The sequence below is a fragment of the Lycorma delicatula genome, chromosome 5 (assembly GCF_047948215.1).
Source record: "Lycorma delicatula isolate Av1 chromosome 5, ASM4794821v1, whole genome shotgun sequence".
Classification (NCBI taxonomy): domain Eukaryota; kingdom Metazoa; phylum Arthropoda; class Insecta; order Hemiptera; family Fulgoridae; genus Lycorma; species Lycorma delicatula.
In genome coordinates, this window is record NC_134459.1 from 30,548,598 (window position 1) to 30,620,686 (window position 72,089).

Here is a 72,089-nt window from a genome sequence, read left to right on the forward strand (position 1 = left end):
CGTTTCCTCTTTTTTATGGAATTTTTTTTTACTCTGTTATGACCAAATGAATAATTCATTCATTAGATTTCTACTACAATCATTTTAACCGCGATACAAACGCGAATTTCTAATTTAATAAAATAAAAAATATGTTTATTTTGCCTGCCACGTAAAGTTATTACGTTCCTACTTTTCTAGTAATATTGTTTTTTATACTTTACCGAGAAGTTATATATATTTTACCGTAAACATAAATTTTTTGATGAAAACCTGGAAATTTTAACAAGCCTGGAATTTCAAGCATAAATAGTCAACAGAAGTTCTAATAAATAACTCATAATTATATAATAGAAATTTTACTATGATTAAAAATTCACACTTAAAGATTTGAAGATTAACTAACATAAAGACGAGAAACCAAAATAAGTTATAAAAATTTGTTCTGTACTTCTTTTCTTTCGTTTCTATTAAAATATTTGTTAATTTCCTTGATCACTGTTTTGGTTTTGTATTTTTTTTTTTTTTTTTTTTTGTTTAATATATACATTATTTTATTAATAACTCATAATAATTATAAATTAATTGTCAAAATCAAAGTGCGTTCTAAATAGAATAAACAATATACTGTTCAAAAAACTAATATTACAATAATAAACCTAATTTTATTAATATCAATCCAGGTAGAATTTCAATGGAATTGTTAAATAAATTTATCTTTTACATTTTAATAAAACAGTAAATCAACCTCCACCAATCGCCGTAGAGATAAATATTACAGACTTCGTTTAATAAAAAATGTACATATAATTCAATTTGATTACACGTCCAAACTAATTCAATTTATGTTTATTGATTTAGTCACTGTTTGTTATTCAAATTTATTCTTGTGCAATGATTGTTTGGTTATTGATTAGATACTTAATAGCATTAAATTTCAACAAACTATCTAATACATTTATGATGCTATATTGTATGTAACAATAAATTTATCCTCCGGATATTATAAAATGGTAAGAAAAATTCTGAAAATACGAAGATTGAAATAACTGGAGACCTAATCAAATTACTGCACCGGGCGATTTATTAAAACACTCGGAGAATCAAATCGCACCTAAAGACGTCTCACCCAAAATTTTTCCTCAACTCTGAGTCAAGATATAGGCTCCTATATTTTAACACCGTAAGAAAAGTTCTGAAATACTGGCTGGGAAGAGAACGTGGGCCCAGCCCCCTAAATATTATTATTGAGAGATTCTTTAAAATAGTTACTGCATAATCCGAGGACATATGTTAAATATATTTTCGTGAATATATTTTTTGATAAATTTTTTTCAATTTTTCTATTTGCGTATTAGGTATCATTACTTCACGATTGAAGACGAAGTGGTGAGACACAAAAATAAACTGAAATTAAATAGCCGTTCTCAAATAATAGTCTTTTATTTTTAATTCTTATGGAGATGTAGCTGCATATAGTTTTAAGTAATCTAGTAAACATCTAACTCAAGATATCAGACACTATTTTTTAGATTAAAAATAAAATTTTAAAATAAATCCTTTCATTGCATTTCAGTATATTTTGAATAAGAATATATTTTTTAATACGAACTCTACGTTAAATAATAATAAAGCCTCGCAGAGAGAAAATAAATAGAGTATTAAAAAAATAAATTTTCAAAATCGAGAATTAGTGCAACGAAAAAAAAATTAAATATTCAGCATTTTATTTATCAAAGACTGGAACATAAATTTCAATGTTTACTTATTTTCAACACACTTTGAATGAATTCAAATAATATTTTTTTTAGTATTATTAAAGAAATAAAAACATATAAATTGAAAAATGATTCTGAAAGACGACAAATAATAAAGTTTTAAAAGACAAACTCTAGGATGAATTCGACAAAATAAAGAGAGGAGTGAAGTGTGAATGGAAAACCTTGTTTAACCCAGTATCGCTTATTGTTCCCTTCATTGTTCGAAGCAGAAAGTCATCAGCAGAACAACTGCAACTTCCTAAAACATTAACGAACTTACAGAAGCTAAAAAGATTGGGAAGCAAGTAAAAGAAGAAAGGATGATGATGAAGAAAACTACGAAAAGGGAAACGGAAGCTATAACGAATAGATGCCATCTGCAAAGTTCAGTTCAACAGAATAAAACAGCTCCGGACTTTGGAAACGGTAGGAAGAAAGTTATTTCACCGATACAATTAAACAGATTGAATTTAACAATGACAAATTAAATTAGTATCCGGTTAAGAAGAGTGGTTGCCACCATAAAAACAATAATGTATAACATACAGCTAATGTTCTACACGAAACTGTAACCTGATTTAAGACAAAACATAACCTTTCGTATACAAAAAGTGAGAGTTTAAAAATAATTTAAATTAAAAATTTTATTTTAAATAATAACTATCTATTAATTATATAGAATAAAAATCATACTACAAAAATTTTCTCTTTCAAATATAGTTATTTAAAATTTACAAATACGAATATATAAATAATAGAAGAATAATAAAGTCAGTTAAATTATTAAGACATTATTATCATTAAGACACACATGAATAACGTTACCATCTTTGCCTTTCAATCATAAGATTCTGGGTTCGAATCCAGGTCACGATTTACTTTTTCAGTATTCAAAAAATATTCATTTTTTATCTACTTGGGAACGTTAAGTCAATATTTGTGAATTAATCAAAAGAATAAACATCAGGACAAAATCAAATCAAAGTTATTTAAATATTTTCAAGAACTGTTTTTCTTTTTAAAAAACCAAGCATTATTATATTATTATTCCCATTGCTATTTTGGCAAGGGAGCGCCAGGTGATTTACAGGAGGCGACGGGCAGGCGAAGACCGGGAGACCATTGCCAACGAGGAACGCACTCGCACGTTCCACACATGGCAAGAGACCTGGGACCACGAGACCAGAGGACGACGGACCGCAAGGCTTATCCCTTTGGTCAGACCGTCGATGGAGCGACGGCATGGAGAGGGGAGTACTACATGACCCAATTTTTAACGGGTCCACGGGTACCTCCGCGCTTACCTCCATGTCATAGGGAAAGCGCCGTCACCCGACTGCCTCTATAGCCCCGGTGTACGGGACGACGCTGAGCATACCTTTTTCAAATGTGCTCGGTGAGTGGCAGATCGAGAAACACAAGAGGTGGATCTCGGAGCACTGAGTCCCCACAACGTGGTTGCGTGACCTGAGCAGCTGGGAAAGTGTAGCCCGATTCGTCGGGCAACATTCTCAGGACCAAAAAGGTTGACTTGGATAGTCCTAAAAATTAGGTAGCACCTAATCAGGCTAGTATAGGAGGACTCGACCGGAAGTAATGTGTTAAACGGTTCCGGGTCGAGTCCTGGTAGAAATGGGGGTGGTTTTAGTCGGTAGTCTGCTGATAGTGATTGGATAATACTATCAGCGGGAGCCCGACACTCAGTGAGTAAATACATTTTCACCTCCATCCGCAAAAAAAAAAATATATTATAAACTATTATTTTTTTTTAAAATGCCGATAACACTCTTCTCTCTTTATCATTTACGGTTTCCCATCTTTTTTTTTTAATTAAATTGTTTATCTTAATTTATGATTCTAGGATCTGCTAAACCGAAAATGGCTACAAGTTTTATTTATCCGAGCTAAGTTATTTTTGAATCGTGTCAATTTTGCTAAAAGAAGTATAAATCTTTTTCCGTGTTAAAAAAAAAAAAAAAAAAAAAAAAAAATAGCTACTAAAATCAATAAAAAATTATCTCAAATTATAATTACTTTTTTTTTTTTTTTAAACAAAATTGAGTTTTCTTTGCTTTATGTAAGCATTAATTTAAAAAAAAAAGATATAATATCCCGTGATTCAATTTGAATCACAACTTTATTCTAAATTATATTATCATCATTTTGTTATTTAAATTTATTAGTTTGTAGAAAATTTCCGTAACTATTTATATTATTAATCTTACACCTATATTACATACATAATATTGTTACAGAAACGCATAATTTATATACTTTTTACATATTTTTTCAATAAATTTATATTATAAAATTCAGTAATTTTGATTATCGAATTTAATGATCTTTGTTTTATACTTTAGCTAAGTTTAATAAAAAAGATTTTAACGCATCAAAATTTTTGAAAAGATTCCATGTGCTTGATGGACCGTTATGATGATCCGGTTTTTTGAAATAACACTTTTTATAATTATTTTTGTTTTATTTTCGGTTATTCAAATTTAAGGATGCTTAAGTTTATTATTTATCTCTGATTATTTTAAAGTTAATATTTCATTTATTTTGTTCTATTACCAGAATTGATTAATGGTGTGAAGACATTTAATTATATTCAAAGGCATTATCAAATGTGTTATTTTATAGTTAACAGAAATTATTCATAGTATTTATCATATTAACTCTTTTTGTACTCGTTGAGGATTATCATTCAATGATCCTATTTTAAATGATAATCTGTCATATGACTTATATATAGCTTCAATATAGAAGCTGATTGTAAATAAAGGAATTCAGCAAAAAAAGGGAAAAAACTTTTGTAACCCAGCTACGCATAGTTTAAGATTAGTAAGTTAAACACTTTTTTCTTTTCTTTTTTTTATTATTATAACGATACAATATGTTTACAATCTGTTCAGCAAGGTAATAGAACAATAAATAAATAAGATCTATTTGAACTAACATTAAGTAGCCACACACCCAGGGCTTGTGACTTAATAATGAAGTAGAAGCGCAATTCGTACGGCTAGACAGTCACCAAATTAAAACGATAAGGGAAACCAAGAATATTGTTCCTCAGCAATCTTGAAAAATCACTGATCTTGTTATCTAATAAATTGACCGCCAAATAATTCGGGTGCCGATCCAAACGATTTTAATACAGTAGTCTGACGAGAGAGATTTCCTACCGAATAGTTCGCAACTTACAATCATTAACATAACGCTATTACTTATGTACCAGGGTATGTTTGAGCATTTTTGCAGTATTTTTGTCTGCTAGCGTTCAAGCACGTCAATAATCGAATATTTCTTTTGTAATTCAAACAAGTTTGGCAGGACTGTTTAGTTATATACTAATTCTGTATTAAGTAGAACGCGTATATTCATTGCAAAGTAAGATTTTTATTATATTATATATTTTGTTATACGTTTTGTGAAGCAGCATTATTACATGAATTTAATTAAACAGGAATTTAATAGAGAGGTACAATTAATATTGTGTTAGATGAACTGATTTTATAAATTTGTTGGAGTATAATTAATCCAGTCAAGTGGATAAATATAATTTTCTAAGCATTTATTCTTAGATATCTAACATATCAAGTAGATAAGTCAGTGTTCGTAGAAAGGCATTAATAGAGGATTTGGCCTTGTCTTGAATATGAGATTCATATTCAAACGCGTAGGCTTTACTTCTACGCGAGAACGGATAATATGCTCAATCAATAACATGTTAAAGAAAAAAATATTTAAATAACATTTTTTTTTTAGTAGATTATATGTTTATAAATCTGTTACAAATCAGTAATATTGCTTAATAATCATTCAAACATACCAATACTGCAATATTATATCGCAATAACTTTATTAAGATATATACTAGAAAGCATTTGCTTTCTGATATTAATTTCTGGTATTCAAAACTTTCATTTTAAATTGTTTAATTATAAGCAAAATTATTTTACCTTTGTGAAATATAAATTCTGATGAAACATAGAATTCAGAAAATTACCTGAAACAAAAAGAAAACAAAATTTAATATAGAGAACATTGTAATTTTCATACTTCATTATATTTTAAACTAATCATCAACATTTTCGTAAATATATATATATATATATATATATATAAATATATAGCAGGAAACATATAACTATTAGAAAATATACATAAAAAAAATTACTTAATGTTATTTTAAAGAATTTTATGGACACAATGTTCCTGTCAGATAAAGGCTTACAGCATCAACTTTATTGATTACACTTTTTTCTCCTAATATATAAATCATTAAGATACGAAACTATGGAACAGTATATCCAATAACATTATAATTAATACATCTATTCAGTACGGCTTTAGCTTTTCATAACAACTGATAGTTTCATTAACGAATCAAAGCGTCGTTCTGAGTAAAACGTTGTCTAAATGATAAGTAATAACATGTAAATAATAAATAAATCAACATAACGAAATATTGAAAGTGAAAAGACAAGAATCAAAACATAGTCCGAAGGCCATTCTTGCAATAAGAAGCATTCAGTTTAAGGCTTATTAAGGGAAGTGAAATGGTTTTTTGATTCTTCTTTGTTGAGCCGAATATTATCATAATAATGCATATGAAAATGCTAAGTTCTCCAAAATGTAGGATATATTTTTTACATCTAAAACTTGTATCTTCTTTTATTCTATCAAATAGACTGGCTAACATAAAACTTCTTGACTTTTAGAAGAAAAAACACAACTCTGATTAATTACCCTGTACCTAAATGGTTTTGACTGCATCAGATTTATAATCGCGTTGGATATAATTTCACAAATTTTATTGCACTCTTTTTTTTAAATTATGTAATGTATATATTATTCTATAAAATAATAGAAACATTCTTAAGCATGCCAAACAGATTAGGCATTAGATTTTGATAGAGAATTATCCACTATTAAGTACAATGAAATAAATATTGTATAAATGACTAAATAATACTTTTTTCCTCACCGTTTGGTGCGTGACTCCTGATTCCCTTCTGCCATGCGTTAATTACTAAATTTCAGAACGATTATTATATTCTACATTCGTAATTGTTTGATTTACGTATTTTAACTTTTATTTTCTACAGTATATATCTTGTATATATTTCTTCTAAAACTAAATCAACTAACCATAAGTACCTTAATCCGGCAGTGGTGTGTGGAGTTTGACACACCTAATTGCATTTTTCTTTTATTATTAATTTTATGTACATTATGTGCTTTTAGAGTCAATGTACCTTCGCATAACTTTTATGCGAAGTGTGTGTTTGTTAGTTTGTGTTAGTTTGTGTCCAGTTGTTGTTAGACGTCTGTGTTGGGCGATTGAAGTCATCTGGGGTGTGCTACAACCCAAAACACAAGTCAGGTTATAAAATTAATGAAGGTAAGTAAAGTGATATTTTCGCACTGTGTGAGATTTTTAAATAAAATAAACAGGGAAGAATTATTTTACCTTTTACTATTCATTTTATATACTGTTCTGTATTAGTTTCGTAATGAATTATTACGCATATCAAACTATCCTATTGTTTTACTTTTTCAAAGGTAATGCTTTATATAATTTTGTTTTTTTTTAAATTTTACAAATGAATCTTGTTTGATGTTGAACAAGAGAGATTAATGTTACTTGTTGACGAGGTATTTTAATGAAGAGCCCGTAGATTCAGATTGTAAGGATGAACCTGATTTATTACTATAAAGCGACCATGATACTTCTTTTGAACAGGAAGCAGAGGATTCTGTCAATGAAACAAATAATATTGTTCACAAGACATTTCTAAAGGATTTATCATACTAATTAATAAAAATTCAGATAAACGAGCGACGAAATGTAAATCTTACACGGCAATTGGCAATTACTGTCAAGCGTTTTGCATCAACTACCTCGTCAACAAGTCAGCTCTCGCCAAAAACTGCAAGAAACAAAGTAGATGTGTGAATGCGCAAGGAAAATGGATCGGAAAAGCAAGATGACATGCTGCAAATGTGATGTGCAACTCTGGATAAAGCATGTAGTAATAATGTGGGATGAATGTGCCAGAAAAACAATGTTAGGTCAAAGAGCAAGTTTTGGTGAATTAAAGTAAAATTAAAATGATAGTGTTTTCAATCTATATAAAAAAATATTTCTTAAGAAATTATTTATATCTTTAAGTTTAATCAACGTATTTCATAAATAACAAATTCATATTATTTTTATTTTAATAACTCATTGTTTCAGAATTATATATTGAATTATATAAATAAAAGAAATGTATCAAATTGTTTGATTTTAAATTTTAACATTTCAACAGATTTTAAAAATAAATAAATGATCAAAATTGTAACAAAATTCTGTGTAACGTTTATTTATCCTAAAAATATTTTAAGTACATCGAAAAGCAGAAATAAAACATTATTGGTGTGTGGGTGTGAGCCACCCACACACCACTGATGTAACAATAGGAGGACACACTACTGCCGGGTTAAGGGCAATCAAGGCTAATGGCAGTTTGGTTGCTAAGCTAACACCAAAATTCTATTATAGTTTGAATTTTCCAGTGATTTATTTTATTTTTGATCAGTCTTAAAACTTTTTTTATTTAACATAATTTTACTTATTCTCTTATTCTCTTTATTTAACTTATTCTCTAACATAGAGAATAAGTTTTCAATATTCTTTTGTAATACCAGTATAATACTTCAAAAGGGTCTAGTTTTTACTTCTTTAACTTCCCACTGGTCATGCTTTACTGCCATGTACTGGTAGTACTACATTTAATAGAAATATTAGGAAAACTTCTTTTCTGTTTCATAAATCTATGTTTTATATATTTTTTCTTCATAAAGACTCTCTTTTTTTATGCCCAATTTCATGTTAATACATTAAAAATACTATAAAATTGTACAGATTAATTATAAGGTTCCTCAATTTATAATACATTCTACTATTCTATTTTACATTACAATTAATTACACCATTTTTTCTTTATATCACATTTACTTAAATCCTCAATAAAACGGAGGAAGGCGATTTTCAACACCGATTTAGCATTAATATATCCACCCCTGTATAATTGTATCCAGCTGATTGCGGCTTTCTTCACAATCAGCTGTTTGGACCATTAATATTAGGCAGCATCTATATTATCTTTTATTTTTACGTACTCTTATTTTCAAATTATATATGTAACTATATTTTTATTATTAAACAGCACATTTTAAATAAAATTTTGTTAATTTTGAAAGAATATATCCTTTGTTTCTGAGAGTAAGATAATATATATACAGAGTCATTCACGGGAACCGGATGTTTTTGAAGTGGGTTGTACTTGGGCTTTCGTGGTGGGAGGGGCACGTGACTGGTGTTTGAAGTTTCCTTTGTTCATAGCATTTACATTTTAGTCGTTGAGATGGAGCCGTGGAGGCTAGACCAACGCCTGTACGCGAATGACAGTTTTGTGCGAAATGACGAATCCGTAACTGCTGTTCAGCGAGATTTCCGCCGTCAGTTTAATAACCATCGTAATGCAAGTGTCCCTTCTCGTAACACAACATTGCGATGGGTAAACAACCTTCGAACAAGCGGTTCAATATTGAAGAAAAAACCACCGGGTCCCCGACGAACTGCTAGCACTCCGGAGAACATCGAACGAGTAAGGGAAGCCATTGTCAGAAGCCCACGCCGCTCTATTCAGAGGCATTCAGCAGCGCTTCAAACGAGCACAAGTACGGTAAGACGAATTCTGCATAGAGACCTGCATTTCCATCCTTACAAGATAGCCGTCGTGCAGCAGTTAAAAGAGCAAGATTTCACGCAGCGATTACAATTTTGTCGACAAATGCTTACCGTTTTTGAAGAAAATGAAAATTTATTATTGTTAATGAGTGACGAAGTCCATTTTCATCTGAATGGATTCGTCAACAAACAGAATTGCCGGTATCGGGCAGAAAGAAACCCACATCAGCTTCACGAGAGACCACTTAATAGCCCAAAGGTGACTGTCTGGTGTGCAATAGGAAAGATCGGTGTTATTACACCATATGTTTTTGAAGAAAATGACGCTGCCGTAACTGTAACAGCTGATCGTTACATTGCGATGTTGAATACGTTTTTCATCCCTGAGTTACGAAACCGGGGAATCGATTTTCAAAATGTGTTATTCCAGCAGGATTGAGCTATAGCGCACACAGCGAGGGCAACGATGGCTGTACTCCGTAACTTGTTTCCGGGACGGATCGTTTCCAGATTCGGTGGCATTCCTTGGCCCCCTCGGTCCCCCGACTTGAGTAGTTGTGATTTTTTTCTGTGGGGGTTTCTGAAATCGTGTGTTTACGGCAATAAACCGCGTACATTGGAGGACCTAAAGATCGCAATTCGTCATCACGTCACCCAGATTGATGTAGACATGCTGCAAAGAATTGAGGCCAGTTACCGTGAAAGGCTACAACAATGTATTGCCCAAAATGGACATCACTTGCCGGACATAATTTTTCGTTCATGAGTAAGTAACAAATGCTTTGATTTAACAAGTGTTTCAGTACCAATAAAACTTTTTTAAAATAAATATTCAAAGTTTTATGATTAATTTAAAAACATCCGGTTCCTGTGAATGACCCTGTATATAAACACACATTATATATTGAAATTTATCTCCTGCTGATACGTGAAAACATTATATTTGAATATCTAACATATTCTAAAATAAATAAATAAAACAAAAAAAATACATTTAAAATTATAGTAAGCGCCAATGACTTTAAGTACCTGCTTGGTTATACATGATAAAAATGTATAACAACTTAATATTTAGAACGCGAGTCGAGTTCTATTAGTTCAGCAGCTAAAAAAAAAAAAAAATAAATAAATAATAAAAAAATAAGAGATTGTTTTCGATTGATTTCAGAAAAAAATATTTTAGGTTAGCTATTTAAATAATTAAAGTTTTTTTAACAAACATTTTTACTTCAGTAAGACTTATATTATTTGTAAATATTTTAAAATTTCTTTATAAAAACCGGTACTTATAATTCAAGTAATAAAAAAATTAACTCAGACCTCAGTGAGTTTAATCTACTATATATTTAATTTTATAATTAGTAATAAAATAGGTGTACTTCTATTTAATTAGTATTTTAATAGTTCATTTGTATGTTGACAGAAGCATTATTTGGTAGATAAATAGGCACAATTAGTTCCAAAACCACTGAACAAACTAATTTCTTTTTAATGACTTTACAACGAAAAATTTCGGCATTCGGTTGCGGTGAAACTGAAGGATGAGAATGAAATTTAATTACGTTTTGAGGTATGAGGAGAACGAAAATACCATTCACTTAAAATTGGGTTTCCGTATATATATATATATTACTTTCCCGTCTAGATCTATGAAAGAGCTATAGCTTTGGAAGGGAAATTATTGTAATCGGTCCAAATTGGGCATATGCGGTTTTCACCGGATCTTTACGTTTTGACAACTAAGGAACCTCCAAATAAAGCCTAAAAACGGGCTGGAAATTTTCCGGATGTTTGAATGAATGTGTGTGTTCAGTGTCGCACCCTAAATCACGTTATATCCTCAGAAATATTCGACTAATTTTGATCAAATTTGGTCAGATTACGTCTATGTATGGGACATTGATACCATAAAATTTTTAACTTAAATGATCAAGGGGATGAGACTGTTGATCAAGATCACCCTCAGTATCTCGACATTTCTCGAGATTAAAGTCTTATTTTTATCTGGGACATTGGTTAACAATTAAAACATAATAATATCTGCCCAATTTAAAAAAAAAATACATCCCCACCCCAAAAAATACTCTAAATAAACTAGTGGTTAAGTGGATATACTGGATAATTAGTACCCCCTCTCACCACAAGGAGCGTAAGTGTAGCACTGAGGTACAGCTGCTGCAGTCGTCTTTGGTTTTCCTGTTTATCCTCCGAAACCAGCATAAGATATTACTTGAGAGGATGAATAAGGATGTAAATGAAGTGTAGTCATGTACAGTCTCAGGTCGACCGTTCCTGAGAGGTATGGTTAATTGAAACACAACCATCAAAGAACACCGATATCCATGATCTAATATTCAAATCCGTATAAAAGTAACTGCCTTTACTAGGATTACTATGTTGTAACTATATCGTCTAGTATGTTGTAACGTCACAGGTGAGCAGAAGCATTAAATAAATGAATAATATTTGAAGTGTAAAAAAGTATTTAAAGTATTTAAACGCGATTGAAATATGGTATACGCGCCTTTATTAGAATCATTGAATTAAATAAACAAAAAAATATTGTATTTCAAAAAATAATAAATATTTTATATTAAGTTGTGTGTAAGCCGTGTATCAGAAAAAAGCCGCGTGACAGGAAAGTTCTCCAACTGTGGTCAATTTTTATATATAGGCCTATATACAAAATTTTTTAACTCGAAAATCTCTAAAACAAGATTAATTATATTGAAATTTAGATATGCTGTAGTATTGTATCTGAAGTTACGCATAGGTAAATTAGAAGAAGATTGGTTGAGTCGTTCTTGAATTACGCTCAATTAAAGATCGAAAAAATTTGAGCTGGGCAAATTAGAACCGTGGTTCGTCATGAAGCTGCAAGTTGGATCATTGACGTTTTTTATCTAAGGTATCTATTTTTAACAATATTTTTCAAAGTATTCAGGTAGCATTACCAACATTTAGGGTCATATGACTGGGTATTGTTTGAGAGGGCCAAAAGGAAATAAATTAAATAATGAATAATGGTCATGTGCAGAACTGCGCAAGAGTTTATTTAATATACTAGCTGGCTTAGAATTAAATTGTTCACCGTGTATACAGAGTTCCAATAAATTAAAATGAGTAATTTTAATGAAATTACCAGACTTGGCTGTTATTTTCAGTGCTATAAATGCAATTATACTATGTATTGAAATAACCTGATCTACGCATTCAATAATAATTCGAAATTTTAGTAATTTTAGCACCGTTTCAAAAAAAAACTATAATAATGAAAAATATAAATTACTATATGGATTTAGGAAAGTAACTTTATATGAAATGATCCAGCTGAACGTGTAAATCGTTGAATTATAAATAAACACAAGCGTGTATGATGGTATAACTACTCCTAATATATATTATTAAATTATTCTTTACATTAAAGCAACAAAACTTACTTTTATAAAACACAAGAGGTATAATTTAATGCCCACCCTACTTTCAGTTGATTTACTAAATTATGAAACGAACATACGTATTAGAGCACATGTAACTTATTTCGAACATACCATAGGAGGGTTAACTTAAAAGGAAAGGAATTATTGGATTCGGCAGCAAAACGATCCCCAGGATTAACAAACGACCACTAAAAACGGAATTCAACTAACTGTTTTCCAATACTATTATCCCTAACCCTTTCCTTCTATTTGAAGACCCTTTGAAGGTTCAAGCTTACAGCATAACAGTTTACCGCTAAGGCCGACCACTCGTCACCGACCCCTTTGCTATAATAAAATGTTAAGTTTCCAATAACACAACAAAATGTAACAATATCGTGATATTTTAACAAAACCAATTGTAACTTCGAAGTAACCTCTTTTTATATAAATTCCAATAGTAAAAAAGAATATATATTTACAAAGATAATCGTATATAATAACCGGATTTGGTTTCAACGTGTTACGGTGATGATAAAAGTTGGCCGGTGCAAGAGACAAACGAAAAACGACTACAAAAAAAAATTCTTTAATTGGTTCATGAAAATATAACTGTGATAGTCATTTTTCATAATTTTTATATCTCAAATATTGTTATAAATTTCTATCTGATGACGATAGAAATCGAAAACAAGGTTTGTGCTAATAAATAAAATACAGATTATTTCCAATAAATTATTATAACCTTATTAGATTTCCCAACAACGAAAGAAGAAAAATAATAAAATAAAAATTCTTAATAAAATAATTATTCTTAAATAAAATAATTATTCTAGTGTATAATATTCTTTTTCACATTAAGAAATTTAAATTAAAAAAAAAAAAAAAATAAATTTTAAATTTAAACAAAATGCATTAAATTTGATCAAAGGAAGTTAATACAAAAAATTTTATTACGAATATTTCTCAGTAAAGATGATAGTAGACTGTTTAAATAAACATAAGCTTCAAAATTAACTTACACATATGCACCGCTATTTCGAGATATTTCCTGGAAAGATACTCAATAATTCTTTTCGTTTGTAATGATTTTTTTTTTTATGTGATCTGTGGGCATCGACTGCTGTGGTCATTTAGCCCAAATGGAAATTTGTCGCGTACGAAATATATCATCCCTGACCAGAGAATTCGAACCCAGGACTTTCGCATGAAAGGCTGAGATGCTACCACTCGTTCCACGGAGGCCGGCATTATTATTATTATTATTACTATTATTATTATTTACAAAAAAAGTTTTACCCGACCTCGGTGATTGAAGAGTTAGCTCTCATCATTTCATGTGGAGGTCCCGGGTTCGAATCCCAATTAAGCATGGTATCTTTTCATATTTTACCAATTTTCTCCGGGCTAATGATCAGTAGCTGTTGATTCCCGCTCTTTCATACAAAAAAAAAAGAAAAACGTTTGCCATATTACTTTCCCATATATATAGCAGCTATAGCGAAACTATAGCTACATAGAAGGGAAAGTGTGGTGATCGATCAAAATTGGGCATATCCCGTTTTCACCGAATCTTGACGAATTGAGCCCTAAGAACCTCAGAACACTGAAAAATAGAATTTGCCAAAATTGGGCATGTATGTATGTTGGCGTGTAATGTAAATCATCTTATATTTCCAGAAATACCTGATCGATTTTCACCAAATTTGGCAATAACATTTCTATATTAGTAGCATTGTTACCATTAAATGATTAACTCAAAAGATCAAGGGGTGGGAGATACAAGGGGGAAAACGAAATAATCCTCAGATTTTGCATAATTAAGGTTATTTATTTATTTATTTATTTTATATATATAATTTTGTGAATATTAATAAAGTAAACAATTTTTGTAGAGAAATGTTAGTCTAAATTTTACCCCCATCTCTAGAAATGGTTTTAATGTTGAAGAGTTATAAAAGGCAGTACAAGGAGTGATTTTCGTTGAATTTTTTTTTTAAAATGAATATTGTGAACAATTATAAAAAAAACATCGTTTGTGTAAAATCGTTTTTGTTAAATTGCACCCCCACTTCAAAAAAATAGTAATAATTTTGAAACGTTGCAGAAGGCAGTACAGTGGGTCTTTGTTGTTTCAGTTTTTTCTACTAACATCTCGTTGGATCTACAAATTGGTTCCCCATCGAAGTGAGGTCTTAACCCAGCCTCACTCAACTTTTTTTGACAAATGATATTTAAAATTAAATTTTTGGCAAATAAAAATTTATTTGCTAGATTTTTAATAATTAATTAATAATTTTATTTTTCAGAAAAGAACTAGTAAAATGAATTTATACTTCCTTTTAGAGGTAAAGGAAGTAATGTGATTGCGAAAAATGTCAGTTTTCAGATTTCAACGGAAATGTCCATTTTGACCATCTCTGAATCCATTTTGACTAGTTTCAGCCTGATGTCTGTACGTAAGTATGTATCTCGCATAACTCAAAAAGATTAGCCTTTGTACGAGTAGGTTGAAAGTTTGGATTAGGACGTTGTAACATCTAGATGTGACCTCCCATTTTGACTGCAATCAACTGGACCAAATGTGTCTACAAATCCCAAAACCCCAAAAAATTTGGATTTTGGTCCTTTTCTTAACTGTAGTAATAAGCCCTCATTAAGAGCTATTCAACAATATACCATAAGTGGTATTTAATTTCAATTGGCTCAAGAGTTATAGCCAAATAAAATTTTAATTAATGAAATATTTGGCTCATATAAGGGGAAGGCAAATCAGTTCATATCCAACTTCATCTCCTTTTTTTAACTTTTTTTTTATTTAAAAATATTGATTTATTAATAATTAATAACCTCTGATTGTAAAAAACGTTTACCAATAAATAATAATTCAATAATAACAATAAAAAAAAAATATGAAAAAATATCAGAAGTTATTAATGAAATAACATTTTACACACTTTTCATTTCAAAAAAATATGTATATGTAATTTAATAGTATAAGGAAGTTATGTGGTGTGCACATCAGGTTTTTTGTAATATTTTGTAAACTATATAAGAAGTAGTATTATACATTTTATTTTCCGTTTATGTTTTCATTATTAATATTTGCAATTTTGTTATAATATTGTTTGAAAAGTTAATACAAGAACCTTAACGGTTTTAATGAATTTCCATGAATCATAGGTCATTACAGAAAGCTGTTGAACATTTCTCAGAGATAATAATATTCTCATGCTTGACTTAGGAAAATAGGTAAAATGAGAGAGAATTACTTTCTCAGTGCCTTCTTTATTAAGCCAATCATACTACCACATATTAGCATGTAACTTACTAAAATGTTAATATTGATCCATAAAATTAATACCTTTACTCTATTCGTTATAAGGACTGATTGTATATTAAAGATTATTATTCAAAAAGATACTCTGAATATTGCTTTTTTCTCTCAGCAGCTTTTACACCCATAACAAGAACAGGTAGTGAGAGTAAGAGATATATTCAAAATTTACCCGTTTCTTTTATGAAGCGATGCATCTATCACGATGGCATTTCTGTAAGGAAAGTAATGGAATAAGAAAGACAATGAATTGTTTATAGTAAATAAAAATCTTAAATAGCGTTTAAATAAAAATATGTTCATTAATAAGTTCTGAGACTTTTTTTATGATGAGGGGGAATTATTATAAACTAACTTGCAAAAGAAAAATAAATAAAATTTTCTAAATTTATCTCTTTTCAGCATTACAGGAATGATAAAACGTAATAATTCTATAATAATGAATATTTTATAAAGCCTATGGGACCAGCGTTAGTTATTGTTTTAAAGGATGATATGAAATTACAATTTCGTTGCATATGAAAATGTCATGCCTGACTGGGATTCGAACCCGAGAATACTAATGAGTTTGCGGTAACGGAATCGTTTGTTTGTTGATTTAGGGAGAAAATTAAGATAAACGCCAACTTCTTTTGCTAAATATCCAAAAAGTATTTTTATTAATTATTAAATATCTCATTTTAAAATTACATAGAAATTATTTTTTCTAAAAACTTTTTGGAGAAAATTATATGAGTCCGTCTTCAGTTAGTGATTTCACTGTTGTTAATGGATCATGTTCACTAATCTGGAAAAGGAGTTACATAACTCTTAAAAAGATATTTTCGGTTCACATATAAATTTTAAGAAAGTAATCCATAAATTCAATAAATTAAAAATATCAAACAATTTCATAATGTTTAACGAAATCTATTTCTTTAGAGAAGCTGTTCCTGGGTCACATTTTATCATCACATTTTTTCCATAATATAAATATATATATATATATATATTAATTTTATTAAGCATGGCCCGTTAGTAACAATATATAAACATTCATATAATTATATTTTCCACTTACCAATATCCATTAACAGAAACTATGTTCAAGCGCTTTCGGAGATTACTACTCTATCCTCAGGGACAATGAAATATACTAATAAATGTTTACGTCATTTTTAAAATAAATATAACAACTGATCGTCAAGGGTTAAAATAAAGTCAAATTATACGTCATGCCAGTAAAAAGGTCACAATTGTTATCATCGTATAATTTGATTTTATTTTAACTCCTTGACGATCAATTGATATATTTATTTAAAAAATTTAAAATTATATAAATATATATATATATATATATATATATATATATATATATTTATAGAAACAAAATGACTGCTTTAAAATAAAAAGATCAATTTCAGATAACATTCTTTATTAATTAAGAAAATATCTGGTAAATATGATTAAAAGTAGATGAAAATAAAATTAGAATAATAAAAACAGTAGATAATTAATCATGGTTATAACTAATTAACTTATTTTATTCAATTTGAACAGCTGTTTGATAGCTGCTAATACGTCATCTGATTTTAATAATTTTTACCATCTATTTTGTAATGAAAAAAAGTGGTTTATCTGAAATTGATGTTTTTATTTGAAAGTCGCCAATTTGTATTTATAAATCTTAGAACGTTGAATTTTTCACAGATCAGAAAAACAGATCAGATTAAAGAAAGTTCAGTAAAATTTCAGTAGAATTGGTGGAGGAGTGGGCGACTGATACTAAATCAAAAGAGTATACCTGTTCGTGGGACACATGTATATACTATTAATCAAAATAATAAAAACCATAAATAATGACGTCAGTAATGTTAAAAAAAATCCCAAAATAAATGTACCTCATAATTAAAATTTGAAATCTAAAAAAATAACATTATTTTAAAATTTATTAGAAATGTAACAATATTATGCAGGATATATGATAAATGGATGCAACGAGACAAGCGAAGATGTATCTAGTTTAATATTGACAAATGCATAATATATAATAGAGAAGGTAATGATCCATTAGAAGCTTTGCATTAAGGCAGAGACCACCTTCTCCGCCACACAGAAAGCGTAGCGTCGTCTTAACATCTCATCTTACTAGAACGAAAGCCACAGGATGAGCTGCACAACTCATATCCTTCGTAGTTAAAAGATTAACACTCGAATCTTAATTCGATGGATCAGTCGACCTTTGTTGTTAATTATGTAGAATGTATTAAAATTCTCCATTAAATTAATTCCGATAAACAAAAATAAGTAAATAAATTAAAGACGTTTAAATTTTAATTGAAAAATATTTAATTAATGTTTAACTAAAAAGAAGAAGTTAAATAAACTTTTAATAAAGAAGTAATCTCCGGGAGATATGTTATTCGGATATATGGCTTCATTTACTCTGACATTTATAGTTAATTAGATGACAAAGCACGGGTAAATAGATTAAAATTGCAGAAAAATAATAATTATATTTAGTATTTTTCTTATTATTATAATTTTTTTTCCCATAAATTACAAGCTAATTGTCAAAGAACAATGCCTATCACATAGATAAGAAAGACCCATCACAATGTAATAGAACCTAGTTCTTTCTATCTGATATAAAAATAATTATCACCAAATCCGAAGGAAATTTGGCTGAATAAGATAATATTCATAAAAATGACATTTAATATTTTTATAAATATTCGGAATAATGGCAATAAGTATAGGTTACTTTGAAAAGCAGAAAACTTCTCTACCGAATATTTTTGTGTCACGGACATTATTTACTATACACAATTTTTATCATTAGTGAGATTAATTTCTTTATTTCGGTTAAAGTTAGGCAAATTAAATAAAATCCCGTACATATTTTTGCAAAAACAGCAAATTTAATGAACTGTAGAAATATAATTTTCTTATACAAATTAAGATTCTAAGATATGACTTAAAAAAATAATATTAATATACATAGAGGAAGAAATGACTTATCTTTTAATAATAATTATTAATATGGATCGATCAGACGACCTATATAGAAAAAGATTACGTTTTGAAGTTAATGTAGCTTATAACCAGTTAAGACGATATAGGTCTAAACAAAAAGGAAAGTAAAGAACGGTAGTGGTTTGTCAAAACAAAAAAAAAAAAAAAACGAAAAAAATGCCTTGGACGACTTATATATTTCATCATATGAGAGGATTTTCAAGAAAAAGAGATAATCTAAAGGAAAAAAAGAAAGAAAAGTTAAAGGAAAAAATAAAGGTTTTAGATTTGTCAGTTCTTTCATACGAGTAGGTTTTTCCGATCTCATTTATAATAAAGTTACTAAAAATTCAATATACAATAGAATAAAAGTAAGAATTAAGTAAAAAATAATCAATGAAAACAATTTTAACGAATAGTATTTTTATTTATACTTACTAAAAAAAAGTAAGTTTTATTTAATTATTAAAAATAGAAATTGCTTCTAGTTAAATAAGAGATGTTTTAAAATAAAATCGGAATTTTTAAAAATTTCCATAGTTAATTAAAAAGAACAAAAAAATGTACAATAGAATTGTCCAACGAAAAATAGGATTGAATACAAATATTTACATTCAACTAACTAAATACTTCTATTTTACTATGTTAACGACAAAATTCTTTACGGAATAAAAAAATCAATGGAAAAATTCACATTGCAGAATGTTTATTTTTATTCAAAGAGAGGAGATATAAAATTTGTAAACATATTAAAATGTCTGTAATGATATTAAAAAAATAAAATAAATTAACAATATTATTTGCATCAGCACGTTACGTATATATATATAGGTTACAAAGGGATAAGTGCGGCACTGAATGAAAAAAATACATAAAAAGGAATTGACGTAATTATCGGCCAGGAGGCAAAGGGAAAACATATTAAAACATTGATCATAGCAGTGTAAAAAAAAATATTATTATTAAAAAAAAATCAATTAAAGTTTATTATAAAAGAATAATAAATAAATAAGCGGGTGAAATCTATATTAAAAAATAATTAAGATAACAAAAATTATTAAAACAATTACGATTCACAATTACGTGATACAGAAGTAAATTCCGAACAAAAATTAACGTTTTTGAGGAGGTTCAGTTTTTTCTTACACTGTTTTATTTACAATCAATTTTCCAAATAATGCAACTATAAATAAATGATATAAAGTAATAATGACTTGAAAGAAAGATATTGTGTGACACCTCCCAAGACAATGCAATAAAGTATGAACATAGCATAATACAATTAAAAGTACAACGAATAAAACATAACTAAAAATGCATCCAAAGTACACATAAATCAACAAGTAACGGTTAGAGCAAAAAAGAATAAATGTTAAAATGTTAATAAAAACAAAGAAACAGAAAATATTTACCGTACAAAACACTCAATACATTCAAACTTTTTGTCGTCTCACATACTTTCTGTTATCCAATAGATTAACAGCCAGACAGTTTTCATGTGTATTAAGCTTAAGTTTTCAAAGAGATAACGAAAATAATTTAAGAACTATTTTACGTTAAATGAGATAAAATTTAATTAACTGTTAAAGTGGCAACTAAAGCATAAGAAGTTGTACTCTTGTATCTGAAATACTGTGCTTTTAAGCAAAAAATTGTTTTATGTTTAGGTTTGATAAAAACAGATATTACAATTTTATGAATAGATGAAAGGTTTTTTTTTTAATTAGTTAATTTTTTATGATAGAATGGTATATTCATCATCGCAACTTTCATTTACCATGCAATTAATTGGACAATTAGAATAAATGGCAATGTTTGATGAAATTGTAGTATGTGTTCGAACTTGGAAATAATAGATAAACAATGTGCATTGTTCCTTATGTTTGTAAAATTTTGTAGTTATACGGTATTCATACGAAGTCATAAAAAGATATATTTATTAATGTTATCTCCCGTTTTATTGCATACAGTAATGTCATAAAACACCGAATTTGATAAATCCTATGATAATCGAAATTTTTTTAACTTGAATTAAGATGTGGCTATTAAAAACAGATTTATTCTATACGAAAATCGGAATTTTCAAAAGAATTAAATAAATAAAAAATAATAATAAATTAATAAACAAAAATATAAATAAATTTCTAATAAAATTTATATATTAAAATAAATATTTTCGCATATATTTATGTTTTATAGAATTTGAAATTAAGTGTGTTCGGTATCAATTTATTTCATACTGGAATACAAGGGCGGCCGCAAATAGATGTAGCACAATGAAATGAAAATCAGTGAAAATTATCTTTTTGTACTGGCATCTGTTGCAATGTACCCTACAGAAACTCGTATATAAAATAAACAAAACACACACCCACGCAGAATAGTTGCTGAATATTATTACGGATATAAATATTCATAAAGATAAATACAACTCTGTAAAACAATAACTTACAAATGAAATTATTATAAATGTCGTTTAAAAAATAAACAAAAAGTTTAAAACAGATCAGAAAGAATGAAATGCTGTATAAACCCATGAACCAAGTGCATTATTTTGTCTGAAAATGACGTAAAAATTGTCCGCTAAACTAGCCTGCTTTGTACATGGATTTTAAGGTTTTACAAAGATGACGTAATATCATTACACTTACATATATTAATCCATACAGAATTTTAATACAAACTGCTTTGTTTTGTCTACGAATCTACATCCATTGAAATAAAATGATTTAGATAAAACAAAAAATTGGGCTATGAATATTACAGGTATTGAAAAATTAAATTATTATCTACGCGACGTCGTGCCAGTCTTACCGAAATTTGTCCTTAGAATTTTTTTGACAGAAGGGGTATTGAAATATTTCTTGAGAAACAATATTGTCGATCATTTGTAGTCATTTAAGTTTTCTTTGTGACAGTGACGGTTCAGTGCATAAAGCTTTAATGTATAATAAAACTAAAGAATGAGTTAAAAAAGAGATTGTTCATTCACTGATGCAAAAAGTTTTGTTTTATACCTTAATCAAAGGAGTATGGAAATCTTGCTACAGGCAGAGAATTTGATATAACAGATTCGTGAATGGCGAAACAAAGAAAACGAAAAAAACGCAAAATATCTGAAGACGGAAAAAAAATTATTCTTTTTCATCTTTCGGGTGTAGGTGAGTCCCATGTTCCGATTTGAAAAGAATGCCTCAACCTGACAAACGCATCCTTGGTCTTCCCACCTTTCTTTCACTTACAGGTTTGTACCTCTTTCTTAAATAAGTGTTCTTCCGGCATCCTCTCCAATAGCGCTAACCATTTTTTTTTTGTTCTCTAAAATTCTATCTTATATGCAATTAGCATCTTTCCTATATCATCATTGTAGAACCTATCCAATCTCTTATAACCATTCACAGATATCAGAAACAGCATTTCCGGTGCTTGAATTCTGCTTTATGGATTGTACTAGGCACACAAGTCTCTCAATTATATAATAAAATCAATATTGTCAACATTTTATAAAATTATATTTTGGTCTCTCTCAGTCTTCTTCGACAACGTTCGCTGGATTGTTTCTCATGTAGACTAGAAATTGTTCATTTTATGATCAACATCATACGTAATGTTAAAACCTTGGTAACAGAAAAGAGATGCTTCACTATTAACTTGTTATCTATAACTATTTTCGTACGGACTTTGGTTGTTTCCTTAAGAAACAGATTGTTTTCCACTAAAATTATCTGTGGAACACAAATAGTAGGGGTAAATTTAAAACTACTTTTAACTGCGTACTCCGATTTCTTTGTCAAAATAGTTTTTCTATTCGAAAAAGTACAAAAATAGTACAGCAGCTACGTGAAGTATACGAATATGAACTGAAAAAGTTAAAAATACCTGTTATAAATTTACGAAAAAGGAACAATTATTTTCTAGATCAAATCAGGAATGCGGATCAGATACCGGTGATTTCTGAAATGCCATCAACAACCACAATTGAAAGTGTAGACCCAAAGAGTTCAGATACGAACAGCCAGTTACGAAAAATAACGCCGCTCGGTGACAATGTATTCGGACGGGAAAAAATTACCCTCGTATCTATATTTAAAAAATCAAAAAAATCAACTGAAATGTAAAAGATTTCCAATATTATCGATTTATTGCGAAAGCTTTCTTTCTGTACTTGGAAAGCAAATTTAGGGGTCATACGATCGATGATGTAAAGCGAAGATTACTGGAAAGTGTGATCAGGTTATTATTCCTTCCGGAATAACATCTTTTCTTCAACCTCTTAACATTTGTATTTATCAACCATTTGAAACTAAACTCTCCGTAATCACTACACAAACTGGATAGCCAACAAGACACACGAGACTACAACATGTGGTATAACAAAAAAATTAATTTTTGATATAAATCTATGAATGCATTATTATAGCTTTGTCAGAAATACCAGATGATTTTATTTTGAATGCTCTTGAAGAAAGTGAGGTCGGCTGTTTGTGGTTAAATGATTACCAAGATAATTGAAATTCGACGGAAGACGGAGATTCGAGCAAAAATAACAGAAATTAAGGAAAAAAAAGATTAACAACCACCAAACAAAAAACCAGTACAGGAAAAAACCAATGAAGGTATTGTAGGTTGTTATTATCTAGTATAATTTCTATGCTTTTAATTTAATATTTACGGCATACACTGATTAACTGAATTATGCAAATCACAAATAATGTTATAGGTTCAACTTTCTACGGTGATTTTGTTAATAAAAACAATATAACATTTTTTTACTTTTTTCAGTTTTCCAAAACTGGATGAGCGTGGTACATGAGTACATACGATAATAGTTTTGTTTATTTAATATCATAACCGCAACGGTTTGGATGAATTGATATGAGCAACGAAGTACTTCTAAAATTGGCAAAACATTACGCTTACATAGAAAAATGTGAAGTTACACGTTAACTTTATAGCCAAACGGAGTATACTTTTGATTACCAACAAGTCAATCCCACTTTAATTCAATCGAAATTTACCCATATAAACTCAACTCATCTTAAAACATCAGTTATAAAGTATAAACATCAATACTTACAGAGAAATCATATAATAAATACTTCTTGAGATATCATAATCAAGTACGAAAAGCCTAATCTGATAAATAAGTAAAAAATAGTTTTGTGTTGAAGAAAATTGCATTTTATAAATATGAACTAAGGAAACAGAAATAATTACGAATAAGGTAAAAATTTAACTTTTTCATTTAATTCAAAAGGTAGTGGTACACATTTCTGAAGATTAATTTATAATCTAACCAAGTTATTTCGTAATTATCTTAAATCATGATGAAATATTTGATTGGAACCGTAAATTATGATCAAATGTAAAAGTATATGAGTAATCGCAATAAACAATTTTGAAGCGAAATACTTGTTTGAAACGTTAATTTTACCATGTTGTAAAAAAAAACTTGTGTTTTACCTTTGGATTCGGTAATTTAACTTTAATAGAAAATTGTTGACAGAATTTTTTTTTTTTTTTTAGAATTTAGAGTTGTAGTTTTATATATATAATAAAAGTTGGTTAAAAATCTGAGATGACAGCATCATTATTATGTGAAAAGAGAGTATAAATGTTCAGTGGCCCGCATGGAAGTGGTTGTACCGGTCAGACATTCAAAGGACAGTAAACAATACGCTCAGTCTGCTCGTGCACATCCAATTACTCGTCTGAATTAAGAAAGAAAAGAATCTGTTTGTATATAAAGGTTTCATTCTGAGCCAACCCAACGAAGTGGCCGCTTTTTTTATTTTACCCATTATTTTTTTTTATAATTTCCGAATTCAAGTGTTTAATGCGGGAAACAGTGAAAGCAGACCGTTCCGTTTGTTTTACAAAAGCGGAAGTTTAGTATTAGCAGATGAAAATAGCTCAGCGGTTTTAAATTATTAAACATTTTACATAGATTGAAAATTACATCAATTGTTTTTAACAACTATTTTACAAAAGTAATACTATTTATAAATTAATGTTAGCTTATATAAATGCATGAGTATTTTAATTAATACTGAGTCTTATAAGATAAGAAAATTAAATTTATACTTCAAAGCATATTCTCAGGTGAATGAATTTACAATTAAACAGTAGTTCTAATAATATTCTTTTACAGCTTTTAGTAATTTCATTAATTAGGTTTTTCAAATTAAAAAGTTTAATAACGTTTAATGTAACTATTTATGTCTGTGTGTATGTATGTCTTATACAAACAACAAATGTCACTTAATTTTAGAATAAAATACAAGAATATCATGTTTATATCAGCCGAAACAAAAGAAATCATTCTTATAATTTTTATTTTAAATATTCTCAAAAATTTATTCTTAATTTTTATTTTACTAACGAGTGTACGTCGCAATCTGTTCAACTAGTAAATAATAAGCAACTCCCTCCCAGGCCCAGTGAGATGAGATTAATATGTACGACAAGTAAATGAGGTGTAGTCTTGTACTCGGGTCGACCATTCCTGAGACGTGTGGTTAATTGAATCCCAACTATCAAACTACACCGGAATCCACTATCTAGTATTCAAATCCGTATAAAAGCAACTAATTTTTACTAGGATGTAAACCTCAAAATCTTCGACTTCGAAAATCAACTGTTAAAAAACTGATTTGTGACTACGAGTTAACTGTCGTCACTAGATCAGGTCGGTGGGTTAACACTTCATTTGTACGATAGAGATGTTCCTGTTAACATTCTGCATTTATCAAAAAACAGATATACTTTTTTGTATGAAATCATCTCATTTAATTATTTCTAAGGTAACTGTTGATAAATGTCCAAAAGAAGTAAGCACTAAATATTTAAATACAGGCGACCCTCCTCCCTCTTCATCAAGCTGTCTTTTACATGATCGCCATCTTTTTCGCAAAACGAACATAATTTTTTCCTTTACAACATTTCATCACGTGCCCCAGCTCAAAATAATAATAACAACGACTCCACTTGACGTAATCCTTTACCCTACAAGATGTAAAATCTACAAACACTTGACCTTTCTCTATGTAAATCCTACGTAATTTTTTATCGCACTGTATAATACTCGTATATTCGCCACTTTCCCTTCTGACAGCAGAAATATGACCTTAACAAGATTACTAAATTAAGCAAACGTATATTTTTTGTTTTAGACACGAATGGCGTCCAAGAAGTCTTATTCGCCAAGTTCTCGCGGCATAACACATACGATCATACGGGGCCGTAAAGGGTTGACAATAGTTGATTTAATGGTGTATTGATCACCTCTTCACTTCGTCTAATATTATTCTCGGTTTCAGTGTCATTCACATACGATTCACCTTACACTCTTTGAGTTTTCTTTTACATTAAGGATTATTAGCGCCTGATTCTAAGCGTCTAACTTTTTAATAATCCCTTCTTTAAATGCCTTAGGGGTATCACCGATTGGCTTATCAATCAATAACACCTTTGGCGATAACACGGGGGAAGTCCGAACCACTTCTGTAGCCAATTTCTTCTTAATTAGTTGCGGCGTTGGAGGAGAACCAGTTGATACTTTCCCCCACTCTTCTATTTCAGCCTTGAAGCTCTCGATGTAACCCTGAAGCCTATCGTTACTTTTAACCGTCTGAAGGTGCAAGAATAGCAGGTTGTGCAATCGAGGCTGTATGTAATCACCACTCTCCTCTCTACAATTCCTTTTATTTCCTACAAATTCCTCTACCTCTACACATATGTTATTAAAATTACCAATTAATTTATTAACAACCTCATTAGATGCTATGCCAAACGCTTTTCCAAATATTTCAGAAAGGCAGCTTCAGACTTTCTTGCCTGCGGGGGGGGGGGGGGCGAGACCTGTCCCTCGACCCATGGAAGCAAATATTTTCTCAACCAACCGAACATCTGAGTCAGAATTATTCCTTCTTCGACAGTCACCTTAGCTGCCGACTTTGCAGCCTTTGCCACCGGAACTTTCTTTGCCGATGCTGTCGTCTGGACGAATCGCTAATACTCTCATTTGATATATCACTACTACCACCCGCGACTTCTGGGATAATAAAAGAAAAATTTACTAATACAATTAGTAATTTTATTTTTTCAAAGTTTTAAAAATAAACTCTGAAGGGTTCAAGAAATATCAATATAATACACAAAATGAATGAAGGGATTTTACAAAATTTAAGTAAAGATAAACCTATTGAAGGAAATAGAAATAAGATAAATAAACTCGGATACGAATTTATAAAAAGTTTATGAAAAGGAAAGCAGATAAGCATCGTAAAAAAAATCGTTAACAAGTGGAAATTAAGTCTTTCAGGGATGATAAAATATGTATTACTTTATTATTATAAGTTTTGTAAATAAATTTCTTGAATTTTTGATTAAAAACAAAATTTAATATAGGAATGACTTATTATGTATAAGTATCACGATGCTCTAAAAATATTAACTATCAAAAAATTGAAGAAAAAAAATCTTGAAATCCTTAATATAGGCATTACATTTTTTGTTAAAAAATTCTTCATTAAAGTTATTCGGTGAAACATGCAATGTATCTTTACAAAAACTTTACTTCATGATGAATTCGTTAACAAGAGATCATTCCTGTAAAATAGGAAACAGTTCAACTGCTGGAGTTGATATATATATAAATATATATTCCATTTGATTTCATTGATTGAAAAATTAATTTTTTTAACTGGAATATTTTTTGCTTTTTCATAGAATTCTAGGCTCTGCTTTATGCTATGTGAAAGTATATTTTTATACGAAAGTACAATATTTACTGCATTTCCCATGAACATTAGTTGCCAATCTGAAGTTTATTGATCAGGTGAGTGTACGTTAAAGGAACGACCACTACAATAACGTTGAGAATCTCTTTAACACAATTAGTAAAGGGTTCTTTGTTAAACTCGTTGACCACTCGCTATCTTACAAGATTATGGAAACAGAAGACAATATTCATTCTTAAACACTATAGAGTTAATAACAGATTGCTACCTTTGGGCAAACATTTTTTTATGAAATTAAAAATGGCTTTACATATCGTTTCATATACCGCCTTTACTATTTGCTAGATGGTCAATTACAACAAAGTCATGAACGTAATAATAACTACATTTAACTATTTTATATTATTACTTAACGAAGATGCCCGTCCTATAGAAAACTACACGACAAATTAATTATTTTTTTAAATCATCTAATATTAAGAAAATACATTAATAATTATTCTGAGAATTTATTAACACATGTCAATAGGATCTTTTAAAATAAAAATAATAATAATTTTTCTTGATGCCGACGAACGTGTCTAATAAAAATAATTTTAAAAAATGATAAAATCATTAAAAATAAATAAAATTTATGCGCTTAAAAAAAAGGAAAGGAAATCATTAATTCTGGCTTCATTTATGAAATATATAACAGGTCTTGAGAAAAAAAGAGAGTAGTATAAAAAGATCAAGAGAAAACATATAGAGAGAATAAGGAAACGAACGTACTCCTGGCGTCCAGGATTCTTCCCTCAGGATGTTGCTACGTCACAAAGAGACTATTGGATCCTCGCCTTTTACTCCTAAGGGATACACTGGTATCGTATTTTTCCAGCAGCTCCACTCCTCCACGTTTAAGCTACGAGTTTCAACCCGTACTGCTGTAAATTGCACGTCTTGCAACCCGATTTATCACTGATAAAATCCGTTCTCCCGCTTCAACTCGAACTTTTATTTTTATTTATTCGTATTATTACGTAAAAAAAAATACAAATTTCTATGAACGAAATATTTCAAACCTCCCAGAATTAAAAGTAAGTTTAACTATTCTAATATTTTCTTTTTATTAGAAGAAACGAGCGAATTGTTCGTTGTTTTTTTTTTACATTTTATTTTAAATAAGAAAAAAGTCATCCGAGTTAAATAAAAAACAAAGATAGACGAAACAAAGAAAACAGTTATGTTTTTGATGGATGACACACCCGTAAAATTTGTTGTAAATATGAGGAACAAGTCACACCCTATAACGAACAGCTAAGTAATATAAAAGCATTCCATAGTAGGCTCACTTCAGAAAGTGAAAAATGCATTGGTTTCTCTTCTGCTTTCTTCACATCAAAAATATTATCACACATCACAGTTTAAAATAAAAAACTCACAAAGAAAGCTACTCAAAGTAGCGTTTTCCTGTATTTCAATCGCATTATATGAACCACAGCCGTAACAATTGATTTATGTACTCCTTTCTGTTGTGAAATATACATTACATTCAGTGTCTCCAGCCTATCTTCCTTTATGTTTGGAGAGCAATAACAAATATTATATTTAAATTAAGATAATTTTGACCACTGAAAAAAGCCAGGTTTAAATTTATTTATTCAATTATTTTTTATGCCAGGGAAGTATGCTGCAAGCATAGCATAGTAAGCTATGCAGCAAGAAGGAATGTATGGCAATTAGTCAGAAAAGGGGATGGGCTTTTTGCATTCTTCGATTTTTCATGACTCAGGGACCCCAAAAAACAAAAAAACAGTGGCGCGTAATATCTGTAGAACTTATGTTCATGTATTAGCGTAAATGAATGTTAATAGATTTTGTGTGAAATCTTTCATCAAAACAATTTTGAAGAAACTGGCACAGAGACTCGTGTATAATGGGGCAATTTATTAATAAATATTTGGGGTCAATATCTTTAGAAGTTGAGGTAGACAATTTCTTTGGGGTCAATTTTCTCATAGTTTTGCACAGACTCAGGCCGACTATTCCTGAGATGTGTAGTTGATAATGTGTAATAATAATGTGTAATTGAACCCCAACCATCAAAGAACACCGTATCTAATGTCTAGTAATCAAATCCGTATAAAAGCAACAAAATTTTACTAGTATTTGAACCTCAGAACCTTCGAGTTCAAACGCTATTAAACAACGGATCTGCGACAACGAAGAATAGCTTAAATAAATTTGATGTTATAAAAGAAAAAAGATATGATTTTTGATCGAGGGATTAGAAAAATATTTTTTTAAAGATGGATGACTATCAATACCCAAAAAATTACTCCCTCCAAAAAAAAAAAAAACAACCAATAATTATTAGTAATTAATTATAATAATATAATTAATAATAATAATAATAATAAATTAATTAAATTAATTAATTAATAATATTATTATTAATAAGTCCAAATCGAGTAAAATGTAACATTACCCAACATTTTTTTTCACAATAACAATTATAATTACAATCAGCTCTCCTGCGGAGCAATAAGTTTCATGACAACAGCACGTGATAAGAAGGTCCTTAAGGAACCCCCAATATAAATAATACACAATAAACAGTTGTAAGCAAATTTAGTCAAATATGAAATTTCAAGCTCAGTCATAAATCACAAACCAATAACTTCAGCACCATATAGTCCACAAATAACATTAACATTAATAACAAATAAAAGAGAAAAAGAAAGAGAAGTAACAAGAAATAAGATACAACACCACTAAACCTGACGGTGTTAGATTCCAAACTGTTACGCAGACCCTAAGTCGAGTACGTGGGTTCGTTTCAACCTTCGGACGTCTATGCTGTTATCGAGTAGATTAATTGCAAAGTGGTTTACATGATTCTCAAGCCTCTGCAGGTATTTGACAATGCGCTGTCGTGCAATCTCACGAACCGATGGGAGCTCCAGATAATCCTGAATCTCATCATTCCGCGTGAACCACGGAGCTTCGGCAATTACCCGCGACTTTGTTCTGAAATCGTTGTATAATTTCCACATTACTAGTACCAGCCGTTCCCCACAATTCCACACTGTACGTCCAGATTAGGCGCAGGATAATCTTGTAAATTTAGATCTTGTTTGATAACGTGAGGCCTGAGTTCCTCCGTAGCAGCCACTGAAGTTCCCTGTACCTTGCGTTCAGCTGTTTCCTCTTCATCCACACATGATACTTCCAGGTCAAGATACCATACAGTCTCCGTTTGCGGGGTCAAAACACCATCGAAGTACACACCGAGACATTCACCTCTCCGCAAGGCAAATGTGACGTGCCTCGACTTACAATTAATCTTAATCCTCCACTTTTTTTGCCACACGCACACACTATCCAGCGCCATTTGTAGGGTCTGCGAGGCTTGGCCAGGGTTTTCGATAACGGCCAGGATAGCAGTGTCATCAGCGAACGTGGCGACTATGCAAGCATCCAAGACCGGAATGTCCGCAGAGAATATGGAATACAACACAGGGCCAGCACAGAGCCCTGAGGGACACCCGATCCAATCTCAATGAACCTTGAAAACTCGTCATTACATTTCATCTGAGCAAAACGCCCCTCAAGATAATTCCGCAAGACTAGAAAGTAGGGTTGAGTAAGTTGTAGCTTTAACTTGTAGAGTAACCCAGGTATCCATACCTTATCAAAGGCCTGTTGGATGTCGAAGAACGCCGTCGAGCAGAATTTCTGCTCCTCCAGACACCCACTGATGACTGAATGGGATTGTTCGATTGTGGAATGGCCACACATTACCCAAAATAAATTTAAAAAAACAAATTGTTTTGCAAAAAAAAGCAATTTTTAATTATAACTTGAATGTTATTGTAAAGACCTCAGTGCAAGTTTTGAAATTATATTATCAATCTAACTACTGAACAAACATTTCATTTAAAACTAAATTATTGTTTAAAATTTAAAGGATTGCCAACGTTTATTTATTTTTATTTTTTTTAATACTACTTTATACCAACTTGTAATGTTATCTATAACATAACAAATAATATGAGTTATGTTTGATTATTCTACGTACCACACAAATAATTGGGAATAATATAATCCTCAGTGATTTATGATAGGATTTTAGAGGGAATAATCATACAATATACAAAATAAATTAAAAAATTCATACATTAATCTGGCTCTGTATCGCACAAATGACTATGGATACTTCAAACTTCGATGAAATTAAATAGTATTAATAGAATTAAACATTAAATATTATGCCGTTTGTTTTATGACCAACCATTTATTTTGTTACAAAGTTTTCAACCAATGTTTCACAAATTAGCATATGCGATAAAATGGTGTCTATTATTCATTATATTTATTTTAATTTTATTAAAAATATAAAATAAAATTTAAGAAACAGTTTTACTTAAAATCTAAAAGTAGATGGTCAGTTTGATTTTCAATCATCATCACCAAATACTGATGAGATTGTGTGTAAAAACTACGTTTTAAAAACGTTTCTTTTTGTTATACCATCTACTTCAATAACCTTTTATCATATTATTTTAATGTGTAATAATTTCACATACAGAATTAAAAAGAGTTTGATTTATTATTGAATTTATCATATAATTAAAGGTAAACTGTTTTGGTTTTACTGAATGATAAACACATCATTATCAAATTAATTAATCTCATTTTATAAACAGATTAAAAAAATTAAAAAAATAAATAGCATTATATTTAGGTTTATATATTTATTTATTTTTAATTTAACGCTAGTTAAATTCAAAAATTCATAGATTTCAAAATGGGCTGCGGTATGAGAAAATCTTCAGTTTGACTATTTTAGAAGGATACAATGTTAACTAAAAATCGTATTACTATTTCTACTTTTAAGATTTTTTTTTTTAGTTAGTTAGTTAATGAATATAATCTACTTTTAATGATTTATTTATTTATTCCATTTTTTAACAAATCATTTATAAATCCATTATCTGGAATTGATTAAATTTTTTAATAGCGTAGCTTGATAACAAATCAATTTGGCCAAGCTTTCAAAATGTATCTTAATAATTATACATTTAAACTTCCGTTAATTAAAAACGAGAAATGCGACTTTTCCTGCTTTTCTGATTAATAAGCGTTAAATTAGTAAACGACCAATACAAAATAAATTCAGAATTTCTTTTAAGACAACAACATAAAAAAATATCTAATAAAGAAATAATTCTTATTTAAATGTTTAATTAAAAATTAATTTAAAATAACCAGTTAGAGAAAGGAAATATAGCTATTAAACTTGTCATACGTGTTCATGAAATTCTTGGATTTGTAAGTTGTTACACTCATGTAACAAATGCAAAATTTTATAATTAACACACAAACAAATATGTAGTATAGAAAACAGATAATACGTTTCAATCAAACGAACGAAGTTAATATGTGGATTATCGTATAGGGAATATTAACAATAAAATATACACAGATAGCAATATTCGATTGTGATATGTTCACTGACGCGGATCGATTCACTAACACTGTTTAGAACAATGTAGTAGGATGTAATGTAGACGAATTATTTTTTTTTTCTAACACGATTTTGTAGTTGAATATATTATGATTTTCATTAGAAAGCATATGTAAAACAAAAATAAATAAATAAAAGTTTTTCTTAAAAATTTAAGAAAAACCAAACACCAATTTTGTTTTAATTTCGAATATTAAACGTTTTTTTTTTATTTTTTAATAATTTTATTTATATTCACATCAATAATTGAAGTCATTAGCGACTTAGTAGTGTAATGGAACTGTACCGGTAAATTTGTAGTTTTGTACAAACTCAGGTCGACTATTACTGAGTCGTGTGGTTAATTGAAATTCAATCACCAAAGAACAACGGTATCCACGATCTAATATTCAAATTCGAATAAAAATCCTTTATTAGGATTTATACCTGTGAACTTCAACTTCGAAATCAGCTGATTTACGACGACGAGTGGTAAACTCGTCGTCGAATTAAAAGGTGCCAAATAGTTTAATAACCCCTATTACTTAAAAAAAAATCAAACTCATAAATTCTGAATTTAAAGATATTTTAAAAAAAGTATTATTATTTAATTTAACAACACAAATAAACATGACAATACTTTTATATTAATTAATACAAAACAACTTGCATTGAAAACTATTAAAATTACAAAAATATTAAATAATTATTTAAAATATTTTTCAAATGAATCGTTTCATAGTTAATACGAGTAATTTATTAATAGAATGTTTTGTTAAGTTTTCAATGCGTTTTTTTTAAACTAATTTTTGTACTAAAAAAATTTTTTTTTAATTTTACATTTATATTTTTAGAATACTTACAGGCATACAAAAAGCGTATCTTGCACACACGAAAAACTCCTGTTCCCAGCAATAATAATTTTGTTATTTTTTGTGTATTGCTTTATTTAGAATCAGTTTTCTGAACAACGAAACTATAAGTAAAGAAACTAAGAAACGAGTAGTAAAGTAAATAAATAACGAATAGTAAATAAGTAAAAAAAACTGTAAGTAACGAAACTATAATGATGTAAAAGGGAGGCATCAGTGATACCTTCCAAGACAATATAAAGGTTTGATAAGAGCATAGTATAATAAAAAGTATAACGAATAAAAATATAACTTAACGTAAAAAAGTACAAACAATTGGACAATTAACTGAACAAAAAAAATAAATGATAACATAACTTAACATAGGCATAGAGAACTATAAAATTAAACGGTTAAAAAAAAACAGAGCAAACAACTTAGTATAGTCACAAGTCATATATGAGAAACAAAGTCAAAACCACGAAACTTAAACAATTCATAAACAATAAAACAAAAGAATTCATATTATTAAATTAAAATAATTTGTAAATAGTATTAGCAAAATTTCAGTAAGAGAAGAATGATTCAAAGCACAATAGCGTCTAGATACATGAAATAATAAATGTAGGAAAATTTGTTTCTAGAAAAAATTAAGAACTAAAAGCTAAGTAACAATACTTCCAAGCTTGAGATTATTGTCAGCATTCCATAATCTGTAATGCTGTAATGTGTATTTTTTTTATTCTAAATTTATTTACAAGATTTTTCAAATCATTATGTACAAATATTTTGAAAAATCAGATTACATCACAGTATATATATATATTTTTTTTCCTTTCTTATCCTCCGGGCCGGATCCTGCAGTTAAATATTACACAGCTCAGGGGAGTGTCCTATACTCTAACGGGCCTCCACGTCTTGGCCCGCCAGTCGGATACTTATATATATTATTAATATATAATTACAATGTAAAATACATAACTAACTAAGCAATGTCGACAAATATATATATATTTCAAAATACCTATATAACAAAGTTTTTTTTTTCATATAAGTTATCTGGAAAAAAATTACAAAAGAACCACTTCAAAAAAATAATATGAACAAATTGAACGCAATAATGCACATATGAAATATTTAAAATCAAAATTAATTTATTTTTCCGAAAAGAACAATTTTGAGTAACGATTAAGAAATAATCAATTTTTGTCAATAGAAACGTCTAACATCTATCGTATGACATAATTTTGTAATTAAAATTTTTCAATGAAAGTTAAAACTTTATTAAAAGTTCGAAATTATAAAAAATAATATTCTTTACCTGATTTCTAAGGGGAATGGTCTCGGTCATTCTTACGGCTGTCCAGAGGGTTTCGTCCCAGTTAGGGATAGCATTTTTCATACGCTACAAAATTTCCATTTCAAATTCCTACTAACAAGATTCATGTTTTTTTTTTAGTAAATTATTCACCACCAAAAATAAAGGAAAGGAGAAAAAAAAATTATGAAATGAATATAATTTATATATATATATATATATATATATTTCATATAAAATTAAAATCTTTTAAAATGTGGTCACTCTGAAATTATTTTTTATTGTAATCATTCAAAATCCATTAATTAAAAAAAAAAATTAAATCTAAACATTTGTTTTAAATTAAATCATAAAAAAAAGAATAAAATAAGTCTTTAGTCTACAAAAGGTGGGTTTAATATTTTCTAGTAAATTTCAATTAAAATAAAATAATTTATTGAAAATTTTATGTTAATATGTAAAACGCACAAATCTAAAAACACTTTGAATAATTTCACGATATACTTAAAGAATGTTAGAATGTATAACCTTTTTTTTGTTAGAAAAGATACATTTAACAAATTTCAGTTGAAAAAAGTTAACACACCGAGAAAAGAAAATACTAGAATTCTTATAAAATGTATTATTATAAAGTCTGTAAGTGCTGAATAAGTATGTACATCATACAACTGATGATTCGTTTGTTCATGAACTCGTAATACAACTTAGATTATATAAATTATATTAGTCAACTTATAAACGTAATTTTTTAACAGTAGCGGAAAATAGGTACTCAATTAACTTATATTCACTTAATTCTAGATAATTACAGATCAAAACAAAATTAACGTGAGAAAGGCACGGTTATCCCTTTACTGCAAACTGATAATTAAAGAGGGTTGTACTTCTGACAGTTACAATCTTTCAAACTATAAATAAAGGATAAAATATTATCTTTCCACTCAAACAACGCCTATTATTTCTCATTCTTAACAAAATTCCGTGAATTTCTTTCTTTTAAAAGACACGCAAAGAAATAATTTTTTTCCATTTTCTTTTGAAACAGAGCTAGGAATAGAAAAAACTAACCGCGTTATTATATCTCTTTTTAGGTTATGAAGTTTGAACAACACTTATAAGTTCGTAAAAGTATACATATTTTCATATATTTTTTATAGCATTTAGTTCAAAAAAAAATAATAATAATAATTTATACTTAATGGACAGAGAGAAGTATAATTAAAATAGAACTATTAAAAAATCATAGCATAAAAAAGTCTATAAATGGTCTACTCTTAAGATAATTATACAGTAAAAAACAAATATTAAAAAAAGAACAAATACAACAAAATAAGCATAACCTTCAAAAGAGCAGTACGCGCCTAATTTCATTAAATTACGTAACAAAATTAAATTATGTACTTTTTTAATTATCTATACATAAATAAATTATACATTTTTAGGTACGAAATATTTTTAAATTTATAGTTCCAAATTATTAGAGTATTTTTCATTGTAGTGTTCATAAAAAGTTTTTTGCAAAATATTTTATCCAGGTATAATCAGACAGTGTTCAAACCTAAAATAAAATACTAGTAAGAAGAGTGCTATATAATTTAGGGATCGTAAAAAAATAAAAATTTCTTAAAAGTGATTTTAAAAGCACGAAAAAACATTTTGAATGAATCGATACATAAACTTGGTTATTAAACAAAGAGAACCCATTGAAACGTGTTAACTTCTTTGGCTTTTAATTTCGCCCACATTATTATTATGATGTTTTTTCATAAAGCAAACTCTCTATCTCTCTCATTAATAACCTCTAAAAATAACAGAAAAAGATGTTTTAAACGTTAAAAAATTTCTTCAATAATTTTCTTTGTCTGCAGGTGGATTAACCTGTTAATAATTATTAAAAGGTGTAAAAATTCAATATTTTGCACAAAAACGAAATATATTTAAATTATATTAAAATTCTAGGAATATCGAGAAATAAATTTTGAATAAATAAAAATGAAAAAAGCTATTTTTCAAAAAATCTTACAAAAAGATTGTTGACTGTATCTTTTTATGTTAAAAACGTACTAATTATTAATATTTAAGAGGAAATAAACAGTTTAATAAAATTTCCTAAATTAACTTGTAATAATTTCAACATTTATTGAAAATATATACATTTTCAAAAGAATATATTTCTTGGAAATCTTCAGTTACCGAATATTTAAATGAATTTATTTCGAAGAAGATTTCGCATGACATGTTTAATTAGCATGCTGCAGTTATTAATTTTCTATATATTTTTTCAGGAGTGTTTAAGATTATTTGCAAAAGTTTAATTTTATGTTTATGACTATAAGGAGTACCTCTGAGTGAACGCCATCCGGTTTGCTTAGTCTAGTAGTGTACTCTATGATTTCTTAGTCTATCTTTATACAGACAAACTGTACTCTTGGGAGGTTCAGCCTGGTCATGTTGATAATGATTCATTCTGATTAACACACGAGATTCTCTATACACACATTATTTTTGATGCACCGTTTATAAAATGAATTTGCTGGTACTATCACAAAAAATGGGTAAAATTCATGTGCACCTACCGCCAATTATTTCGTCATTAGCTATTATTTTACAAACCAATTAGAGAATGTTTCAGGACGTTGCTTAAATAAAGATAGAACAAAGAATAAATAAAGTATGCCAATCTTATTGAAGTTTAATGTATATCTGTTTGTTGTTTAGTTAAGCGATTTTCGCTCTGGTAGTTCATCGTGTGATTATATGTGTTCTGCTTGTCATTTTTCAAGATACAGCAACCTGCTTTCCTGAAAATGTTGGCAATTTTGTTGACTGTTCTTCGATATAACTGTTATGCATATTCTATGTAATGGTACGGTTTTTTCCTATTCCCTGTACTTTATGGAACTTGTCTCAAAGCGTGAATGATCTTTGTTTAAGTGTGTGTGTCAAGATTTTCAGAGAGTAATTATAAATAATACATTAAAATAGAGAAATATTTATTAACTATCGTTAATAACAATAAATTAATATAATGTTACGTCGTACAGATGTTACACGTTCACCCTGAGATACTTAAAATCAATAGCTGATCAATGATTCTCCTTATGCCGGCGCTCGCACAAATGTGCTAACAAATGTCATATCATTGATAAGGTGTAGTGAACTAATTATTGAATAAAATTGGTAAACTTTTCCTTTCGTCTTCCTTTATAACTTAATTTACATTTGTCAACAATATATTATTTATTTCAGTATTTTTCCAGACAGATATTTATTCATTTTATACATGCTTAAGATATTAAGCATTAATAACCTAATTAGGCAAACAATGATAGGTGAGTTAAGATTACATTTAAATAAAAATAATTAAAAATTAGCTTATGGTATTTTACTGTAATTTTAAATTTTTGTCACATGCAACCCGCTCAATTCACGGCAAAATTTTTGATCTTTATTAAAAGAAAAAAAGAAAAAAAATTTCAATTTTACTCTACTAGTTACGTTATCAAAAAAAGAATTTAATATCATAGCAAGAGGATTAATATCTCAATTTTTAACTCTAGACGTTTCAATCAATAAACCTTTTAAAGCGTATCGTATAAGATATAACAGAGATGAATGAAATCATTGAATCATGAAAAATATCGAACTACTACTAATGTTAAAGCCGCAAAAAAACCTTTTTTTAGTCTGACAAATGAGTAAAGTCTTATAAAATGCTTTTTAATATCTGAAGAAGTACAGAGATATACCAATCCAATCTTCAGTAGTAGAAAATATATTTAGGGAAATTCAAACCGTTTAATTTTCATAGCCAGATCAAATTTCTGATAAAATATAATATAATAATCCTGACGATGTTTCTGGATGATCTTTTAGAGAGTAGATCAATTACATAAATGGGAAAATCAAGTCGTGCATTTTTAGCGTATAATATAGTTTATTGTATTTACTGAAAGAAATATATTTATGGAAAATTATTTTATAACGCAAATATATATCTTAAGTATAAATCTAAAGTTTTTTTCATTGATTGTCTATCCGTCTGTTTGTTTGTATGATCCCGTATAACGTGATAACCAACCAACCTTCTACTTTCAAATTTCCAGGAAATATATTCTTGTTACTCCAGGGAAGATTTTAAGCCATAGATCGAGGCTCTGGGACGTCTTGGCGTTGAAGAAGTGAATTAGAAATAGTCAGGAAAAAAAAATCCTTGTACTTCAATATTATATTTCTGTGCCATCGCAACATATATAACTTATGAATATTTCGTCGCCAAAGGTTAATGTACTTAGTTGCCATAGTTACTACAATTATGTCTTTTGTAATTAAGTTTCTTTTGCAGGTTTACTAAAGCCTAATTAGTTTAATTGTTATTTATCAATATTGTTCTCAAAACCATGAGGTTATCAGACATTGCGGGGGTCCTGGCTAGAAGGGAAGGCCGAACGAAGCGAGATCTACGGCCTTGTGAAGCCCCTGGATCGGCAACAGAATTTACCTGCGCCGACCTTGGCCATGAGGTCCAGGGGGGTGAATCCTCGACCAGCTATTATATATATATATATATATATATATATACAGAGAATAATTCCAAATCACAAGGCAATCTCTCGGGAGATATTTCTACAGTCAAAGATAAGAAAAAAAATCATATATACATAGGTCAGAAAACAGTACGTTAGCGAATTTCGGCTCACAAAACATTTATCCCTGGTTTCTGCTCCCTCTTGTGAAATTAAACCGAATTAAAATTCTTGGGGAATAAATTCAGTGGTAAATTTGGTGCTTTCTTATGATTTTGTATCTATGAAATTGAATAAACGCGGTCCCAGACCATGTCCAAAATCTCATTTAGGTTTTAAGAAAAAACGGAATAAAACACGATAAACGTTTTATCGGAAAATACACTTTTCTAGGTCTGGAATAAAATAACTTTGCTAATTTACCAATAAAAAAATAAAAATTTCTAGTTAAGTTTGTACAGAATTTAATTCTGAAAAAATTTATATAAATAACTACTATTAAAATTAAACACTAATTTGAGAAGTTCAACTTAAATAAAAAACAAAAAACACAAACTGAATCGAAACAGCGATATGATTTTAAAGAGAACAATTTTCATCAATGTTTGAAAAACTTAATGTAAGAAATTCTGATCTAAGGTTATATAACCTTTCTTTTTGTTTTGTGAGATTTTCGTGCAATTTGGAATCGTATAAATATAATATTAAAAAAAATGTATACTAAGAGACTTGCTACGCATCTGATATTTAGCATAAATTCACCTTATAATCCCCTAAGAAAAACTAATACGAAAAAAGTTTCCTTAAGAGGTAAAAAAAAAACAAAAAAAAAACAGAATAGAATAAAATAGTTTGTTTCCATTCTTTTCTAGCTTGTTTGGATTACTGTATAGGTAAAAAAAGCTAAAATTTGGTAGGTTTAATACAAAGTTACAATTAAAAAGAAAGTGTTACAAGGGCCACTAAAATAGAGGGAGTAAAGCCCTATAGCTAAATTAGGTTAGTTCGCTTGTCTTTCCTTTCTAATAAAAATAAATTCAACAAATAAGATAAAGAAAAAAATGTGTCTGAACTGTATTAAACGTAAGTATAAAAAAATACATACATAGAGAGAAAATTTGCTACTGTTCTCTTTCTTTTTCATTTTGCTATTAATTAACTGTGAGACATTATTTTAGTCGTTGAACAAAGAGGTTTTTTGTCTGCAGTTGCCGCTCAGCCGTCGTTATGATTCTCAAAGGAGTAGTAGAAACCCAACAAGCTGCCAAAATAGGAGTTGGTGACGTTAACAAGTTGAGGGCGTAATGTCAACAAAAATACCGTGAAGTTGACTTTTAAAAGAAACAATAATAACGGTAAAAATAACAAATTAAATGTTTTTACAAGTGCATTCTTCGGTTTTATTTCTTATTAAAATAAACCCCGATAATTCGAAAATTTGAATTAAAAATTAACATTACACCGATTACTATGATTATGTTTCATTTTAATTAGTGGTACCAAATATAATTTAACCAGGAAGATAATAGTCTATAATTTATTTTTTTAATTCCCGAAATTATCTACTAATAATTAAATAGCACATAAGTTAATTGAATTATATTTAATATTTACTTCAAAATACAGTATATCAACTACGAGTGTTATGTATATTAATGTTTCTATAAGATTCATAATGATTACAGGCAATTTGACTTGAGTCACAAGTAACTCTAATCGTATTACAATTAAAAAAAAAACTGTTCCAGGCTTATAAGGAAAAGAGAAAAATAAATGAATTTACTGTTGCCTTATATACATAGCCAATAACTGCGTACATAAGGATATTAAGTTTGAATGTAGTTTATATTAATCTCTACAAATGACACTTTAAATGTGTCACCACATGGACATCCAATATTGTGAATATTATTTATTATACTCAAACAAAGCATTTATGAATAAAAGCATTTCTTATACTTCAGATCTATTAAGCAAGTCATAGCCATAAAAAATATTGGGATAGATAGTGTAGTAGAAAAATTTTATTTTTGAAGTATTAATAAAATAATAGAATTTTTATATTAATTCGTGTGAATCCTTATATCTCTTTTTTTGGTAACACGACTGTATTAAAAGGTTCTTGGACTTAAATGAAATATAACGTGAGAGGCCAATATGAAATAACTTGTAATAGATCAATAAGAAAATTAATGTCTTCACTTGAATATAAAATCTTAGAATCTTCTTTTTTTTTAATAAAAGATACACAAGTATATAAGTTTAGTATAAATATTAACTTATTAAATAATGCAGAGTATTAACATAAAACGTATACATCCGCAAAAATTGGTGTATGGTATACGGTTTAACGGGACGAATGGACCCTTCTTTTTTTTAAAAATCTGTTGACGCTGCCAAGAAATTTTCCAAGTGTTTATAGCCTTACTACAAGAGGATGAGTGTGACTGCTGGTTGCAACATGACAATACCATTTAGCTTGCTCTAGTATGAAAATGCTACAGTATTATTCGGGGGAAGAAACATTTCTAAAGGACTGTAACCACTAAGATTCCCTAATCCCACTAGTCCAAACTTTTTTCATTGGGAGTTACTAAAAAAAAAAAAAAAATTGATTACGGGAGCAATCCGTACACCTGGTAGGAATTGAAGATAAAAATTACCATTGCCAGGAAACAGACAGGGTATGGTTAAAAAGAAGAGCCAGGAACATGGTCAAACGAGTTGACAAGTAAATAGAAGTGGAATGGAGATCATTTTCAACACTTACTGTAAATTATTATGTAAGATTTTGGCAGTAGATTAGATTAAACTAATGCAATGCGAGACTATTTTTACTTGAACACCCTATTTATTCCTTACCTCAAGTTTTGCTGTAACATTTATTTATACTCCAACTCGATTTTTATTAATATAAATTTTGTTAATAATAAATAAATACATTAGAATGGAGCTAAAAATAATGTGGAGTTTGGATGAATAGTGCCCGATTAAAATCACACGAGCGGATTACAATTATTTTTAAATCCCTTTTATATAAAATGTTTAGGAAATTCAGAATCTACTGAGTCTTGATTCGTTAGGTCTGGAATTATTCCCGGTCTTACATTTAGAATTTTCGTATTAATTAGTTTGAATCCTTATAATATCTATTTTTTTTTGTAATGTGACTGTACTGAAAAGTACTTGTATTTAAATGAGCTATAACGTTGGGAATTTACTAAGTTAAAATGTCACTATTGATTTTTTTTTTTTTTTTACTAATCGGAACTTTTAGTTTGTCAAATGAATTTAATCCTACAAGAAAAACCGCCAAACAATCTTTAATGTAAATTCAAATTTATCTATAGATCTTTAGTGCTTTTGGTTCAAAAATCATTTCATTTTATTTTCCCTATCTAAATTTATTATGCAATAGAATCTTTGCGGTGTAGGGTAATTTACCTCCATATTACAATACAATACTGTTTCATGTTATGAAATATAACGCATACAGTGCTCAAGCAAACAGATACAGTGAACACGTTTAATGAAAACACTTATTACAGAAAACACATTTAATAAGTGAAAAAAAAAACATTTAATAATTTCTACATATTTATATTTACAAATAAAAAAATTTACTTTGGTATTTTCACGGAAATAATTTTGACATTTGAGTTAACGAATAGATAACCACTGAAACCACATACACACAGGCGGTTTAAGCTGACATTCCAAACACAATCAACCCTAGAATTACCTATATAAAACAGTATCGATATTCTACTCATTTCAATCATGAAAATACGAACTCCTGTCGAATAAAAAATAAAACAGAATAAGTAATTTATTCATTGCTCCTTGCAATAAGAATTGATGTAATACGTTGAAATCAACAACGAGTTTTCAAAATTATCTCATTCATAGACGTTCTTTCAATTGAACTAAAGATGTCTTCCGTTCATTAAATGAATATTTTAATGTATAACATATTTAACATAACAAACACCATCATTAATTTTTAAAATAGATGTTTGTAAAATATTAAAAAGCATAGTTTTTATCGAAATAATATAATATTAAAATTTTATTTACTTATTTTAAATTTTATTTTTCCTTTTCACCGTTGTCATAGGCTCAAGAAAATCACAATTAAGTTTATATTATTTATTTTAATTCTTAATATCAATGAAATACATAAGCAATTTACAATTAAAAAAAAAATTAACTTGATGTTTTGTTCCTATTATTATCTACCTTAGCTTTAAAACTGTATTAATTTTATGTTTTACTTACTACTTACATTCAAAGGATATAAATTAGTGCAGACCGCAATCGTGGTTTGGCACCCTAGTACTCCTAACTACTCTGTTTAAATGTTTCACCAAACAATTTAAGTTTTATTTCCTTAAGGTGATTCCAATAAAACAAAAAGAAAATATAGGCACAATTTATTTTTTTTTAAATTGAGTATATAAATTAGTAAAAAATAATAATAACTGACCACTAACATTAAATATAGTAATATTTACTAAAAGTCATTTGCAATAATTATTTTGTGACGTGATATTATAAACTATAATTTGTAGCTGGTTAAGGCTTGCTTTGCTCGCCCTTCCAGTATATCCAGGATGGTTCGCCCCTTGTGCCTTTTTGTTAATTATCCTCATGCTTTTGAGAATAATTCTGATAAATAACAATTAAAGTTTGTTCAATTTATAAAAATTATCAGTGTACTGTAATATCTACAGAACAACAATTCGGTCTGTACAGACATTGAGTGAACTAAAGTATGTGGGTTTCAGAATAGTCTAGCCCGGTTTTAATAATCTTAACGTTAAAAAAGTACTTAACTCGGTTATTAGCGTTGAACGTAATTCGTTTTTAATTTTTTTTTCTTTTATGGTTTTTGTCAAGTAATCGGAGACAGATGCAGCCAGTCGCGTCGCACACAATTAACAGTAGTAGTGACTGTGTTTTTTTTAGACGCCGAGCATCCACCGTCGCACGTTTTAAGCTATTTTTATTGAAAACCAAAAGAGATATCAAAAAAACATACAAGAAATCTTTTTTTATAGAAAATTTAATTTCAAACACTGCAATATGTCTGAATATTCGATTTGACCTATGGTTTGGCCTTAGTAAAGTTGAATATCGTCAAAGAACATAATTTGGTAGTTATCGTAGCCATTAAAGTAGCCGTCATCTTGAAGCTGTGAAAAATTTCGTATTAGTCCTATGTTCTTTTCAGGTACAAAAATTATGTTTATGCAAAATTTCAGTTCAAACGGTTGAATAGTTTTTTCGTGAAAGTGTAACATACTCACAGGAACAACTAAATCTTTTCATATGTAAACATAAGGAGAGTGAATCACGAAGTTTTTCCAGGACTTTAATAACTTATTCTACTCGTGAAAATAATATAAAAAGTTCATATGTTCTAAAATAATTTACGAGCTAAGGCTAGTGAATAATTATATACGGATTTCAGCTACCCCGGTGAAATTAGGTAGTACTGAAATTTTAGGACGTTAATTACGGTACGTAATTAGTTATTTATTATGGTTTTTCACCTAAATAACCAATAAAATAGGTTCTAGAATGTATCTGAAGCAACTTTTGAGAACTCTGAGGTGAGAATCAAAAAGTGGGTTAAATTCGTACTTTTTATATTTGACGTTCCAATAATTTGGTAAATGAGTAATAAATACATATAACTTTGAGCAAACTTGTAGAGAATTTAATTCTAAACAAACTGGTATAAGATAAGTTGATTAAAATAAAGAAAAATTCTAATTTTTTAGAAGCAATATTTTACTAAATTTGTCAGAAACGTACTTACGTATTTAATGTAAACAAAAACCAGATATTATAAACTAGTAAGTACAAATGCACTTTTGTCTAGTGTACTGAATCTAAATAAAATTCAAATTTTTCTAACTTTTCTGTGTTTTATTCAACTTATATACAATTTAGTTTAAAATTAAATTCTTTACAAATTTTGTTTAAATATTTTATTTGTTTACCCATTTAACAAAATTATTGTACATCAAACCCAAACAAAAACCGGAGTTTTTACCCCATTCTATTGGTTTTCATCCCAGTTTTCTCAAAATTACTACAGATACGGTTCTAGAACATATTTGATTCGATTTTCAGGTCATAAACTATAAGAAAACACTAATTTTTCCTCTTAATTAACGTCGTAAGAATTTCAATACAATCTCATGTTATGTCTCACTTGTTAATCTTTCACTAGCCGTTCGCAAACGAAGCACTTTATATTTACATGAAAGTTTTCCATTATTTTTACGAGTAGAAGAGGTTATGAAAGTCCCGGGAGTACTTCACGATACACTTGTAAATACATATATATATATGTTTATATCAGAATATACAGAGAAAGAACTTTACTAGACAGTTATTGAAAGAAAATTGAAATATTAGAAAATGGTGGAAAACAATTCACAAAATATTTAAAAACTAAATCTTTATGGTAATTTAGACTACCATTCATATTTTGAAATTTCCAACTCATGTTGACCCCTCGTCGAAGTGTAAACGTTTTATTGGTTAGAATAATTTCGTCAGAAATTATAATCACAAATTTTAAAACTCCAGCGTCAATATTTCTTATTTTAATCAACGTTTAATTTATTCAATTTTTATTATCGTTATATATAAATTCAAATAACATAAAAACAGGTTTAAATTTTTATTCATTTCCTGGAGTTTCATGCGTATTATTTATTTAATAAACAATGCAAACGCGTAAAACACACACACACACATAACAAATAAATATATATGCAACTACTTTATTAGTATTTACTGGTAATTATTTAAAAAATAAAAATATAATTCTAGATTTAAAATAAATATTTTGTAAACGGATTTTGTTCTAGTTTTAAATTTATTACATTATGCAGTATAAATATTTACCATCGGAAGGCGACTACAAATTCTAAAATTTACATTTCAATAAATTTCTAACATTACACCATTTTGTACAAAGGGAATACTTTATTTATCTCTAGTAGAAAATATTGTATAAGCAAATATTTCCTAAATATATATATTGGACGGACAAGGAATACCAAATTTTTTTTTTTGAATAATACATGAAAGAAATTGCAACGAATTCTATTTCAGCAATCTCAAATTGTTGTAAGTTGAGGTTCCAACAAGACCACAAAACTACTGTATTCAGAAATCTTGTAGCGAATTGTAAACTAATTCCATATTACCTCTTGAATAACAAGAATAATTTTGTGTAAAAAAGGGAATGTTGTATCAAAAGATATCATTCTATAATAACTACACGGCTTGATTTCTGAAGGATGAGAAATTAATTTTGTAAAGCATGAAAGATTTCAACCCTGACTGGGATTTAAAACTAGAACGTTTTAGATGTATGGCATTTTGAGATATCTTTAAACATTTTATGATGATTTTCATAATTAATTTTTCGAAATAATGTTTTTCATTACAGTTTTACATCAAAATTGTATTGTAAATAATAATAATTTATACAAAACCAAACTTAATTTGAGTAATAAGATTAAATTTTATAAAAGCAGAAGAAATAGTCACCGCAATTTAACATTAACCAATAAAAGGAAAGAAAAAAAACAAAGTAAGATAAACTAAAGGAAAATCATTATTCATTCTTTTAATGATACGAATGTATCTTAATGAGATATAAAGAAAGAATCTCGTATTTTATTTATTTTTACTTTTACAGAATATACAACTGATTGATATCCATTGACTAACAACGAAAGCAAAAAACATATCATTCCAAGGACAAAGTATAAAACAAAACAAAAAAAAAACGATGAGTGGATTCTAGGAAGATCCAATTAAATATAATACAACGAATATCATACGTAAAAGGCAGTTGTGGTTCGGATATAAAAATATTTTATTTAACAAAAAAAAGAAGTTGAAAACAGCAGAATGACTTTTATGAATCGGAACAGAGATGTTAGACGGCTAAAAAAACAAACTAGATTTACAACAACGCCTTTTTTATGATTGCCACGAATTGCAAATTCCAGTAAGTTATCATTGTGTTCTTTAATACAAAACAAAGTCAACAACAAAAATAATTAGAAGTAAAAGACATCATTCAACAGAAAACTCGTATTAAATAAATTTAGAGGATTCCATATATTTTAATAACATCAACCTGCCAGGGAAAAGTAACCTTTGATAGATGGAGAATAAATAAAGACAAAGACTCAAGCCATTTGCAGTCTTTCTTCAGACAAGACATTAACTGCAACTTCATCTAACAAGATTACAAAATTTTTTTTAAATTTTATTCTTCTCATTGTAATGATTTTATAGACTAATTGTAATCGAGCATTCTATTATTAAGAATGTTTATTAAAGTATGTATTAAAAAAAAATATAAATTATACTAGCAATTCAATAAAATTTGTTGACATTTACATGAAATGTTCTATAAAATGAAAGCATTTAAATTCCTGGATTATCTTCTTGTAAACATAAAGATTCTGATAAAGTACACAAAATTCACTGTCTTGCTTATGGAATAAAACTGGATTATATGTGCTACAAATTTGTGAAACAAATGAAAAAATACTTCCACTCCATTTGATGAATATCTTTGTCACAGGTTGATGACACGACGTTCCATAATCATCAACTAATTTCTTCCACTTGGTTCTGTTTTGGCAGAAGTTTGCAGTTTGTGTTAAGTCGTACTGCGCGTGTTTTATATCTTCTTAAATATTGTCTGACCACATTTTCCGTTGTTACCTTCTTTATCTCTTTCTAATATCAATACTGTTGTATACTTACCTAGAGTTCTGTTAATATCCATTCTTGAAATGTAACTAAATCAACGAAGAGGCTGCGGAGAGTCAGCAAAGGAGGTACCACTTCACTGGCTCCACACATCCTTGTTTTTATAATGTGGTAAAACTGTCGAGTTTTCATTGTTCTTGTTATTTGAATAGTCAGGTTTCAGAACCATAGGGTTGGTAGAATGACTGATGAATTCTCAAATTTCGTTTTCAGTAAAATATGCTTAATGCTCACTGTTTTCGTAAAGATTACAAATGATGATACTGCTAGCCAATCTTCTATTTATTTCTTTGTCATAACAATTTATTATCAAGCTTCTAAAGCAGGTAAAATGTTCTATTGTTTTTATTACAGTACCTTTGATTTTTACTTTGCAATTTCTGGCAGGTAATAAATAAATAATATATATATTAGAAGCGTTGAATTCGATATGTGAAGGAGTGGACTGGTATATTCAAAAATCCCATAAATATCTAAATAAATACGTCTAGTTTACTTGCTAGAAATGAGAACAAGCAATATTTTATAACTGAAATAACCCCTTTTTTCTGTATAAAATATCAAATAACTACAGATTTTTTCCGCATTTTCTAAAAAAAAAAAACACCATTCAGAACTTTATCCCGAGATATTTTCTTTTTATCATGAAAAGTTGCATTATAATTCTACAATTTAACGTCAAACTAATAGTAAAATATTTATCGTAACATTGGATGCACACAATAATGTCAGTGTAAACGATCAAATCTAGGTTATCTTAACCGTGACTGTATTACATGACAGAAAATTTCAATGTCTTTACAAAATGTTTATACTTATAAAACTTCTATCATGCGAACTTATACTTGAACGGATTACACCTGAGATTGTCACGCTATTTAAAATAATACCACCGTATTAAAGTGGATAATAAATAATCTTACTTATACCTAAGTTAATCCAAACAATAATTCTTAAAAAATGATCATAGACAACAAATTTTATGAGAGATGCCAATAACCTATAATTATTGCGTTAGTTATGAATTTCAATAAAAGTTTCCAAATACACCTAATATATGATTTATAATAGATATAATAAAATATCTGTAATTTCCTTTGACAAAAAATTGTAATACAATAAAATTTCTTTCGCCCAAATGAATTCAGCTATTAGATAAAGTAATATATTTTATTTTATTATTTGTTTCTATTTTATTTACCCTCCTCTATGAATCATGAGACCTTGCCGTTGGTGAGGGGGCTTGAGTGCTCAGGGATACAGAGTAGCTGGACCGAAGGTGCAACCATATCGGAGAGGTATCTGTTGAGAGCCAGACTAAGGAATGATTCCTGAAAGAGGGCAGCAGCTCTTTCAGTAGTTGTTAGGGGCGTGAGTCAGGATGACTTAAACGGCCGTATCAACATCACTCAGTCCTCTGAGTACTGCGCAGCTGAAAGCAATGGAAAACTACAGCTGTTTTTTTTTTCCAAGAAAATGTGGCTCTGCATTTTCAAAAGCAATAATGGAGGCGCCTTCCTTGGTAAAATATTCCGGAGGTAAAATAGTCCCCCGTTCGGATCTCCGGGTGGGGACTACTAAGGAAGGGGTCACCAGAAAAGTAAAAAATAACATTCTACGAGTCGGAGCGTGGAATGTTAGAAGCTTAAAAAAGGTTGGTAGGCTAGAGAATTTAAAAAGGGAAATGGATAGGGTAAACGTGGATATAGTAGGAATTAGTGAGGTTCGGTGGGAAGAGGAAGGCGACTTTTGGTCGGGTGACTTTAGAGTAATTAACTCAGCGTCAAATAATGGGCAGGCAGGAGTAGGTTTCGTGATAAACAAGAAAATAGGGAGGAGAGTGGAGTATTTCAAGACGCATAGCGATAGAGTCATTGTAATAAGGATAAATTCAAAACCTAAACCGACAACGATTGTTAACGTCTATATGCCTACAAGCGCCCATGATGATGATGATGAAGTAGAATGTGTATACGAAGAGATTGATGAAGCAATTAAACACGTAAAAGGAGATGAAAATTTAATAATAGTTGGAGATTGGAATGCAAGCATTGGAAAAGGCAAGGAAGGAAATATAGTGGGTGAATACGGGCTGGGCAAAAGGAATGAAAGAGGGGACCGACTTATAGAGTTTTGCACGAAGTATAATTTAGTAATTGCCAACACCCAATTTAAAAATCATAATAGAAGAATATACACTTGGAAAAAGCCAGGCGATACTGCAAGGTATCAGATAGATTATATCATGGTTAAGCAAAGATTTAGAAATCAACTCGTGGACTGCAAAACTTACCCTGGAGCAGACATTGATAGCGACCATAATTTGGTGATAATGAAATGTAGATTGGGGTTTAAAAACCTGAAGAAAAGGTGTCAGATGAATCGGTGGAATTTAGAGAAGCTTGAGGAAGAGGAGGTAAAGAAGATTTTTGAGGAGGACATCGCTAGAGGTCTGAGTAAAAAAGATAAGATAGAAAATGTAGAAGAAGAATGGGAGAATGTTAAAAAGGAAATTCATAAATCAGCAGAAGCGAACTTAGGCGGAATAAAGAGAACTGGTAGAAAACCTTGGGTTTCAGACGATATATTGCAGCTGATGGATGAACGTAGAAAATATAAGAATGCTAGTGATGAAGAAAGTAAAAGGAACTATCGGCAATTAAGAAATGCTATAAACAGGAAGTGCAAACTGGCGAAAGAAGAGTGGATTAAAGAAAAGTGTTCAGAAGTGGAAAGAGAAATTAACATTGGTAAAATAGACGGAGCATACAGGAAAGTTAAGGAAAATTTTGGGGTACATAAATTAAAATCTAATAATGTGTTAAACAAAGATGGTACACCTATATATAATACGAAAGGTAAAGTCGATAGATGGGTGGAATATATTGAAGAGTTATACGGAGGAAATGAATTAGAAAATGGTTTTATAGAGGAAGAAGAGGAAGTTGAGGAGGATGAAATAGGAGAAACAATACTGAGATCTGAATTTAAGAGAGCATTAAAAGATTTAAATGGCAGAAAGGCTGCTGGAATAGACGGAATACCTGTAGAATTACTGCGCAGTGCAGGGGAGGAGGCGATTGATAGATTATACAAACTGGTGTGTAATATTTATGAAAAAGGGGAATTTCCGTCAGACTTCAAAAAAAGTGTTATAGTAATGATACCAAAGAAATCAGGGGCAGATAAATGTGAAGAATACAGAACAATTAGTGTAACTAGTCATGCATCAAAAATCTTAACTAGAATTCTATACAGAAGAATTGAGAGGAGAGTGGAGGAAGTGTTAGGAGAAGACCAATTTGGTTTCAGGAAAAGTATAGGGACAAGGGAAGCAATTTTAGGCCTCAGATTAATAGTAGAAGGAAGATTAAAGAAAAACAAACCAACATACTTGGCGTTTATAGACCTAGAAAAGGAATTCGATAACGTAGACTGGAATAAAATGTTCAGCATTTAAAAAAAATTAGGGTTCAAATACAGAGATAGAAGAACAATTGCTAACATGTACAGGAACCAAACAGCAACAGTAGCAATTGAAGAACATAAGAAAGAAGCCATAATAAGAAAGGGAGTCAGACAAGGATGTTCTCTATCTCCGTTACTTTTTAATCTTTACATGGAACTAGCAGTTAATGATGTTAAAGAACAATTTAGATTCGGAGTGACAGTACAAGGTGAAAAGATAAAGATGCTACGATTTGCTGATGATATAGTAATTCTAGCCGAGAATAAAAAGGATTTAGAAGAAACAATGAACGGCATAGATGAAGTCCTACGCAAGAACTATCGCATGAAAATAAACAAGAACAAAACAAAAGTAATGAAATGTAGTAGAAATAACAAAGATGGACCACTGAATGTGAAAATAGGAGGAGAAAAGATTATGGAGGTAGAAGAATTTTGTTATTTGGGAAGTAGAATTACTAAAGATGGACGAAGCAGGAGCGATATAAAATGCCGAATAGCACAAGCTAAACGAGCCTTCAGTAAGAAATATAAGTTGTTTACATCAAAAATTAATTTAAATGTCAGGAAAAGATTTTTGAAAGTGTATGTTTGGAGTGTCGCTTTATATGGAAGTGAAACTTGGACAATCGGAGTATCTGAGAAGAAAAGGTTAGAAGCTTTTGAAATGTGGTGCTATAGGAGAATGTTAAAAATTAGATGGGTGGATAAAGTGACAAATGAGGAGGTATTGCGGCAAATAGATGAAGAAAGAAGCATTTGGAAAAATATAGTTAAAAGAAGAGACAGACTTATAGGCCACATACTAAGGCATCCTGGAATAGTCGCTTTAATTTTGGAAGGACAGGTAGAAGGGAAAAATTGTGTAGGCAGGCCACGTTTGGAATATGTAAAACAAATTGTTAGGGATGTAGGATGTAGAGGGTATACTGAAATGAAACGACTAGCACTAGATAGGGAATCTTGGAGAGCTGCATCAAACCAGTCAAATGACTGAAGACAAAAAAAAAAAATTTTATTTACATGATTTGTTTTTAGTTTTTAACCGGATTTCTTCCGTAAATTACACAAAGTGAAAACAATACGAAAATCCGTACGAGATAAGTCATTTGGCATATACACGAGTTAATTTGCGAATATATGCGCACAAAAACAAAACTTGTTAATTATAACCAGTGTGGACTAGCAACACAGCCGGATACCATAATCTCATAAAAATTCAATCTTGTGAAAAACCAACTTAAAAAAATTATAAAATTTTGGATATTTAAATAACTAAAATTCTTCCTTCAATTATTCCGTCAATTTGCATGAAAGTTACACAGGATCCGATTTCTGATTGAAAAACATAAACAGACTCAACTATAGTCTTTGGGCTGGAATGAAATGGATTTTTTTATTATTTTTTTTTTTTAGTTCAATAAATTTTAAATTTACTTATCTGAAATGTATCGATTACCAACTTATCAATTAGAAGTAGACAATTTAAGATTATTATAACCTCAAAAGCAAATTTAACTAACCCATTCTTTTTTACGAAAAAAATAGTAGTGATGTTTTAGTTATAGTTATATTACTGAATTATTTTCTTAAAAGCTAATCTCTAAAAATCTAAAAAAAATTTTACATACTTGTTTATACTTGTGTAACCTTGTTTGATTTTAATAACACATTTCTCGTTTATCTCTTTACACGATAATTTTTTTATAAATATAAAACTAATCATAGAAAAATTTATGTGTCCAACTATATTCTATTTTTTAATAGAAACATGAATATATTTTAATTTAAAATTTTTAGTTTAAAACTAATTCATTAGCAATATTATAAAGAGATCTGCTATACTAAAATCGACAGTATTTTTAGGTAGATTTCATTGCAAAGATACCTATTATAATGGGTACCGTGATTCGACTTCCGGAAAATTTCGACATATCTTCGCGTTTCAAATCCTCCAGACCCCAAAACCACAGTCAGTTCAAAGGATTATATATAGATTTATATATTTCATTTTCTTGTGGACTTAATAACTGCCGTAATTTTCCGCTAATCACTTTCAAATTTATACATAAAATATAACAACCCAAAATCTCGGTCGAATTCGTTAATGGGCAAAATCGGACCATGGGGGTGGAAATGGGAGGAATTTTTTCGAAAAAACAAAATATCGCTATAAATTTCCTATTAAGTAAAATGTCGAATTTATTTATAATCCTACAATTTTTTTGGTTAAGAGCCTAAAATTTATCTAAATAACGTTTTTTGATATTACCAACCATTAGCTCAGGGGGTGGAAAAAATGGAGTTTCGAAGACAAAAAATATCACACCTCCCATAATAGGCACAGTATCGAATCTGTGTAAAGTGGTCATTAGTCCTCTTAAACATAACCTAAAACCTTTGTCTGGTACAATTTTTTATATGACCAACCCTTATGAAATGGGATGACCAAAATGTTGCTGGAATTGTAAGAATATCGGGCTTGTCGTATGCTAAACACGTGAAACTTTTTTCACATGCAACCATTGTCACGTTGAGTAAATTTAAAGTTTTTCTTAACTTTAAGGGGGAAATCTTTCTTATCTCCCATTCAGCGCCGGTGAAATCTATCTCCGCATTCCGCCGAACCGAAAGGGATTTTTTAATTTATTTCATCTAAAATTTATTTCATATAAAATTTAACCTTAATTTTTATCAGTTTTTTCACACAGAAATTAGCTACGTATGAAAGATATTTAACAGATTTTTCTAGGAGGTGAATACATCCCTCCTCCCGGATTATATATCTGTAATTGAATACCTGGAACGATCTGTTTATGAGATTCTGACTATAATTTCTTAAAGATGAAGAATTGAATTTTTTATAAATTATTACGTAAACTATCAAATTAGAATTCTCTAAACCAGCCGGGTTGGTCTAGCGGTAAAACTCGTTGTCGTAAATCAACCGAATTTGAAGTAGAGAGTTCTGCGTTTTAAATTCTTTTTAAAGTTAGCAGCACTTATTCGAATTTATATACTAGATCCTGGATACCAGTGTTCTTTGGTAGTTGGGTTTCAATTAACCACACGTCCGGAATTGTCGGCCTGAATCTGTTCAAGACTACATATTAACCGGTACTGTGACTTTAATTGTTAATACGACTATAAAAAAAATCCATAAAAATTTATTTAAAATAAAAAAAGAAGTTTGTAAAATAATGGAAGTTAACTATATAATTAAAATAAGCTATATTATTTTTTTAGAAACAACAATCATATTAGTAAAAACAATAAATTTCTAGGATCATTTAATAATTAATAAATAAATCTATTAATAAATAAAAATTTAAAAAATGAAAAACGATCAAAATTAGAAACGGATAGATAACTTAAACTTAAATTGAATCACTGGAAATTCTTAATGAATAATTCAAAATTGGTGTTAAAAATAAAAGCAAAATAAACAATCCACGAGGTTGGTCCAGTGGTAAACTCGTCGTCGTAAGTAAATCAGCCGATTTCAAAGTCGAAGTTATTAGGATCAAATCCTGAATACGGTAGTTGCTTTTATTCGGATTTGAATACTCGCGGATACCGGTGTTTTTCGTGGCTCAGTTTCAGTTAACCACACGTTCCAGGAATGGTCAGCCTGAGTTTCTTTAAGACAACACATTTACCGGTACAGTTACATTACATTGATAAGTCGTTAATAACTTTAACTGTTGATGCGACTATAAAATGAAACTGCTTAAAACATAGCTTATTTATATTAAAGTATAAGTGTGATTTTAATTAATTTACAATTTATTTTTCATGAGGTGTGAACTTTTTATCTATGCTCTAATGGACGAGATGTACTTTTAAGAATAAAATATTATATAATTCATTATTTTTATAGTTTCTATACCTTTTTCTGTGCTTAAAAGTATTTCTTAAATTGAAAATATTTCTATAATAGTTAATGTGTAATTGTTTCACCCACTTATTTTAATAAAATATTTTATTTACTCAATTAATATTTTTGAGAAATTTTACAACGATGTCGAGGAATTAACAAAGATATTTGGAATTTTGATGCAGACAGTGTTTTTATTAATTTTTGAAATCGTGCTTTTTAAGTACCGATTTATTTTAAAAGTTTAATGAATTAAAATGCTACACTATATATATATATATATATACACGTACACAAGTGGGACTGAAGTATTATTATGTTTTTTATGAGACTAAATTTAGACTATTATTTTTTATCAAAAATGTTTAGATGAAAAATAATGTTCTTTTTTCTAATTCTAACATAATTAATACATTTAAACTGTTAACTAAAGACCATTCAAATAATTATTCATTCCGTTTCTTTTTTATACTTTTTTTTAAAATTAAGTATTAAATAAAAAAGAAAATAGTGTAATTTTGATAACGTTAATGTTTTATTATAAATATATTTAAAAAAATAAAATGTACCGTTATCCCGCAGGAACTGTTAAATTCAATACGTTTAAAATAAATTAAAATGTAGTTAACTTAATGGAAAAAAATAATAGAAAAAATATAATTAAAAATTTCAATTTAAATTTTCCGATACTGCAATATTGACATTATATTTAGGCGAACTAAAATTCTATTAAAAATTAATCGCGTCTGCAGATTTATATTTAATTTTTCTGACCTTAAAAAAAAATAATAATTAATAAACTGTTGATAAAAAAGTTATACTACAATTGAAAAAAATAAATTATTATAAAAAGAATTACACAATAGTTTATTATTTAAAATTACATATGTTAAAACAATTGAAAAGGGTTAAATACAACTGTCATCACTGGATACGCATAAAATTTATTCTTAAAATATATTTTTGCGCTTCGTGATATACATGTAAAAAAATAAAAATAAGTATAAAATTTTAAAAAAAGAAGCAAATTAAATTAATAACTGGAATTTAAAATTTACTCGAAAAAATGATTGTATACGTAACAGATCACGTATTATGTCGATTAAACAAATCTTTCTCAAAGTAAAAAAAAAAACATATACTTTAAAGACGTCTATAATTGTCTGAATCCAAAAATACAATCTAAGTTATGAAATCCAATATTTAGTCTATGGAAAGATAGTCAAATTCCAGATAACATTTGGCGGTTTGGTTTCAATTAACAACACATCCCAAGAATGATCGTGTTGTACTGAGACTGTACAAGACTACACTTCATTTACATTCACACATATCATCGTCATTCATTCACTCTGAAGTAATACCTGAACGGTAATTTCTGAAGGCTAAACAGGAAAAAATGTAGTTTAACATAAAGAAATTTAGTGACGTAATTTTTTTTTGTTAATAGGGAGAATATTGTAATATTTTATTTGTTTTTAAGAAAAACTAATGATTTTTACAAGAAAATTTTCACGTACAGATTTACTTTTAGTTTATAAAACAAATTACATTATTGGAATATCAAAACACTTATTGAAGAAAAAACTTCACTAAATTACTAAAAATAATTGTTGTGTCAGGTTTTTAATCTGCTAGGGACCAACTTAGCGAGATGACTGAGAAGTACAACGGTTACGCACACATCTATACAGACGGCTCTGTCGACGGGAGAGACTGTTCAACAATTGTTCAACCCTTGAGAGCTATTGAGGCTCGCAGTAATGACAGCTTCCTGATAATAATTGATTTTATGACTGTACTTGAGAGCTTGAGTTACAGACGATCTGAACCCATAATCCAAATTATCTATGACACTCTCTGAAGATTAAACTAGATAATGGTATTCGTATGGATCGCGGGCCATTGCGGCATCCTCGGGAAAGAAAGAAAGGTGATACTGCTAAGACAACGACCACAATTGGTCTCCGATTAGAATTAACATATGAGAGCGACTTCATGAATACAGTTCAGATCAAACTACGTTGATTTAGTTAGAGGTAATTACCCTTCAAAAAAAGTGTTATAGTCATGATACTAAAGAAAGCAGGGGCAGATAAATGTGAAGAATACAGAACAATTCATGCATCAAAAATCTTAACTAGAATTCTATACAGAAGAATTGAGAGGAGAGTGGAAACAGTGTTAGGAGAAGACCAATTTGGTTTCAGGAAAAGTATAGAGACAAGGGAAGCAATTTTAGGCCTCAGATTAATAGTAGAAGGAAGATTAAAGAAAAACAAACCAACATACTTGGCGTTTATAGACCTAGAAAAGACATTCGATAACGTAGACTGGAATAAAATGTTCAGCATTTTAAAAAAATTAGGGTTCAAATACAGAGATAGAAGAACAATTGCTAACATGTACAGGAATCAAACAGCAACAGTAATAATTGAAGAACATAAGAAAGAAGCCGTAATCAGAAAGGGAGTCCGACAAGTATGTTCCCTATCCCCGTTACTTTTTAATCTTTACATGGAACTAGCAGTTAATGATGTTAAAGAACAATTTATATTCGGAGTAACAGTACAAGGTGAAAAGATAAAGATGCTACGATTTGCTGATGATATAGTTATTCTAGCCGAGAGTAAAAAGGATTTAGAAGAAACAATGAACGGCATAGATGAAGTCCTACGCAAGAACTATCGCATGAAAATAAACAAGTACAAAACAAAAGTAATGAAATGTATTAGAAATAACAGAGATGGACCAATGAATGTGAAAATAGGAGGAGAAAAGATTATGGAGGTAGAAGAATTTTGTTATTTGGGAAGTAGAATTACTAAAGATGGACGAAGCAGGAGCGATATAAAATGCCGAATAGCACAAGCGAAACGAGCCTTCAGTCAGAAATATAATTTGTTTACATCAAAAATTAATTTGAATCGCAGGAAAAGATTTTTGAAAGTATTAGTTTGGAGTGTCGCTTTATATGGAAGTGATGCTTGGACAATCGGAGTATCTAAGTAGAAAAGATTAGCTTTTGAAATGTGGTGCTATAGGAGTATGTTAAAAATCAAATGGGTGGATTAAGTGACAAATGAAGAGCTATTGCGGCAAATAGATAAAGAAAGAAGCATTTGGAAAAATATAGTTAAAAGAACAGACAGACTTATAGGCCATATACTAAGGCATCCTGGAATAGTCGCTTTAATATTGGAAGGACAGGTAGAAGGAAAAAAATTGTGTAGGCAGGCCACGTATGGAATATGTAAAACAAATTGTTAGGGATGTAGGATGTAGGGGGTATACCGAAATGAAACGACTAGCACTAGATAGGGAATCTTGGAGAGCTGCATCAAACCAGTCAAATGACTGAAGACAAAAAAAAATTACCCTGGTTTCAATCTTCTTCCCCGTTTTCTTTTTATTATTTGTTCATTTGGGTTCAATTTTCAACATTACCTTTGGAATTCATGACAGTACCTTTGTCTTGTCAGCAAGAGACAGTGAAATAGAAAAACAATAAACACTGGTAACGATGTTGCTGAACTTTCTCAGTATTTAAGGAGAGCTTAAAATTAACCATTTTTCTGTCAATAACGAAATTTAAAAAAAAATATTTTTTTTTGCCTTTATTAGTTATATAAAAAAAACGTATAAAAATTTTTAATTTTACTCTTTTTATAAATGTAATAGTATAAAATAGTTGCGCCTCAAATTCACATATTTAGGATTTTTATAAAAAAAATCTTCCGGTTTTTTTTTTTAATTAGTATTAAATTTTAGTTCTTATCCCTATCGTATGGTAGAAAACTACTCGTTTTCCTATAACGCCTCTTCATTAAAAATACTTAGGTATAATTTTATAATAAAAAATTAAACTTTATTTTTCCAAAAATTGATACAATCACTATTATTATCTGGATCTATATTTCCACTCCGATGATATACCTCTTAACTTTTCCCAGTCTGATTACGGTTTATTTTGAGATAGATAATAACAAATTTTAATGTGATTAGTAGATATATATACATAAAAGTTTTTTTGCGTTTATTTATAGTCGCATCAACGATAAAAGTCATTAGCAACTTAATTGAAACTAAGCGATAAAAAAATCATGTAACATTGGATAAACATGATTATTCATGTTCCAGTTTTTTTATCCAAATGGATAGAAAATATTGGAACATGACCACTAAACTATTTTTGATTAACACTCAGTAATCCGCCAGGGTTTTCACGTAAGTAAAAGCACTAAAGTAAAACCTCATCATCCTCCCACTATAAGAAAGAACCATCTTTGATGTCTTTCTTCTGGTTGAATAAACCTATCACATCTGAACCCATGTTTAAATAAATCCGAACATTGGGTAATGTATGAGTAAGTGGTTTACGTACGCTTCACAGTTCTGCTGAGGAGGGCCAAATGGGTGAACGTGGGTTAGCTCTGAGTGCCCAATCCTCAGGTGAGTTAGGATGACTTGGACTTTTATTCTGTTGTTTGGTATAAAAAATCTCTCGAAGATGTTCTCTCGGATACCAAGTAAAACCGTTGAAAATTCCTTGATAGAATGACGGCAATAAATCAAGGTAGAATATTCAAAAAAGTTTGCTATATTAGAGAAATAAAACTCATTTTCATTCTCGTATTTTAATACAATTAGATTAACTAATAACTGTTATCAATTATTTTTATGTGAATCGAATCAGTTTTTACAAAACTTTTAATGCGAATTAAAAACGTTAATATTACTGAGATAGATAAAATAATTAATATTTTCCCATTGAAAGCCAAAATACAAAATAAAAACGAGTTGGTTTGTTTATAACGAAAAGAACTAGGAAAACAAAAGCTACACGAGGTGAAAATGAGTGCTTAGGGCGGAGATCTGTAAAGTACTCACTGTTGAATGTAAGGCTGGTAGCTAAATATCAGAACTACTAGGCAGTGGGACTGCACTCGTTGCTGATTGATGTTAAATTCTATTCACCGGATACACAAGCGTAACACACACACACACACACACACACACACACATACAGAGAGAGAGAGAGAAAGTGAGAGTGTTTGAGAGAGTGAGAAAGCGTGAGAGAAAGAATGCTCACTACAGTAGCGGTCTGGCTTTGTTCGCTACATTTTTCTTTTTTTTCTGCATTTTAGTAGAAAAGTGGTTGAAACGGGGAGAGTAAAAATACATTACAACGGGTCATTTGTGCACCCAAATTTAACACACAACAATCAACAACAAACCTTTTTACTCAGCAAAGTGAAATGCATTTTTAATTTTCTTCTTTTTTTTTGAATACATTTCAACTTCAGAATTATATCACTCATAAATACAAACACACACATTCATGTTGACTTGTACGAACGCGTTTTGAAGTTTCTTTTCTTATGGAATAAACTGCTTAAAAAAATTAAAATTACTTATATTGAAATATTTAATGTGTATAGATTATACATTAAAATTTTAAGTTTTAAACCTATACGTAATTAAGAGATCTAATATTTTTTTATTAATCTATTTATTTACATAATCTTGCCAAAGATAAAAATGTATTTGGCAAAGAAATAAAGTGAAAAATATTTCACATAAACCTATATCAATTTCAGAATCTTCCTTACTTCCATTAAAGTAATTTATAAAATAACCAAATTTTATTTAAAAAAATTCTCTTCAACAAAACGAAAACAAATGTATACTCAAATAAAAAAAGTAATATATATAAGTTTAATTATTTAAAAATCAGGATATGATTTTTTTTAATTATATATTTTTTTTAAATTCAGTTATATTTGTTTAAATTTACATTAAACACATTTAAAAACCTATAGAATTCATCAAAAAGAAGAAAATAAATGTAGCCTAATATTACAACAGATCCATTCTACACAAGATTTACGGGACCTTAGAAAAGAATAATTACATCCAAATGCCCTAGATCTCCTGGCTACCAAAACTAACAAATATTAACACACTATAATATGATTCTTTTTGAAAGCTTACTATATCTTTAAGGGGCTTCATGATGTTCAAAATTTTTTGGTAAAGAGGAGTTCTATCTCAAGGAGCAGATATGTCACACACAGTTAAAAGTCCTACAAATAAATAATGTATTGAAATTATGCAATAATTAAAACATTTTTAGCCGACCTCCGTGGCTAAGTAGGTATCGTTTCGGTATTTCGTGTGCAGGTTCCCGGTTCGAAATACGGTTAAGCATGGCATATTTTCATTCGTTATCAATTTCCACCGGGGTTATAACCATAGTTGTTGATGCCCGCCCATTCATAACAAAAAAAACTTTACTTCTGAAAACGGACTGCACTTTATAAATCAGAAAATACTTAATGATTATTTTGGAAATTTCAAGACATTTTCTGGCTTCCATTTAATCCCATTAATAGTAAAAAAGTCATATCTCAACATTATCTATTTCATTTAAAATACATATTTTTTAAGAGAGAAGGAAGAACCAACCACATTTAAAAAATTCAAGCCTTCTTACCCTAAATCTCACTAAATTTATACCGTTCTAATTAAATTGAATAACGTATTTATTTTACATAAAACTTAATCAACATGAAATATTGAAGCAGACATTAAACTGGTTTGATAAGAAAAAAAGATAATAAATCATAAAATAAGTGAGAAAAGATTACAGAGAAGAAACACGAAATAAAATAAACCCTTTTAATGTGTGCAAATATTAATTTTCTTACAACTTTAGTGGGAGAAGAAAGACAACGACGAGTATATTACAGTTGAAGGGAGCCAATTATAACGTAAAACGTTGTTCCTCGTTTGATTAGAGAAGAAAGAACAGCACTAAATGTTTGAATCAACACAAAAGAGATAGGGTGATGGAAGATTATAAGAGTCTTCCCTCGGGAATAAAGGATAAAACAATAAAGAATGTTTTTTTAAATTTTATTTTAAAAAAGAAAATACTAAGAAGAAAGGGAAGTAGATAGTATCAAAAAAGCAAGTACAAAGTAACTAGCAAGTAACAAAGATGAAAAATAACCAAGTAAAATGACAATAGAGAATAGTTTACTCTCGTCATTCTCTGCTCTTTGATTATACTTTAAACAAGAAAAGTTTTCACAGATGGACATATATTTAAAAGCTGACGCAACACTATATAGATTACTGTCATTCGTTAACAATAAGATGTATCTTAATATTATTATTTTTTTTTTTTGCCGCAATATTTAATTTCAATCGGTTCCAATTTACCGCGCATATAAGTAAATTTGAATATAAAAATATGACATGAGAAGGGTTTTTTTTTAAATCTCTCAAAGAAATGTAAATGTATAGATATCTTTTGTAGTACACATAAATATATAATAAACATTTATATGCATCATTTATAATAAATATGAGTCCGAGAAACACTGATGAAGTTAAGAACATAAAAAGCAAACAAAACACTAAAAGAACGTTTTAAATCTGTTAAAAATAAGATTCGTTAACAATAAGATGTATCTTAATATTATTTTTTTTTTTTTTTGCCGCAATATTTAATTTCAATCGGTTCCAATTTACCGCGCATATAAGTAAATTTGAATATAAAAATATGACATGAGAAGGGTTTTTTTTTTAAATCTCTCAAAGAAATGTAAATGTATAGATATCTTTTGTAGTACACATAAATATATAATAAACATTTATATGTATCATTTATAATAAATATGAGTCCGAGAAACACTGATGAAGTTAAGAACATAAAAAGCAAACAAAACACTAAAAGTACGTTTTAAATCTGTTAAAAATAAAAAAAATTAGGATGTCCGGCTAGTGCATATCCAGTGTAATGACTGGAATTCTCTGAACCCATTTCTATCGTCTAAATACATTGCTATTTGATATAAGATAATTAAAGAGCGTGCGGTTGGTAATCTTGAATATAATTTATTCATTTTTCCGAATTTTTACTTCCTTGTACGAAGTAAAGGAAGTTTTGTGATCCGGAAAAATTTCAGTTTCCATATTTCAACGGAAATATCCATTTTGACTATCCCTGAATCCATTTTCACTAGTTTCGGCATTACGTCTCTACGTACTTATGTATGTGTGTACATACGTATGTATCTCGCATAACTCAAAAACGATTAGGCGTAGGATGTTGAAAATTTGGATTTAGGACTGTTGTAATGTCTAGTTATTCCCTTTTTATTGCAATCGACTGAACAAAAATTGCCCAAAAAGCCCAAAATCAGAAGAAATTTAGATTTTGGACTTTTTCTTAACTGTAGTAATAAACCCTCATTGAGAGCTTTTCAACGCTATATCGTAAGTGCTACTTATTTTCACTGGTTCTAGAGTTTTAGCCAAATAAAATTTTAATTAATTTAATATTTTGATCTTACAAGGGGAAGGCACATCAGTTCGAATCAGACTTCATCTCCTTTTTGGTTTTTTAATTTAATTTTTCTAAATTTAAATATATTGATTTAATAATCATTATTAATCTCTTTTGGTAAAAAACATTTTACGATGTAATAATTCAACAATAACAAAAAAAAATATATGAAAAAATATATAGTGAAAAAATCAAAGAACCAAAAATAAAAGTGGTGAAACGAAATGAGCAATTTTGAATACGTGCAAATTCTAATATTACTAAAAAAAACAAATATTAATATTACCCTTAATATTAATAAAGAATATATTTTCTTTTGTGATAAAATTTTGCTTACGACAGCAGTGGAGCACAATATTTTATTTTAATAGGAAAGTAACATTTTAATTATGTGGTGATCTTATTTGTTTATTTTTCTTCTTGTTAATGAATTAAATTATATGATACACTTCTTTATTTCTGTCTAATTTGTAAATCAGTTGGTTGATAAGTTGTCAATCAGTTGGCTTTAACCATTGCTTAACATCCAACATTTATTACAAACAATTTTTTAAATTCTAATCAGTTTCTTCCGTTAAGAACTTCAATAATCCTGACGGCCGTATTCTCTTCAGTTTACAAGAAAATTTGCAAAAATTTTTCTCTTCTAAAATCTCCTTTTGCTGCCATATTCTACCGACTCACTTTAATCAGCAATATCTTATTTTATCACATCTTAAAAACCTCTTGGTTCTTTTATAGTATGTAACATGCTGTTACAGAAACTTCTATAGTTCATACAAGTATCTTCTTCAATTATTTAATATTATATTCCGTAATAATAGATATACTTACTTTGAAAATATTTTCTGATTTGTACCGGTATGCTTTAAAAGCGTTTATTTTTTCGTTCACCCTTTTGTAATTTTTTCTAATAAACATTTTTGTATACAATACGTACCACATCTTAATAACTAATCACTAATTCGCTTCTTTTTGTCAATTTGATAACTTTTCAGCAGAGATCGTTAATTTTTATTTTAGACTCATTCCCATATCAAAATAAATTATTGTATTCTCAATTTTTTTAACCTGACTGATTGAACAAACGTTCTTCAATCTTTTTCTTAAAATTAAATTAATCAATATGCTATGATGATGCGTTCAATATAAGAACTTTTTTCTGTTTCATTTCATTACTTTATTTTAATCTTGTTTATTTTCAAACTGATTTCTCCCTGAACAATGAATCCATATCATTCGTTACTTATAACTAGGTTTCAGCCAAAACAGCAATATTTCTGCGCGTACTAATATTTTTATTTTTTCTGCACCTTAACTATTTACTCAATCATAAAATATTTAATCTTTTTTTATTGCTTCTTTCATGTAAAAATAAAAAAGAGGAAGGAAAATGTTTACAATAGGAAATGCCTATAAATAATATTACATTATTTTCTAATTTTTATTACTAAAATTTGTTTCTCCTCATTTTTTACATTTATTACAGCATAAATTACAAATAACTTTTACATTTTTATATTTCAATCCAATTTTTCTTAAAATATTATATCTTTTTTCAGTTACAAACATTTAATTTTTAAATACCCATTAAAATCATGTAATTTTATAAATGTTAACACTACGTTCTGTGGTCTTTAATACTGATTAAAATAATATTGAATTTTTTTTTTAATCAATATTTATATAATTTGAATTGGTAGAACTGCCCATTTGTATATTGTACTCGCAAGTCACGTTAATAAAATAATTTATAAAACGTAATAAGAAGATAGTGTATTTTGCCATATGAGAAGTTATAACAAATTAATAAATTCAAAGAATTGTATTGTTAATATAAGAAAAAAAGATATTAACCCCCAAAAAATAAATCGTTCAAAAAATATTCATTAAAATATATTAAATAATTATAAAGGAAAATAAATTTAAGGCAATAAATCAACCTAAGGTGAAGTACATACAGTTAATTGCTATTCGTAAAAATCTAGATAGTTCAGTTGAAGTGCAGGAACGTTGTTAAATTGCTGGAACGGTGATTGGTATTAGCTAGTATAGTTCCAGTTAAAGTAGGATTGGCACTGCTGATAGTGGTGTGGATAATAAACCATGATAGGACGGTTCTATCCTATCGCGGTTGACTATCCCCTCCACCAAGTAACAGCAGTCCTATTCCTAATTTAGACGCTCCAAGTAGGTATATGCGTTTTATATGTTAATGCTTTCTAAACTTTGATCGAGTAATAGAATTACCGCATTATACATCTAAGTTTTCACAAATAGATAATAATGAAAAATACCTACTTGATCGACTTAAACTGAACAAAATCCATCACAGTTGAGTATTATAAAAAAAAACATAGTTCTATTTCAGTTTTACTCTTAATTAGGAATAGTTTAATAGATTATTTGTATGAGATTAATGGACGTATAACAAATATATATAAAAACACATCACTCATTTTCTAACTTCCTGAATAAGTATAAAAGTAAAATTGAAAAATTTTAGACAAATTTATGCCGTGTGATTTTTCACACGCCAAAAATAAGAAAAAAATATGTTGATTAATAATCCCTAAGAGGTTAAGATGGCTACTAAAAGCAAAAGATTTTAAATTTGTATCCTTCGAGTTAATTTATTGTGCGTAGTACGGTATCACGAAAGTTATGAAAGTTATTCTCAGATATTCCTGTTATTTTACACGGATTTGAATACTAGATCGTGGATACCGGTGTTCTTTGGTGGTTGGGTTTCAATTAGCCACACATCTCAGGAATGGTCGAATTGAGAATGTACAAGACTACACTTCATTTACATACATACATATCACCCTCATTCATCCTCTGAAGTATTATCTAAACGGTAGTTACCGGAGGCTAAACAGGAAAAGAAAGAAAGAAAGATATTCCTGAAGAAATGACGGAAAGAAAATATTATTTAATACTGGCTTATCTAGATGTAATTTAGAGGCAGCACTGAAATTATCAGAAATATTTATTATATTCCGAGCTATCGTTACTCAAAGTTCAGGAATTTCCCTTTAAATTATTATTATTATTATATACATATATATATATATATATATATATAGTGTGTGTGTGTGTGCGCGCGCGTTGAAGTAAAAATTGAGCCATCTCTTTTAACCAGCCTTCAAACGATGAAATAAGCATAAATTTCTGTGAATATACCTAATAATGAGAAATTCAAAAATTTACTTTCGTAATTTGAGATTTTTTTTCACAATAACAATTATAATTCAGCTCTCCTGCGGAGCAATAAGTAAGTTTCATGACAAAAGCACGTGATAAGAAGGTCCTTAAGGAATCCCCAAAATAAATAGTCCACAATAAACAGTTGTAAGCAAACTTAAAGTAAAATATTAAATTTCAAGCTCAGTCATAAATCCCAAACCAATAATTTCAGCACCATATAGTCCAAAAAACAAACATTAATAACAAATAAAAAAAGTAAAAGAAAGAGAAGTAAGAAGAAATTAGATTCGACACCACTAAACTTGACGGTGTTAGATTCCAAACTGTTACGCAGAACCTAAGTCGAGTACATGGGTTCGTTTCAACTGTCGAACGTCCCTGCTGTTATCGAATAGATTAATTGCAAAGTGGTTTACATGATTCTCAAGCCTCAGCAGGTATTTGACATTGCGTTGTTGTGCAATCTCAGGAACCGATAGAAGCTCCAGATAATCCTGAATCTCATCATTTCGCGTGAACCACGGAGCTTCCGCAATTACTCTTGCTACTTTGTTCTGAAATCGTTGTATAATTTCCACATTACGTTCCCCACAATTCCACACCGTACGTAATTTTAGATGAAAAATATTTTATGAAAATATTACGGTGTCCTTTTAAGATATTTAGGAACATACAAATCGATAAAGGCTTTAATTATTTACAATTTATTTATTAAAAATACTGGAAATATCTGGATCTGTTTTGATGATGTACTGAAAATATCTTTAATGAGCAATTTACAGTTAATTCCCTCAGTTTTGAAGAACAAGAAAGTTAGAATTTGTTATAACTTTCTCTTATTATAACTAAGTTAAAAGTATTTTAAAAAGATTTTTAAAAATATCGGAAAATTAATTAAATTGCATATCCATAAAAGGTTCAAAAAAATTATTTTAAACTTAAAAATTTAGGATAGTGCGAAGAACGTCAGCTGCTGCAAATAAATCACACGAAATGCAAAAACAAATTGCAATATTTCTTCTGCCCTATAATAAATCAACTTGTTCATGTTTATTAACATGAAAAAGATAAGTTTACTTCCGTATTAAACCGAATTTTTTAGACAATCTGGATATAATAAAAATATGACGTCATTATCTACGTGACATTTTTTTTAAATATGTACTCTATATCTCGGATAATCTTGAAGATATAATTTACAAAGAAAACTTCGTTTTCATATACATTTTAATGTTTTCATGTTTGAATCGATATATGCATGAAATTAAAATTTCAACTATTTTAAAATTAATTTTTCCATTATTTTGTAAATCTGTTTTAACTCGTTTAATTACCTTCTTTTTTTTTTTGATAGCTACAGAAAGTAATTTATAATTTACTGAATACAAATCTCAACGTTAATATTTCTAACATGCACACAAGAATAAACCCGTTTTATTCTTCTGTGCATGTTAGAAGCATTACAACAAGAAATATTACAGAAACAGATTGTTTCTACAAAAGTAACCCACCTTAAACAAATAGTGTATATGCGACCCGATATACTACTCCAATCAACAATAATAATTGCCAAATGCATACTCATTAATAAAAAGCATCTCTTATGGTGCTTATTAGAAGAAGTAAGAAATGAAATGATTCCCGTTATCTCCTTCAAAAGGCCGAATAAAATGTTTATTACTATGCTCAGCTCATAGATATTCAGTCCCTCAAAAGAAACCCATCATCACGTTTTCCAAATAAAGATAACTGACGCTTTTATCTGCTCAGATAAAACCGTTACAAAGATAAACAATTCTGGGACATAAAACGTAAACCAAAAGAATTAATGTACCCTCATTTGTAGAAAGGATAACTATAATTTTCACTCAGTAAGAGAAAATTATGTAATAGATTGTAATATGATAACATACTAAGTGAAAAAATTGGAGCAACTCAGTGTATATCATGTTTTTTTTTTAAATTATATATATATATATAATTTTATATATATATATATATATATATATATGCACACACACACACACACACACAAGCCTATAATAGTTAGTTATTGAAAATTTATTCATTTTTTAAAAACAAAGTAATGAAGAAAACACAGATTGAAATTATAAACAAAATTTAACGTGTTTATTATGAATAATTTGGTAAGTTTACAGCTCTGTTACGAACTATTTTAGTGCATTTATAACCTTTCGTTTAAATGCTGCTTAACATGAGTTACCGTCTAAAATTACGATTACAATATGCAAGAACATGTACCTAGTGTAAATATTACATGTTGATAATGTCGTAACTTAAAAACGAATTCTCTCTCATTACAACTTCCTCCATCTCTGTCTATGACATATTTCTTCATCATTTGCAAGTTTCGATAGTGTATATTACAATACTTGTTTCAACGGGAATGCAAGCGTGACTGTGTAAATGAACTTGTTGTGGTTGTTGCCTCACAACCGGGATGCGTGTCCGTAGGTGATCAATGGGATTATAATTGACTGACAGGTACACCGGGGAAGCGAGGAGAATTTAGTTCCCGTATAATTCTCTACTCCACATCCTCTCTTAACCCTCCGTCTACCCCTATCACCCCGCATCACTGAACACCACAAACAACCGACTCCCGACTGCTCTATCCTGTTCTGTCTCATAAATCTACATAGGGTTAGAATTAAGCATTTTTACAATATACTTATCTCTTTATTTTATCACTTTTTCTTTAAATATTTACTTCTTGAAAACAGTGGGATTTTAACATCACTGTTTATTTATACAATTTGATTTACATAATACGTTTATTTACATAAGAATATTTATTCGAATATTAATTTCAGTACGTAAATAAAAATTGAAGATATATTGCACCTTTTTTTGTGTATTTCCTAGATGAGTAAGTAATCACTGCCTTAATTCTAATAATTAAAAGAAAAAATTGTAATCCTGTTTTTTTTTTTCGATTTTGGCTAATTTAAGACTTTATGAGACATTTCAACCTCCTACACTTCTTTATTGTTTTCTGTTTTCTCTCTTCCTAGTAACTTATCACTCCTTCTGCATGTAATTCTTTGCCTTATCCGTCCATTACATTTTCAAATCTTCTTTCCGGTTATTTATTCTTGGAAACATTCTTACATCATAATTTTCGTTATGAAAGTGTCTATTTAAAATATGTATTCTGTTGGTTTTTAAAATTTTAAGTATTTTTACCTTCTTTAATCCAGTTTATTTCTGTTTTCTTTTACAGTAGAAAGTTTGCGTAGTTAACCTTTTCCTGTTTATCCTCCGGTAATTACCATTCAGATAAACTTCAGAGGATGAATGAGGATGATAGGTATGAGTGTAAATGAAGTGTAGTGTTGTACAGCCTCAGGTCGACCATTCCTGAGATGCATGGTTAACTGAAAACCTTACCACTAAAGAACACCAGTATCCACAATCTAGTATTCAAATCCGTGTAAAATAACTAACTTTACTAGGACTTGAACGCTGGAACTCTCGACTTCCAAATCAGCTGATTTGGAAAAACGCTTTCACCACTAGACCAACCCGGTGGGTTGCGTAGTTTACCTGTTTTTACTCATTCTGACAAGGTGACCAAAGAACAATACGTTTCCATTTTTCATTTTCTGTTATTTTTTCCATTTTTTAATATAATTAACTGGGTTTTTTTTTACCACCGGGACTACCGTTAGGTATTGCTTCAGGAAATGAGATGAAATGACGATTTTTTAACATATGAAAACGCTAAGCCTGAACGGGATTCGAACCCGAGATCTCTAGATGAAAAGCCGTCAAGTTACCACTCGCGCCTCGGAGGCTGGCGTATGTCATTGTTGCTTCAATACCTTTCAAGTATCAATACCTTTCTATCTTATACCGGAGCTAGTATTTTTAATTATACTGCTTTCCTTCTTTCCTATATTCTCCAAATTTGTGTTTAAGCACCTATACCAAACCAAATTAAACTAGAGATGTTGTATATAACCTCAGTCTTTTACTACTGTATTATAATGTCCGATCATTAGGTATTTTTTTAAGCATTTATTTTTTATATCTTTTATTATAAAAAAAAAAAAAAATATTTTAAACTTTTAAATATTTGAATATTTATGACATTAAAAATAAACGTAAAAATGTATTATTAATTGTTTGCCATTTTGTACAATTATTAGTTTTTATTATTGGAGTGTTTGAGAAAGATTATATTTAC